Here is a 72,089-nt window from a genome sequence, read left to right as displayed (position 1 = left end):
AAATACAACATCTACAAATACAACTGGAAGAAAATAAAATGAAAAAATATTTGTCTATGGTAGACAAGAAAAATAATTGTCCGAATAGACATCTAGGCTACAAGTCCTCCTGAGAACAGTTAAAAATAGCTAATATTACTATGGAAATAGGCAATCTGAGCTACCGGAAAAACTGACAAGATGTACCTGATGGATCTGAAATATAACATTCTGTTGGTACAGTAAAGTTGAAAACTGGGTTCCTTACATGGCAGATGAAAAAAAAATCAAATCTGTATCAATGGCACAGAAACGTTAGACATCGGACTCACCAAATCCAAGTAGTTACTAGCAGAAGTCACAATATAATTAGCCTGGACTGAGGTGTGTTCTCAACCATGTCCAGGGGCAGGGGGTGGGAGGGGAAGTCTATATACATACAGAATTGAAATACATCTAATTAGGAAACTTTGAAAATTATTTCAAAATCTACTGGCTAGTTATGCTATGCTACTTCAAAGTCAAAAGTTTTGACTTAGCAGAATTAAAGTACTTAATAGGGAGAATGTAAATACCATGTTATTCATATGGGAGTGACTATGCTAATGTCTCTGGTAATAAGAGAAGACTTCCATTGACTTCAACGGTCTTTGCATTAGGCCATCTATGAATACAATGGACATTTCTCTAAGTAGTTGCTAAAAATATGCCAGCTGTCAGAGTTCTTCTTGTGCTTCTTATGAGACTAGACGAATCATTATAGTTTTAAAGTTGCAGTGCAATATTAATCAAAATTACTTTAAAAAGCAGTGCAGAGATACATTTAATAGAAGTAACAAATGAATAATTGATCTAGTGATTTATTCCAGCTCAAAGTACTACCCAACGTAAGATGATTTGCTGCAGAAACACCTTTCCCAATGTTAGTAAACATTCCTTTCTTTTTCATTTGGACAGTTGTGATGATTCTTTTTCACATGCATAAAAATGTGATAAAGAGATAGGCCATCTTTTTTGGCTCAATACCAAGTATTTAAGCTTTATGTCAAACAGCTTTTAATAGAAGCTGGAGCTAATCCAAGTCAACAAATGGAGAAATAGAAAGCCTTAAGTGCATTTAGCAGTTTCAAAAGATCCTGGGTTGAAGTAATTGGATAATGAATTTGTCTCTTTATCCACAAAATAAGAATCAGAAGTTCAAGCTTCCCCACTTGGACCAGACTAGATGTGGCTATAAAATAGATTTTGTTTTCAGAAAAAAAACACCAAGATTTGAAGACTTTTTTGTCCTAAATCATGATGAATACTCAAACCCTTTTTTTTTCCCCCACAGGAAGGAAGACACATAAAATTTCATTTCAGAAGAACCAAAAAGTAAAAACATTCTGACCAGCTGACTGACAACCAGTTGGGTGGGCAGGTGGGTTGCCTGGTTCCATGGATCTGGTCAGTCTGGGAGTCAGGCAGCCTAGGGCATCCTAGGAGCTAGCTAGCCAAAGAGCAGGCTGCTGGGAATACTGGGGAGCAGGCCAGCATGGGGAATTACCACCCAAGATGCCAGGAAGTCTGGGAACCAGGAGAGATGTGGCTCTACAGCAGACCACTAAATGGGTCACCAGGAGTCTAGCAGCCTCACCAAAAGTTTCATTAGAATCAGCATACTCCTGCAGAATGTTCTGGTTCCATCAAATCATCTATTTCCATTGCAATACTGTTCTGTCAGAAAAAGCTAGCCCAGCCTGAGATCAAACCCTGATTTTGAGGAAATATTTGTAGGGAGAAGAGGGTGGTTCAGTCCCAATGGCACTCAATCCATGGCCTCCATTATAAAACTGCCAACAAAATTTCTAATTAATGGGGTGATCATTAACAACTTGAAAAAGTTCCAAAGTGTGATAGCTCCACCAAAAACGTTTTGTTGGCAGCTCCCCAAATATTTTAATCTAAAAATGTTCATTGGGGTGTCTCAGCTGCCCTCTATTGCTATGGCAGCTCGCATGAGGGGGTAGAGGTCTTTTGGGAAGCAAAAGCTAGTGCAGTCACCAGAGAACAGAAATAATATACGCTCCACAACTGATGCTGCTAAACAAGCCAGCCACACCATATTTTGATAAGCAAAACTTCCATTTTATCCTTGTATTGCATTGCATTAATCCAGATGAGAGGGGAAAATGCTCTTTGGGTCACTGATATCACAGGGGATTCCAAGAATAGTCAAGGAACAAAGGAAGCATAGAGAAGACTCCATCTGTGTGCAGTCAAAACAATGTAGTTGTAGTGTTGCATATGGCTTAGAAGCTCAGAATATCTCAGTTACCAATAGTGGCCTCACATGAATAAAACACCGTCCAACCTCATGAGAGTCCTTAAGTCAATGAGTTTAACACTACGCTTTTAGATCTTTCTGAGGAGAAAAGCAGAACCACATAAAAGCAATCCAGAACCTTCAAACCATGCAAAAACACCTGCTGCTTTATTATCATCATCAACCACTTCTCCTTTCATGAGAGACCAAACAATTTTAAAAATAATATTAAATTAAATTCTGAAGGACTTTCTACTCCTTACTCCCCTTCCCTTAACAGGTGCAAAGGGTGAGGGGGAAGTTATAGAGGCAGAGAATGGGATCAGGGAGGGAGAGGGCAGAGGATGTATGGGGAGATTTTGGTAAAGCAGTAAAGTGCCTGAAACCACTATGGCTTATTGCTAAAAGCATCCAAGTCAGCAGGCTGTAAAGTGGCCATGAAGCTTGACCCAGGCAAGAGGGGAGGGGGTTTTGGGTGCCACCGAAAGGGCAGCTTGACCCCACGTCCTTCCTGATAAGAATTGTGTTGAAGTTGATAATACATGCATTTTAGAAGAGCAGGATGTGCCCCAGGATGGTTTATTGGGGCCTCAAGGCTGCAAAATCTGGAAAAACCCACACCTGTTTAATCAATAATCAGAGGGAACCTCTTGCTTTACTATTGAAACTCCTTACTTAATAAGTTTTCTTTAAGGGATATGTCATTTTATTACTAATGTTTAAATAAGGGGAAAAAGTTTGAGGTAGTTGGACTCTTTTGGACTCTCCCTCTGGATGCATCTTGCGGTCCACACTGGCAGATGTAAGATTTGGCCACTGGAAGCCTGCTCCTGTTTCACTAAAGAGCCACAATCAGCTTTGGTAATTATCAAGGGTTCGGGGTGTTTTACACTGTTGCAGATGTGTAAGCGCTTGAGACTAAGTAAAGTTTAGCTTTAAGTGAAAGCACTTTTGTGTTGTCCTGTTTGTGCCAGTCATCTATCGATCAGACAGACGTATCTCCCCTGATTTATTTCCTGACACACCTCGCACAGAGTAAAAGTTACCAAGAGTTTTGGGTTGAAAAAACCCCGGATAACAAGGACACCAGTGAACCCATGGCTATGAATATCCACAGTTTATTCCTCCTGAAGAGAGAGGCCACAGGCTCTGTAAGGAGGCAATTATAGCCATGCAACTGGAGTAGTAGGTCCCAGAGCAGAACCACTGCTTCTCTACAACCTATGGGCTCCTCCTCCCACAGCTCTAGTTCCCAAAGAACTCATCAATCCCAAATCCAGCTTCTTGGGCTCTGTCCTGGGGAGAGAATTTATGGCTTCATTTTTAATAGGCATTGCAATAATTTTAACAGTTAAAAATGGAATATTTTTGCTATACATTTTTGGTTTAACATAAGAACATAAGAATAGTCATACTGGGTCAGACCAAAGGTCCACCCAGCCCACCATCCGCCAGGTGTCCCAGAGGGAATAAGCAGAAGAGGCAATCATCATGTGATCCATTCCCTTTCACTCATTCCCAGGCTCTGGCAAACAGAAGCTAGGGACACCATCCCTGCCCTGCCCTGCCATTGATGGACCTATCCTCATGAATTTATCTAGTTCTTTTTTGAACCCTGTTATATTCTTGGCCTTCACAAGATCCTCTGGAAAGAGTTCCACAGGTTGACTGTGTGGTCTATGAAGAAATACTTTATTTTGTCTGTTTTAAACCACCTACCTATTAATTTCATTTGGTGACTTCTAGTTCTTGTGCTATGAGATCAAGTAAATTATACTTCCTTCTTTACTTTCTCAACACCAGTCATTATTTTATAGACCTCAGTCAGATCCCCCCCTTAATCAGCTCTTTTCTGAGATGAAAAGTCCCAGTCTTATTAATCTCTCCTCATACAGATACCGCTAATCATGGTTGTTGCCCTTTTCCAGTTCCAATATATCTTTTTTGAGATGGGGTGACCACATCTGCACACAGTATTCAACATGTGGGCATGCCATGCATTTATATAGAGGCAATATGATATTTTCTGTATTATTGTCTATCCCTTTATTAATGATGCCCAATATTCTGTTTGCTTTTTTGACTGCCGCTGTACATTGAGTGGATGTTTTCAGATAACTATCCACAATGACTCCAAGATCTCTTTCTTGTGTGGTTATAGCTAATTTATACCCCATCATTTTATATGTATATTTGGAATTATACTTTCGAATGTGCATTATTGTGCATTTATGAACATTGAATTTCATCTGCCATTTTGTTGACCAGTTACCCAGTTTTGAGAGATACTTTTGTAGCTCTTTGCAGTCTGCCTTGGACTTAACTATCTTGAGCAGTTTTATCTCATCTGCAAATTTGGCCACTTCACTGTTTCCCCCTTTTTCCAGACCATTTATGAATATATTGAATAGGACTGGTCCCAGTATAGACTCCTGGGGGACACCACTATTTAACTCTCTGCATTCTGAAAACTGACCATTTATTTCTACCCTTTGTTTGCTATCTTTTAAACAGCTACCAATCCATGAGATGATCTTCCCTGTTATCCCATGATAGCTTATTTTGCTTAAGAGCCTTTGGTGAGGGACTATGTCAAAGGCTTTTTGAAAATCTAAGTACACTGTATTCATTGGTTATCCCTTGGCCACATGCTTGTTGACCCCCTCAAACAATTATAGTAGATTGGTGAGACACGATTTCCCTTTACAAAAACCATGTTGACTCTTTCCAACAAATTAGGTTCATCTATGTGTCTGACAATTTTGTTCTTTACTATAGTTTCAATCAGTTTCCTGGTATTGAAGTCAGCCTTACTGGCCTGTAATTGCTGAGATCACCTTTGGAGCCCTTTTTAAAAACTGGTGTCACATTAGCTATCCTCCAGTCATTTGGTACAGAAGTTGATTTAAATGATAGGTTACATACCACAGTCAGTAGTTCTGCAATTTCACATCTGAGTTCCTTCATAACTCTTGGGTGAATACCATCTGGTCCTGGTGACTTATTATTGTGTAGTTTATCAATTTGTTCCAAAACCTCCTCTAATGACACCTCACATCCTCAGCCGTGAAGACCGATGCAAATAATTTATTAAATTTCTATGCAATGGCCTTATCATCTTTGAGTGCTCCTTTAACATCCCAATCGTCCACTGGTTGTTTTGCAGGCTTCCTGCTTCTCATGCACTTAATTTTTTTTTAGCTATTACTTTTTGAGTCTTTGGCTATCTGTTCTTCAGATTCTATTTTGGCCTTCCTAATTATATTTTTACACTTAATTTGCCAGAGTTTATGCTCCTATTTTCCTCACTAGGATGCAACTCACACTTTTTAAAGGATGCCTTTTTGCTTCTCACTTCTTCTTTTACTTTGTTGTTTAGCCATTGTGGCACCTTTTCAGTTATCTTACTATGTGTTTTAACTTGGGGTATACATTCAAGTTGAGCCTCTACTATGGTGTCTTTAAAAAGTTTCCATGCAGCTTGTAGGGATTTCACTTTTTGCACTGTAACTTTTATTTCTGTTTAACTAATTTCTTCATTTTTGTGTAGTCCCCCTTTCTGAAATTAAAGGCTACATGACTGGGCTGCTGTGGTGTTTCCCCTGCTACTGGGATGTATGTTAAATTTAATTATATTATCGTCACTATTACCAAGCAGTCCAGCTATATTCATCTCTTGGATCAGATACTATGTTCTACTTAGGACTAAATCAAGAATTGCCTCTTCTCTAGTGGGTTCCAGGACTAGTTGCTCCAAGAAGCACTCATTTAAGGTGTCAAGAAACTTTATCTCTGCATCCAGTCCTGAGGTGATATGTATCCAGTCAATATGGGGATTGTTGAAATTCCCATTAGTACTGAGGTGTTTTTTTGTATTTTAATAGCTTCTTTAATCTCCCTGAGCATTTCACAGTCACTATCACCATCCTGGTCAGATGGTCAGTAATATATCCCTACTGCTATAGTTTTATTATTAGAACATGGGATTACTACCCATGAAGATTCTGGTACAGTTTGGTTCATTTAAGATTTTTACTTCATTTGATTCTATGCTTTCTTTCACATATAGTTCCAATCCCCCACCAGCGTGACCTGTTCTGTACTGCCAATATATTTTGTACCCCGGTATTACTGTGTCCCATTTATTATCCTCATTCTATCAAGTTTCTGTGATGCCTATTATATCAATATCCTAATTTAATATGAGGCACTCTAGTTCATGGATCTTATTATTTAGATGTCTAGCATTTGCATATAAGCACTTCAAAAACTTGTCACTTTTTAGCTGTCTGCCTTTACAGGATGTAATTGAATGGAACTTTTTTTCATTTGACTGTTTCTCATCAGATCCTACCTGTATTTTATCATCTTCCATCCTCTCCTCCTTACTAGGACATAGAGAATCTCCATTAATAGATCCTCCCCTAAGAGATGCCTCTGTCCGAACCACATTCTCCTCCACTTCTGTTGGCTTTCCCCCAGCCCCCAGTAAAAAACTGCTCTACCACCTTTTTAATTTTAAGCACAAGCAATCTGGTTCCATTTTGGCTTAGGTGGAGCCCATCCTTCCTGAATAGGCTCCCCCTTTCTGAAAAGTTTCCCCAGTTCCTAATAAATCTAAACCCCTCCTCCCTACACCATCGTCTCATCCATGCATTGAGACCCTGCAGTTCTTCCTATCTACCTGGCCCTGCGTGTGGAACTGGAAGCATTTCAGAGAATGCTACCATGGAGGTCCTGGACTTTAATCTCTTACTTAGCAGCCTAAATTTGGCCTCCAGGACCTCTCTCCTGTCCTTTCCTATGTCATTGGTACCTACATGTACCATGACAACCAGTTTTTCCCCAGCACTACCCGTAAGTCTATCTAGATGTCTTGAGAGATCCGGAACCTTTGCACCAGGCAGTCAAGTCATCATGCTGTTCTGCCGGTCATCGCAAACCCAGCTATGTTTCTAATGATCAACTTGTCCATTACTAATATCAGTCTCTTCCTAAAAACTGAAGTTCCCTAGCCTGGAGACGAATCCTCAATGCAAGAGGATATCATAACTTTATCTGGAAGGAGGATCCCAACTAAGGGATCATTTCCCTCTGCTTCAGTTGGATGTTCTTCTTCCATGAGACTTTTATCCTTCTCAACAGTACAGAGGCTGTCAGAACAAGGCTGGGAGCCATTTTAGTGTCCTGGAAAGTCTCATCTATGTACCTGTCTGTGCTCCTCCAGTCACTCTTGTCTTCAAAGCCCGTATACAGTCTTTGAGTGCCAGGAGCTGCTTACACGTAATGCACACATGTGCCACCTCCCAGTAGGGCAGGTAATCATACATGCTGCATTGGGTGCAATAAACTGGATAATCCTCAGTCTATGGACTTCTGCCTGCATTCTCTTTTTACTCCTGAAGCTTGTTCCTGTGTTGTTGTTTTGTTTTTATCAGCAGGTGTTTTAGGCTTTAAGTTTAAAGACGTTTAAAGAATGTTAAGTGTATCTAGCCGCCCACACATGCACTCCCCCTCTCATCTCCCTTACAAAACTCCCTTTAGCTGTTCCTGTTCGCTAGCTCCTCTAGTTGCTTAGGAGTGGGCTTTTTAAAGCTCTGGTCTTCCTGAGTAACCCTACCCCCTGGTTAAGGGTTGATGGATGCTAAAAGTTTTAGGGATAAAAGCCTCATTAAGAAGCTCTCAGCCTTGCCTAGCAGGCTGCTAGACTTAGCACACACATGGTCAGCAAACAGTCCCCCAAACAAACAGACCACATGGTATGTTTCAGTCAAGCAGCAAGCACATCACAAACAAACACACACACTTTAGAGAACAAATTTACCCCATGGATCACATAATCATTCCTCCTTCACCTGGAGAACTCCCTGCCAAACCTTGTTTTTGATTATACACTGATTGTGTTAAACACCATCCAATCACAACCTGCTAACAACATAATTTCAGCTACTGCTGTTTAAGAGATTTTTTCCTGTTATTGAAATGAATGACAAATCAAATTACAATGCAATGCAATTATACAATTGTGTATAATCAACAGCAACATATCTAAGAGTAAAAGTTCAGATATTTTTAAAATTTTTAAATTATGAAAGATTCCAGTGGATTTTGGAGATTATTATTTTAAGGGTATCATAATTTTTATAAACAGAGACATATTCTATATGAGTGTTCAAAGAGCTGGACTATTCAGACAAATCAGGACGTGAAGAAAAAACAGGGATGGAACTAATTCTTCCTCCCCAGGTACAGCGGAGATTACCCTAGCACAAGGAGCAGCCAGAGAGAGAGAGAGGTCCAGTCAGGTCACTTTTCCATAGACTCTAGTTGGGTGGACTTCTCCTGTGGGGTCACCAGGCCTCAGCAGTCCTCCTTTACATGGACAGGGGGAAGCAGAGAAGGGTTGGAGCTTGCCCTGTGTAGCAGAAAGAACTTTCTCAACATGTAATAAACAGTCGGGCTGGCCAAGATCTAGCCAGAGACCCTCAATCCCATTCTTATCTTCACAGGCTCTGGATGCCGTTGATAAGAGCAGTCTCTTCTTTTACAGTTTAACCTCTGCTTTCTATGTGTTCATTGGATGTTTTCCCTAACCTACTTATTTAGCTCTCCATCAGTCCAGGTACTTATATGGTCCTCACCACTATAATGACTTGGAAGATGTTCAAATACTAACTATAAAAAAAGCATTCTCTCACCCTTCTCTCTTACCATCCCTCTGATGTCAGCTTTACTCTCATGCCCTCTGTGCTCCCATTCATCCTTCATTCTTTCCTCTTCACCTTTTCACTTCTCTCCTGCTCCTATTACTCAACTGTCCTGCCACTCTCCCTCACCCAGCCTTGCTACATGCTTTGGCAATGGAGATGACTCTCCAGGAGAGAGACTGTAAAAGATTCAAGGTCTGTGGAGCCTAGTTTGATTTTGCTATGAGAAGAACTGGTCTTTTGTTTATATTCATACATTTTGAGATTGTTTGACAGCATTTTACATTTTTTTTTAATGAAGATTGTTTGGATTAAAAGCCTGCTGGAAAATTCTGAAAGGAGTATGGAAAGCTGAGAAATTTTCCACAGACTAAGACATTACAGAAACACTAGAATCTTGCAAGGGAGTGCTGGCTTTTGTTTATATGATCTGTTGGTGTTTTGGTCTCTCTCTCTCTTCCTTCGTTTTTTTCTTATTTTCTGCTGTAAATTACAGATTAATGTGTGTCAATCCTACTGAACCTAAGGCCATGGTATTTCTTGTACTTTAACAATATATCCTACTAGGTATATTGGATTTGCTTTTTTCTGTTCATCTAACCTTGGCTCCACTGCTTCTTGCCATGAGGAAAGAGAAGGAAACTGCATCCAATAGCTGGACCTAATCTTAGCATCAGATTTCCAGCCACACTTGAGCAGCGGTCCACTGCTCCCAGATTCCAGAATGAGGGGACAGTGCTTTGGCCCAAAGTAGCAACATCACAACAGTACACTGTAACAGCTGCTTCCCTGCATCTTTTCCTGTTCTCCTTCATTCTCTAGTTTTGTGTTTACCTGTCTGTTTGGTCAGAGAAACTAACTTAACAAATCAACAGCTGTTTCAATAAGCTGAGAATGTTCTTGGCAGCCATGTTAACATTTCCATAATTTAAGGACAAAAATCAATTCCTTGTACAATTAGGTTAACAAAGCAGGTTTACATCATGATGCTGAGAAATTCATCCTTAGACTATGTTTAAAATATCCCACCTTCATGCCCCCTTCCCCTCGCAAATTCAGCACTGTCATAGATGGCAGAAAATAGCATCCAAATAACGCATAAAACAGTAATGGTCTTTTTTCTGTATTTGTACAGCACCTAATATAATGAGGCTGCTAGGCACTACTACAATACACATAACAATAACGGCATATGTAAAATGAATAAGCAGAGAATCGCCCTGATCACTTTACTTATGCTGTACTTCTTTCTCACACCAGTTTTATGTCTTCTTATATTTATTTTTAATTGTAGGCTCTTTAAGGAAGGACTGCATTTGTGCAGTGCCTAGCACAAAAGGGCCTTTGTCTGGACTGGTGTTTTTGGGAATCACAACAGGATGAATAATAAAATCACCACCACCAGCACTTCCTTCTCCCCAGTGTCACCCCAGAGAATATTTGTTCTCAGCTGTAAATACAATGGGAAAGACTAATATAAAATATCCAGTCTATCACTCATTACAGAAGACAAATATTGGTAAAAGAGAATTGACCCATAATTAATGTTATAAAGCGGGGTTAATGCATAGTAGCCACTCTATTTATGTAGCAGTGGCCTTCTTCAAGACCTTAAAGCATTAATTTCTTTGTAATTAGACAGACAGAGAGTCTTTAATTTGTACGCACTAATTGCTACTTTTTGCATTGTTTATTATAATTTGTTTATAAAGCTGCTACCATTTGTTGCTAACTGAGAAACAGGATGTTCTTGGTCAAGAGAGGGCTTTGCTGATAATGTATTGAGTTTGAAATGGTAATTTTAGGTTCTCCACTTCCCAAGTCCTTCAACAATATGATAGATAACAGAAGGTCATACTCAGCAGGTTTAGTTTGCATTTTTGATTTAGCACTTTAAGAACTGTGTGAATGACTGGACTATGGCTCACTGCAAGACTCTCTAATTTGTTCCAAATTATCACAATTAAGGAAAGAGCTTTAAAGCTTACATCATTACACAAAGGGCTGCATTTAGATTCATAGTCCTCTGCCTTGGCATTTTTAAATTAGATAGTTTTAGGGTATTTTTTCTAAAGAAGAGAAATTGTATAGTAATTGATCAATGTTTGTGCTGCTGTCCTTAGAGACACTGCTCCTTTTATAAACCCAGTTTTTCAGGGCTGTATAATTTATCCATAAAATTTTGCTCTGGACTCAACCTTGGCATGCTAATCATATGTGTCTATTTTTTAAGTTATGAGTTTAGGGGAAAAAAGCTTACTGGCTTTAAATGGCTTTTTGTACTAATCTTTGATAATTAAAAGAAAACAAGCTGTAATTTAAAAATCGACATGCATTGATTCTGACACTTCTGCCAGGGTAAACTCTCAGTACGATACAATTTATCATCTTGAAAAAAGATCAGTTTTCCATTTTTTTTTAAATTCCATATTTATGATCTTCTTTTCTCCTTATAGCTGAAGCAAAATTCCTGACACATTTAAGAGAGCCTATGTCTCAGCAGAGAGACACTTTGGCAGCATTGGTTAGTATACCGGAAACATGACTTTCCTTGATCAAGACTGCTAGTAGGCCTAGTTTATTACAGGCATAACATCTATTATGTGATTGAGGCCTGATTTACAAATAAGAACAATGGAAGGTTAGGGCATTGTCTTGTATAATTCTCTCCCAACCCGCCCCTTTTACAACACAGACAGGGATCTATCTACAGTTTATTGTCTTTTTTATTTCCCTTGATGAATTGATTCCATTATCCTTTGCCTGACCCTTCTTATTTCTTCACCAGACAACAGTATTTAAAGGACAAAAACCCTGCACTAAACTGGAGTTTAAGCTGAAACAATACATGCACTTTTTATATGGAAAAACCACTGCCTTTGTCATTGTGCATCCTGTAATACGTGCCTTAAATGCCTTGCGCAAATGTGTGTGTGAAAATGGCTTTGTTGCAAAAAAGTCTGGATCAGCTAAATTAGTCAGAAGGATCAGGGGCATTGAATGCACCAGAAAGAGGGAGTGTGAATCTTTTACAACTCTCTTCATAAACCTTTTTGCCACATTTGCATAGCATTGCTTACTAGATTGATTTCTACAAAACATTGATGGGTACAGCATATACCATTACGGCCTGCCTGGCACTCCTTGAGTTATCTGTTGGCTTCCATCTATCATCTTGCAATGAATCATCTCCTTGACTGCATTTGAAGTCATTTAATTTAATGTTTATTCAGATCTGAACACCTACAAATTTCCAAACCGAAGAAATACATTTAAAAATAAATAAATACATAAAAAGAAGTGCTCCAGTAACTCTAAATTCCTCTTTGCAATACATGGCAATTTAGGGTTATCGAAACACTTTATAAAAATGTTATTTTTGAAATGATCAAGTTTAGGGAATACACAGTGTGATTTAACTTTATTGTACTGTTTTAAATTTATAGGCATCATCACAAAATAATAAATATTGTAGGATTATACAAATTCAACTCCAAATAATATACTTCACTAATCTTAAGAAGAAAAAAAATATATCACAAGACCCACTCTGAATTTTAGCCTTAACTCGCTGATATTATGATTATTATTATGATTATTATTATTATAGTAGTATCTAAGGCCCTGGTCAGGAATCAGGCTTTTTTCGTGCTAGTCACTGTACATAAATGTTACAACCCAGATGCTGCATGTTTAAATCAGGGCCTTTGTTACCTACTGGAAATTTATATATATATAAAATGTCCTTTATTGAGAAAAAAAGGATATAATAAATGTCTCACCGTTACCCCAGAAAAGGAAGATATGTAAGAGGTCATAACTTATAATGCAGATTACCCTGCAATATCTTCACATCTAGACAGCAGCAGGGCAATCACTAGCCAAGAAAGTTTCACCCTTTTCCTTTTTGTGAACTGGTAAAAGCTGAGAACAAATGTAATTTGAGGACCCAGTTACTATACTGAGCATCCAGAATTACATGCACTTCCATTAAAGATATATGTACGCCACAGTATATTGCATTTCCTTACAATAATTTTAATTTATTTTCAAATCCATAGGTATTTTAAGACCATAATGTTAAGTATTTGGCAAATAGTTCATGATGACGCATTATCAACAAAATATATATATAATCAAGATATATTTGAAATCTTTTTACAGTATGGCAATCATAATTAGAAAGCTATTAATTTTAGCAGGATAGAGCCATTAAAGATCCTTATACTAAGACTTAGAGACCTTCTATTTTACCTATGAATGACCAGATGAACTCCTTCAAAATTATTTTGCATTAAAGTATCGATACATAAATGTGATGAGTCATCCTGATAAAGGCTTTATACATTACAATCAGCATTTGTTGATTGTAGTGACAACTGCATATGCACAGTAATACATCTTAAACTGAGATGCGTCTCACCTGTCCCTTTGCTACATTATAAGATATTAGGTTCCATATAAGGCCAGACTATGCCTGGTCTTTGCATTGGTGGGCAAGGTTAGGAAGGGTACAACTCCCCAAACTTGAGCCCTCCTGGAAAGGGTCCAGGTAAAACTACAATCCCTGAACACTCCTCAGTGTAGAGACTGATTCCTTCTAGTTCCTTGTTGAAGCAGATAGGCCAGGGTTTCTCAAACAGGGGTTGCTGCTTCTGTAGGGAAAGCCCCCGGTGGTTCACTTCAAATTGATGCATGACTGACCGGTAGCTGTCTGGCATTGCAAACTTCTACAGGGCTATCGCCACTCGCTTGTGAACTGTGAAGGCTTGGTATGGTTGAGCTTCAGGGCAGGGGAAAGCAAGTCACAAAGTTCCATTAAAGTGCCCTTATGCCTTATGCAAAAGTTTTGCAGCCACTGGGAATTGTCCCAGACATGCAACACTATGCCGTCCCACCAGTCTGTGCTTATTTCCCAGGCCCAGAATCAGTGTTCCACGGCATTAACCTGCCCCATTAACACCATGATGTCCACATTGCTGGGCCCTGTACTTTGAGAGAAGTCTGTGTCCATGTCCTCATCACTCTTGTCACTGCGCTGCCATCGCCTCCTCGCCTGGTTTTGCTTTTGCAGTTCTGGTTCTGCATATACTGCAGGATAATTTGTGTGGTGTTTAAAATGCTCATAATTGCCATGGTGATTTGAATAGGTTCCATGCTTGCCGTGCTCTGGCGTTTGCGCTGAAAAAAGGCATGAAACGATTGCCTGCTGTTGCTCTGACGGAGGGAGGGGCAACTGATGACATGGCAAAGGGGGTGTGTTTTCATCAAGGAGAAGCACACACAACTGTCACAGAGAATGGCCTCCTCAAGGATTGAGCTCAAAACCCTGGGTTTAGCAGGCCAATGGTTAAACCACTGAGCTATCCTTCCCCTCACTATTCATGAGGGGAGGGAGGGGGAAGCAAATGAATACAAAACAAATCTGGTCTCTTTCTTGTTTTGATCCTCTCCATCTCTTTTATACATCTTAGACTGCCAGTAAACAGTGCAGTACTACTGCTAGCCATTGTTGTTTCCTGGCTGCTCGCCAGAAGACGGTGCAGTACAACTGCAGGCAGGACTGAATCTCCAGGACACAAAACTTAAAAAGAGAATGACCTGGAGTCACTCCCATTTATGTCCAGGCGCCCCGATAGACCTCATTGAGTTTTGCCAGGAGCACCCATGTCTGCCCAGGCACCCCTGACTGACCTAAAAGAGCACCCAGGAGACGACGACGATGACTACCAATTGTAATGCACTATCTGTTGCCAAAAGGCAATGAACTGCTGCTGTGTAGCAAAGCAGTACCACCTCTGCCAGCACCCAGGAGATGTACGGTGACGGTGAGCTGAGCAGTCTCCATGTTTGCCATGGTATGGCGTCTGCATGGGGAACCCAGGAGAAAAGGCACAAAATGATTGTCTGCCATTGCTTTCATGGAGGGAGGGAGAGGAGGTCTGATGACATGTACCCAGAGCCACTCACAACAATGTTTTTGACTGATCAGGCATTGGGATCTTAATCCAGAATTCCAATGGGATGCAGAGACTGTGGGAACTGTGGGGTAGCTACCACAGTGCAACACTCCAGAAGTCAACGCTAGCATCAGTACTGTGGACGCACACCAATGAATTAATGGTCTTAACGATCTTAAGTGGGGACACACACAATTGAGTGTATAATATTGATTTCTAAAAAGATGACTTCTATAAATTCAACCTAACTTCATAGTGTAGACATACTCTAAGGCCTGGTCTACACTGGGGGGGAGGGAGTGTCGATGTAAGATACGCAACTTCAGCTATGGGAATACCGTAGCTGAAGTCAAAGTATCCTATTCCAACTTACCTCCCATCCTCATGGCGCGGGATCAATGTCCGCGGCTCCCCCGTCGACTCTGCTACCGCCGCTCACTCAAGTGGAGTTCCGAAGTCGACGGGGAGTGTGTTCGGGGATCGATATATCATGTCTAGATGAGATGTGATATATCGATCCCCAATAAATCTATCGCTACCTGCTGATACGGCGGGTAGTCTGGACGTACCCTAAGGGAACATGTGGTCCTGCCGTTGAATGCGCACACATGCACCCTATGCTCACAGGAGTCCCATGGATATTAACAGCACCCCTACTCTTATACACAGTAAATTGTAGGACTAGGGCCTTAATTGACAACATTCAAACAAAAGAGTAGAGTTAGGGACATGTTATGCTTTTCTCCCTTCTATTGTTTTAGCTCTTTGTATACAATATTTCTAACTAGCCCTCAAATTTAGTCTTTTCTTATTTCCAGCATTTCTTTGTCATTATTACTAACTTTATGACCCTATGTATCCCAACTCTTATCCATTTGCCCTTCATGTTTAACCCATTGTTAGTTTCAGAAGTGATTTTTAACCCAATGTATCATCTTACTAGTCAAAATGCCCACAGCCTCCAGTCATCTTCATCCTTCTTCAGTTGTACTATTTTATTCTACATTTCAATTTTGGATCAAATATTTATGGCAGTTAGCTCTCCCTGAACATTATTTTAAATAGAACAGGATTAACGGAATTGCTGTAATGCAAAATGACCAGACTTTGCTTATAATAAATTTGAGATGACATATTATGAATAAAAAGATGAATGTAAGTACATGTAGTAATTTCAGCAAGACATTACCTTTCTTTAAAGTCATTCACACATATTAAGAAAATTAAGATATTATTGGCAAATTAAATTTGTAATATGCACTGAAGACTTTTAGCACATTTATATCTTTGAGATACTTTTAGTTCATGGAAGATTCATCCCCTAATTTCTTGTTACTGAAATACAAGACACATTGAAAAGCCTGAGATTTGCAATTCCAAAATGCTATTTTTCACAGATAAAGATCAATCCTGCTTGGCTCTTGAAGTGGCCGGACCTCTCTTTAAAAAAGGGAGGGCCTGAACCAAATTCCATTGAAATCAACTCTCATTGACTTCAAAGGGCTTTGGAGCAGGTCCACATTTCAGGTGAGGAGGCAGAGCCAAGATCACTTTCATAGCTAAGAGTGATGATTAATATGCACAAGGGGATGTTGCATTAGCTTTCAAAAGAGTGGCCTCAATGTAAAAGAAAGCAAAAAAAATGACCAAAAAAGATGAGAGAATACAAAATGTGTTCAATAAAAAGAAAGAAGACGTCAGAGAAAAGAAAAGAGAAAATTCTATAAGGAAGGAACAGCAACTATTTTTATACCAAACTTGCTGAAGTAGAAATGTGCATCCAGGAAAAATGAAGGTAAAAATGAAGAAAAAGGTATGAAAGAGAATATTGTTGGTAAAAGATAAAATGCAGAGAAGGAATAAAAATCACATATTTGAAAATGGTAAGAATAATGAATATTCTTTAGTATGTGGTGAAACAGAGCAGGTTTTTAACAGCTCATAGCACCACTACTCCAAATCTTGGACAGGAAGTGAGGAATCTCTCATCCACTTTAAACCTCTGAGAGAATTTAGACAGGCAAAATGAATGTACACATGTTGTAATATGATCAAGACACTGAGGCTAGCACCCTATTCTTTAAAAAACCATGAGCAGCTCTATACTTACCACAAGAAGTCTGACTCACAGTTTTATAGCTAATCTGAAATGTGGCACCTCTCCCAACACACACACACACACACACTTTTCAACCAAAAGCATATCAGTCAAGTGTTCCACTGACTACGATGACTCCACACACCAATACTGGTTGCTTACCTTGTACAGTAATTGGAGTTCTTTGAGATGTGCAGTTCTGATAGGTATTCCACCCAAGGTGTTCATGTGCTCCAGGGGCCTGACACCAGAAGATTTTTTGTTAGCAATGTCCTATGGTCAGTGTCAGCAACCTTCTGCTCTGAACCAAGGAAATAAGAGGTGATGTAGATTTAAAGCCTTTCCAGTCCTTCTCTATGGCAAATAACTTAGGATCCAAAGCAGAGATGAAGGAACGCAAGGAGTAGAATACAGATAAGGACTATGTCTCAAAGACATCCAGTTACTGTATTAGAATGTAGTCTTTCTTTGAGTGATGGTCCCTGTGTGTATTTAACTTAAGGTGAACCAGCTAGAGCGAATGGCCCAGGATAGAGAACTCTGGAGATCTGTGGTTGGCGGCCCATACCCCGATTAGGGTGACGGGCATGAGTGAGTGAGTGACTCAAGCAATACTTGTTGAGTAGGACAGTATGAGGATCACCGCTGTATCACTGATTGGAGGACTGCTCTGTTAAAGGAGGAAGATGTTCTAGAAATTTGTACCAGGGTGTAATGTCTCTTCAAGGCATGCACAGAGCCCCATGTTGCCATACAACAGATCTCCAGAAAAGGGACTTCTTAAAGTGAGGCTATGAAGGCAGCCTGGACTTTAGTTGAATAATTTCTCACATCTTATGGGGTAAGGGTTGCCATCAATTCATAGAAAAACAGGATGAACCCAGAATCCATGTAGAAAGTCTGTGAGGAGTTTGCTTCTCCTTTCATATATTCAACAAAGACAAATAGTTTAATGGATTTTCCAAAAGTTTTTGCCTTCAATAGGTAGAAGGCCAACATTCTTTGGATATTCGAAGGGTGGAGCTTCCTGTCCTCCCTGGTGGCATGGATAGGACTTTGGGTTGAAGAGAGGTAAGTGGATGACCTGGTTCTGAGATCACCTTCAGAATGAACTTAGGATGCAACATTATCAAAACTTTATTTCTCTATATATGAACTGTAGGTCAAAGAGGCTCCTAAGGTTTCCTACCCTTCTTGCTGAAGTGATTACAGTCAGAAAGGCAACTTTCATGGAGAGATGAGTTAAGGTTCTGACAAAGCTCTTCAGAAAACTTAACGTAAGTAGATGGGTGGAGGATATGTAATAAACCATTGGTAGGGGTGAATGGCTATCTTAGCTGTCAAAAATACTCTGAAGGATCTGGAAGACAACACTGACATTTTTAGACAGAGGAGATAGTCCACTATGATTGGAATCTCAAAAACTGGTGGGAGTAGCTGATGATATTGACAACAAGAGACTCTCTTTCATTTTGCTGCATGCCATTTCCTTGTGGAGTCTTTTCTGCTGTTCCTAAGGATGGATTATACATCCACCACACATGATCTCTCTAAGTTTGTTGGCTATTTAAATACTAAGCTCCCAGATGGAGAGATACTAGGTTGGGATGAAGGACCTTGCCTGGGTCCTGGATCAAGAGGCATGGGGGGAGCTGAAAGCAGACGCAGGGATACAAGACCATCTGGAGAATGTTAATGAACCAGAACTATCTTGTCCACATGGGAGCCATGAGGATAAGCATTGCTTCATCTTCTGTGATTTTCCTCAGGACCTGTGATAAGATATAGATGGGCAGAAACACATACATTAGCAATTCTGACCAATGGACTAGAATTGTATCCTCTCTGGAGTTGTGGCCTCAGGCTGGGCATTTCTTCTTCTTGTGAGGTGCAAAGAGATCCCACAATGAGATCCCCCATTGGTGAAAGATGCTGCATTTGACCAAGTCATGTAGTTCCCACATGTGGTATTTGGCGAAATGTCTGCTAAGGCTGTCAGAAAGTGTGTTCTGCACCCCTGAAAGGTGCACTGCGAAGAGGGTGACATTGTGGGAGATGCATCAATTTTAAAAATTGACAACTTCTGTGCACGAAGGGAGGCATTGTGATCGTCCTTGCTTGTAGATATAAACCAGGGGTCGGCAACCTCTGGCATGCAGATCGCCAGGGTAAGCACTCTGGCGGGTTGGGCCAGTTTGTTTACCTGCCGCGTCAGCAGGTTCGGCCGACTGCAGCTCCCACTGACTGCGATTCGCCGTCCCAGGCCAATGGGGGTGGTGGGAAGTGGCGCAGGTGAGGGATATGCTGGCCATGGCTTCCCACCTCCCACATTGGCCTGGGACAGTGAACTGCAGTCAGTAGGAGCCACGATTGGCCAAACCTGCCGACGCGGCAGGTAAACAAACTGGCCCAGCCTATGTGCCAGAGGTTGCTGACCCCGATATAAACTGTTGTCATGTTGTCTGACATGACTTGAATATGGGTAAATGGCAGGATCCATCTGAAAGTCTCTTGTACTGCATGCAACTCCAATCATCTTATGTGTAAGCAGGTCTCCCGCAGGGTCAAAGTATCTTGTGCTATGTGTTCATTGGGAGTGCTCCCAAACATATCAGGGAGGGATCTGTAATCATTCCTTTTGAACAGAGGGAACCCCTATGTACCCTAAAAAAGGTAGAGTATTAAATAAACCTTCATTAAGCAACTGCTTAAGTTATCAGCCATATCACCTTTTTTAAGGTTCTTTTAATTCAGTTGCTTAACTAAAGATAAAGGACTCTAGAGTCACTTATAGTTGACTTACCTTTTTACACACATTTTATTGTAATACTGGATCTCATTTAGGGTCTCTATTTTACTACTGTATCTGGCACATCATATAATATCAAAGTTTGATATTAATTTTTTAATTAATTCACAGGTAAGGAAAAAGAGGAAGTCTTTTTAACGGTACCAGCAGCACACTCTTGCCCAAAACTGAGTTTCCTCACTTTGTTGAAGAAATCTAGTTGTTAGACCTTGGGTTTTTATTCCCTTAGCCCTCTGTTCTATCTTTTCTAAGAGGCTTTTCTTAAATTGTCAAAACTCAATTTTGGGGCCTTATTTACTACAGCCTTCTATCTCCCTGTTCCCCGACCAAGTGGCTGAGGTCCAGACTCTGCGAGGGAGCAAGATGAATTTATCCAGACTGTGCTTGCTTGGTGTATAAACTGTCTGCAACCATGCCTGTAGATATTGCAGATGAAGACTCACAAAGAGCATCAGATATGTACATGAGGCCACGTGGCCTAGAAGGATGATACAGGACTGAACTGTTGTCTGTGGGCTCACTTGAAGCTGAGATGAGTTCTGCCATGAGAGGGATCTCTGAGATGGATGAGGAAAGGGGTTTGGAGGGGGATTGACAGGAACTCCACTGTGTAGGTAGTGATGGTAATTTCCAATACCCACCTGTCTGATGTTATCTGGTGCCATACTGAATACAATTAAGTGAAGTGGCCACCAAAAAGAGCTGGGAAATCTGAGTGAGGTAGACTTGATGGGGGGTTTGAACTCTTTGGACTGATGGATTTAGTGAGGGAACGACAAGCAGATACTATACCTGGAAGGGATATGAGCTTCTTCAAGGCAATACGGACAAGTGTCATAGCTATTTCTGACTGTAAAGCCTGGGGCCAAAGACCATAGATCTTGTCCACTTTTCCTACATCCTGTCCAGCAACTACATATGTACAGTGAGTTGGTCACAAAAACCCAATTCAGATGTATTCATAGATTTAATTTTTATTTTGTCCTGTTAAATGGCTGTAAGAAAATATCAGCTAGAGACTCCTCCACAACTTTAGAAAAAAATGCCTGTTCCTTCATCAATCATTATCAATGAATCATAATTCCATCAAAAGCAGAGCCATATGGAAATTACAATGTACATACTGAAATAAACACATTAGAAATAGAGCATAGCTCAGAAATTACCAGGCAACAGAAGCTGGGCAGGAAAAATATCCCAGTTGTGGCTTTGAGAGCAAAGCAAAAAAAAAAAAAAAATTCCTGTAATGTTACCCAAGGAGAGAGCAGCAGTGATGCCAAGAACTTGTCTGACAGCAGCACAAACATGTGAACCACTCCATGATTATTAAACATTTATATGGTTCTCCAAAGCAAACAGCTAGTTATTAGAACTTCAGAAAATCTTGATTTAAATGCTTAATCCCTCCCCTACACCCATCAATGCCAGAGAAAGGTGAACATAATGAAACTGTGTGGAATCTGCTCACCTCCATGAATGAGTCTTACATGTTTTTAGATACGAAAATCCACGAATAATCAAAGGAGAATGTATCCTGTGGAGTTTAGCTCTGCAAATATTGCTAACCTTGCCATAACACAGAAGTTTAAGGTAGATTTCAAGAGAAGAAATATGTCCATGTTTTGACTCCATGAAAAACGGTCATTTTTAGTTCATCATTCCCAACACAAGAAAAAAAAACACATTTGACAAAATTGCTAGCCATCTCCTGATTTTTGTATTAAATCTGAAAACTAACACTGCATGAAAGACTCCTGAGAAACTTATCATATAAGGCAAGATAGAATCACTCATTAGATGGAAAGAAAGGAGAATTGCACATCTGACCTACCCAGGAGGAGCTCCAGGCAAAATGCCACCTGTGCTCTCTTTTACTCTCTAAGTTGAGTAAATTATTTCTCCCTTCTCAGAGGAGTATTTTATGCCCCTCCACTCCCCACATCTCTATTTAACTTTGCTGACTCTAGCGTCAGAGGCCTCCTACCTCTTTACTCATGGAGGAGATATCAGTGACAGTCTGCTCTTCCCTATAGCCTGAAGCCACAGACCTGGTAGAGTGAATGTTGCTGCAGAATGGAGCAAGATAGGCTTTACCAGCCCTTATTACCCTCATGTAGCTGATGGCTCAAGGGCACAATCTGGCTCTTAACCTAGTTGTATTTGTCAAGGAAGATTATTACAGATCTAGAATTGCCAGCCAATGCTTCTAAATACCGGCAGGCACAGAAAGGAATTAATTGTGTCAATGAGCTAAATGCCATGCTGATTGAACAGCACTGCCTTTTCTTTATTCTTAAATACAGAATGATCCAATACAGTGCAAATTCTCTGGAATATCTTCTAATTGTAGCCATTGAAAAATACCTTATTAAACTGCCAGAAACAACATACCTTTTTATCAATTAGTACAGTAAACAGCCCTTTTGGTACACACCTTCTAGAAGACTTAGTGGTATGTATAGTGGCCGTGTGGTTCTAGTACTTCTTGATATAGGTTTAAAATGTCTTCAAAGAGCAAATCTTGCACCCTATGAGTACAGAAATGTTGCCTGCTACAGAACTAGTACTGTTTTGGAGCAGGGTTTGGAGGGAATATTCAGGAGATGCTAATCTCCAACCCCACAGTTTTTTGGGAGAGAAGGAAAGAATCTTTTCACTCCATTCCCAAGGAACTTCCCGGTGTATTGTCTGGCTTGCTGGAACTGTGAAATGGAGATGGAATTTTTTCCTATGAGAGCTAATAAGGACAATAATGAAACTTTGATGACACCATCAGAGAAACAACGATTATATTGGTCTAATCATCTAGCCCACAAAAGAAGTGGTCAAGAAAATTATCACGGTGAAGTTAGAAATTGGCAACACAAACACAGATGCTAAAAGAATATTAAAGTTGCAAAATCAAGCACTCAAAAATTAGGAAATTTCAGAATTAAGATTGCCTTGTGAGTATGCACTATGGTTCAATTTTTAATTATGTGATCAAATGCTATTTTTTCCTCAAAGGATTCCTTCCTCTTTCCATGAATTATTAGGTATTCAATATTTATTTTTATCCTCCTCTTTGAATGTCAACAATATATTCCATTTAAAATATATTTTCATTTTTTACTTCATTTTTCTCTTGAAGGATATGGTTGCTTAGTTATAGAAAAGATGTCTGATGATTAATAAAAAATAATCTGGAGTACTTCAGGTATATTGTTAAACACTACTTGCAGATTGCTTTGCAGGTTTGCTGAACTGAAATTAAATAGCACTGAACACATTGGCTACCTGCTCAGAGTAAAATATTAGATGTTACAGCCTATAGAAACTTCATGTTTTAGGCAGATAAAAAGAAGTAGCTTGCCCTATAACCACCTTAATTCAGGAACTATGGTGTAAGTATAGTTTAGAATTGTTACAGAACTGTGCCAAGTATCAGAGGGGTAGCTGTGTTAGTCTGTAGCCACAAAAACAATGGGGAGTCTGTTGACTCCTTAAAGACTAAAAGATTTATTTGGGCATAAGCTTTAGTGGGTAAAAAAAACCACTTCTTCAGATGCATGGAGTGAAAAATACAGTGAACTGTGGAATGACCATTTCTGTAAGTTCCACCATCCACTAAATTGAATACCCTGGACTATTACAAAAGTACCAGCACACACCAATCACCAAGCTGGATGTTTTCCAACAATGGGTTGGTCTTAATCAAACTGCCTGAGGGAAAACAGGTCAAAGGTGAGTTTTCTGCTTATTGAATCCGTAAATAACTAGATGCTCAGTTCCCCAAACGTATAACACAAGAACAAATCTGGATACAATATGATGTATTAAATGCAATAAGATATGTTAATACAACAGTATGGTTGCACAGTCATGTGCATGGAAGTTAGACTGAGCATGCATCCTTAATGCTGCCTCCTCAGAGGGCATCGGTTATAAAACAGTCTTCAATTATATGTCCCCACACAATTTCGAAAATAATACAGCATAATATAATATTGTCTAACACTGCAGATACATATGTGCAACATCTCACAATATATTTGTATTATTCTTGTACACAGTTCACTATCAGACTCGATCAGTGTTTCCTCATGGCTAGATAGTCACAACCCTTACTCATACCTTATTTAAGGTAGTGTTTCTCCTGTACTCTGCTTCTCTGCTCTGATCAGATTGTGGCACTGGTTGCACTGAAGAGAGCAGGAGCCATTTGCCTGATAATCCCTGCTGCACACAGGTGGATAGGAAGGAGACAGAAAATCGGGAGTGAGAAGATCCCTACTTACCCCCCATTCACCTGCCACAATAGCCGGAAAGAAACAAGAAGGATAAGCTGCTACAGAAAAAGCTTTTTAATTCAGAAAGAGAGTTTTGCTTAATGGTTAAGGCAATGGCTAGGATTGCTCTGAGACCCCAGAGTGACGTCCCTACTCTGCCTGATTCACAACAGAGTTTTTCATCCTAGGTCACTCTGATTCAGACAGAACAGGCTTTGAATGCGAGTTTCCCCATGATATCCAGTCCCAGTGATCTAACCTCTAGGCTATAGAGCATAAGAGAAACTCTTTCTCTGATGACATTTTAGTTGAAAATGTTCAGACCAGTTCTAGAAATCACAGTTTGTTTCCTCATCTGCTCCTGAGGAAGTAGATCAACATGCCACCTTTTACGTTTAAGTACCTTGCTGAATCAGAGCTGTAGACAACATATCATAAACTCTATTTTCTCTTAAGCATTGCAATTTTAAATCATGAAAGGAAAGCAGTATGGTTAAGGCACTGGACTGAGAAGCAAGAGGAACTGCAATGGTCTCATTGTAATTCGACTTCAATGGCACTATCTACAGGCTAAAAGCTAAGCTTGTGATTAAGTACTTTCCTGCTCAGGACATAGGGTCCCTGTCACAGGAAACATTAGAAAAATATTACATATTTTCTGTATATATATTTACCACAACATATCATTTTTAAATCAAGTTTAGTGAATTATAGAAGATTGTAAATCACTTTGTTTATTAAATGTAATAGACAATACACAAAACTGATACATTTTGTAAATGAAAAATATTCACAAACATTTAATCTCAACATTAGCTTTCTAAGCAGCTTCAGTGACAGGTATGGGATGGAGTCACAGGTGTCTGCCCATTTAATGAATTCATTTGGAATGTCCTTTGAAAGGCACTCCAGCATGACAATACACATCACATTTCCCAAATTTTGTTCCATTTTCTGTTAACTGTTTTGTGCTTGTTCATTTGTTTTTAACGTGATTTTGGATTGACATCTTATGTGCCAACTTTCAGCATGCTGAATCATGAAATACTGGTGATATTAGCTGCTATCCTTTAAATACCTCATAACAAACCCTATGCCACTGTCCTTTTGATATAAATAGCAATATAAAATTAATAAACCTAAATATGCCTTGTAGATTTTTCCACTATTCTATTAAAGAGCATAGCAATATTTTTTCTTGTTGTGTGTCTGACTCCACATGATCTTCTCTCAAACAAGTGATAGTTACTACAGCTAAATGGGGTAACTATCATGTGACTCACAATAGCATTTTCCTTTTTTGCAATTTAAATAATTTAGAAAATACTAATTTTGTTACTATAAGAAACCATCTGCATGACAACTGCTGACATGGTAAATGATCAATCTTTTATGAGATAAAAAGAGCTTCATGTACACAGGGAATGAAATGAGAGGGAAAAAAAGCTACTTCTGTCTATGGAGGATGTAAAGGTCCTTAGCGTCCAAGCCATGGTCATAAAAGAGATGAATTTATTACAGAAGAAGGTTCTGAACCTTTCTCAGAGAAAATATCCAACTTTTTTACAAAGACTCTTGAAATTCTCAGATGGCTGAATGCTCACAATCATATTTCCAGACATAGCATTATCAGAGGAAAAGCTCCTCTTTTGCATTACATCAACACATTCAAAGTAAAACTGAAAAAAAAAATTTTTTTGGACATCTTGTCTTTATCAGAAAAATTTAGGGGACGAAGGGACAGTTTCTATAGAAAAAGGCCATTCTGTACTATAGCTGAATGGAAGCATATGTTAGACATAAAAAGGCCCCAGTCCTGATCTGTTAGCACAGACCACCAGCAACTAAGGGATCCTATACACATATGTATTCCACTTTTTCTATGAGCGTCCTGGAATGTTTTCCACCCTTCTAATTTTAAATCATTGATTTGTAGTAGAAAAAGTCCTAGTGGAAAATTGAAGTCTCTTTACATATGCAATGTACATAGAATTGAATAGTTAAAAGTCTATCATACGACTACAATTATTTCTTAAGACTCAGTTGTCACTGAAACTCAGTTGGATATGCAGGGAAGCAGGAGACATAAGGCCCCTGTATACTCCCATGTGCAACCTGCCCATATTGTGGGTAGGTTGTAATAAACAAGTAATTTGGATAATCTTCCAGGCAGAGCGGTGAAAGACAGGTCCCACAGTGTCACCATGAGCAAGTGGGCAGGGAGTGAACAGAGTGTTAGCTCCACTCCCCAGCAAAGCACCAGGCAGCAGACCTGAACCAGCCTGAAGAAGGAAGTACACAATGTGAAGGGCTGCAGTAGCCTAGTTCCCCCTTGAGTAAGATGAAATGAGGAAAGTAAGTGTAATTCTCCAAGGCACACTTCCTTTCCAGGGCTCTTCCTTAGCAAGTACAGTTATGTGTAGCCATTAAACGGGTCTACAATTTTTGAGAAGTCGTCTGCTTCAGAGATAAAATGTGATATTTATTATGTATTTTGATGTGCTGAATACAAATATGACAATTAAAACAACTGATTGGCTACTGTTTCTAAGATATTTAAGTTTTTACATTTTATGTCTATGTATATTGTGTAGATAGTAGAGTTTTAATCATAAATTGTAAACCTAGGTCTTTTCATGTGCTTATGGTTGCTTTACATGATAATATTTCACCTGTCCTGTTTATGTAACACTTTAAAAATCAGCAAAAGGGTTATAGAAATAACATTTATTATGAAACAAAAGGCAAAAAACTATTATGTACATAGTTTAGTCCTATTCAGTGTCTACTCGGCACTTCTTGGCTTGTCTCTTGTATTCATTAAATGGAGCATCTCTTGTCACTGTCCAGCAATAGTTTGCAAGCATTGATGGGCTCCATTTGCCCTGATAGCCTGCCAGGAGATTCCACTGCTGTAATCTGGAGCCTAACAGCTCTGCCTTACTCTTGGGTAGTTCCAAATCCCTGACAAGGTCATTCAGTTCACCTTGTGCTATGAGGTGTGGTTCAGAGGAGGAGGATGGGAGAAAATGTGGGTCCTGTGACATTGATGGTTCAGGACCAGAAGTTTCATCCTCTTCTTCTTCCTCGCCTGACTCAAGTGAGAAGGATTCTGGTGCATCAGGAACCGGCAGTCCTTCTCCGTGGGGTACTGGGCGTATAGCTGATGGAATGTTTGGATAATGCACAGTCCACTTTTTCTTCTTTGACACACCTTTCCCAACTGGAGGCACCATGCTGAAGTAACAATTGCTGGTATGATCTGTTGGCTCTCTCCAAATCATTGGCACTGCAAAAGGCATAGATTTCCTTTTCCTGTTCAACCACTGGCGAAGATTTGTTGCACAAGTCTTGCAGCATATGTGTGGGGCCCACCTCTTGTCTTGATCTCCAATTTTGCAGCCAAAATAAAGGTGATAGGCTTTCTTAACCACAGTGGTTATACTGCGCTTTTGTGATGCAAAAGTCAGTTCACCACAAACATAGCAGAAGTTATCTGCACTGTTCACACAAGTACGAGGCATCGCTGCTCACTTTGGCTAAACAGAAATGTGTCCCTTTGCAAAATCAAACACTGACAAATAAGACAGCACTACACTGTATGATTTCTAGAGCTGATATAGGGCAATTTGTTCATCAGAGTGACGTAAGCTTCGTTATGATTGCATCATCCATGACTTCTAGGAATAACATGATGCAATTCATATTATGTATGATGCAATACCAGCTTCAGATTGCATCATTCATTGTTTTGCCTAAAAAGCAAGTACGGTCCAAACCCAGTCATAGATTTATTCATAGATCCAGTCAAAGATGTATTTTAGTCATTTCTGGTTTAAATTGAGATCCCTTCCCTTTATAACTCACTTATCCTCCACCATTCCCAAGTCAAGGGTCGTATATACTGACCCAATAGCATATCTTGAAAACTAGAGCCAATCAACAATTTTAAGCATCATTTTTGTTCTCAGTGACCCAGAATTAGTAAAGTTGGACTACATTTATTTCAGAAGCATTTTGGCTGTAGAGCACTGTTATTCAAGGCTAGACTTTGCGTGTCAGGGAACTGTAACAAATAGTAGATAGAGGCTGAGGTGATGAAGGACAAGGATTATAGTAATAAGAACATAGCGTTTCAGTTAAGATTACGCACATCTGGATAGCTCAATTTTAGAAGTTTCTAAACTAAAAATCATTTAATAAAAAAAACCATTCAATATCTCCATTCCTCATCCAATCAGCATTACTAGAAGAAGATATATACTATTTTTTAAAAGAAACTTCCAGTGGTCTTGCTATGACCTCTAAGAATTTAAGATAGTCTAGTCAACATGAATGGGATCTCCAGTCCTTCCTTCAAATCCTTTTCACATTATGAAAGAAAGCCTGGAAAACACACAAAAGTTCAGATAATGAATGTATGCTTAAAGCACTATTGCAAGAAATGTTAATCCATTTTTAGTTGAAATTCATGGGATTATTTGTGAGGTGAGGTACTTTTCAGCAAGAGTAAGGATATCAGAGCCCAGAACACAAGCAGCAAACACCTGAGTTCTGACAATTATAATTAGCAATCAGTATTTTTTTAAAATGTAATAAATAAGTAATTTGGCTATATATAGTCTGTATTTCTACCTTTTTGTCTTCCCAGTTCATGTCTGATTTTTTGGAAGGGATAGGGATACTGCAGACATAGATTTCCTTTTCGGCTTTGATGTATCTCTCTTGCCAATCCTTCCACTAACTTCTTCCATCTCACCAATGAAGGAGGAGAGGTGGCAGGGCCAAACCTGAGGGGCACTGCAATCTCATGTCACAGGAAACACCACCTGGAGTGGGGATTTAGGCCAAGCCCCATGAAACAGGAGACACTATTGCGGTGTGAGCTTTCCATGGTAATTTTTTTTGGCAGGATGGTGGGTCCTCAGTTTTAGATTTTGTCCTGAGCCCTGAGAAAACTTCTGTGCAGCTCTGATTCTGAGTTCTACAATCTTAAGTTGGCTCCCTGTAGGGGTGTATTATCCCATAAAATTTACTATATTTTCCTCATTACTCCATTTAACATTCAGCACAGAATGTGTTTAGGGAATTAATCATTGCTGTGTAGTCAATGATGCTATTGTCTTTAGATTTTCCTGACTCATTTGTTGTATAAATTGGAAGGTGGAGGGAAGAAATTGCAGAGAGAGAAAGGAACAGTCTCTTGGTTAACTGGATTCTATCCCTGCCTCTGCTACAGAATTCCCATGAGATTCTTGGCAAGTTACTTACATCAAAATGTTCACAGGTGGCCACTAATTTTGTGTTCTTTTTATTTTGGGTGCACAGCTTGAGACAGCTGGAGTCTGATTTGCAGAAGTGCTGAGCATTCACTGCTGCAACTGAAATCTATGGCGGCTGTACTTTGAATACATAAAGGGAACCGGGCTTGTTTAATCTGCAGATGAGAAGAGTGAGGGGGGATTTGATAGCTGCTTTCAACTACCTAAAGCTCCATCCAAAGAAGATGGAGCTTGACTGTTTGCAGTGGTAACAGATGACAGAACAAGGAGCAATGGTCTCAAGTTGCAGTGGGAGAGATCTAAGTTGGATATTAGGAAACACTATTTTACTAGGAGGGTGGTGAAGCAATGGAATGGGTTACTTGAGAGGTGGTGAAATCTCCATCCTTAATGGTTTTTAAGGCCCAGCTTGACAAAGCCTTGGCTGGGATGATTTAGTTGGTGTTGGTCCTGCTTTGAGCAGGGGCTTGGACAAGATAACCTTCTGAGGTCTCTTCCAACTCTAATCTTCTATGATTCTGTGACATCAAAAAAGAGCTCTCCAACCTGGAGACTCTCATAAATAACCAAACTTCCATACAAACGGACTTCATTAAAATAAGACAGGAGATCTACATTACTCACTTCATCTCTCTAAAAAAGAAAAAGGACTGTAAGCTGTCTAAACTCCTACCTGCCACATGGGGCTACACCCGTGGTACCCCAACCCACCCAGCAATATCATCAATCTATCCAACCACACACTCAGCCCAGAAGAAAAGTCTGTCTATCCTATCTCGGGGACTCTCTTTCTGCCCTGCCCCCACTAACATGATACAGTTCTGCGGTGATCTCGAAGCCTACTTTCACTGTCTCCGACTCAAAGAATACTTTCAGGATAACACTGAACAGCCCACTGATACACAGTTACCCTCCCACCAACAGCACAAGAAGAAAAACTCCACATGGACTCCTCCTGAGGGTCGAAATGACAGTCTGGACCTCTACATTGAATGCTTCCGCCGACGTGCACAGGCAGAAATTGTGGAAAAACAACATTGCTTGCCTCATAACCTAAGTCGTGCAGAACGCAATGCCATCCACAGCCTCAGAAACCACCCTGACATTATAATCAAGGAGGCTGATAAAGGAGGTGCTGTTGTCATCACGAACAAGTCTGACTACCAAAAGGAGGCCGCCAGACAACTTTCCAATACCAAATTCTACAGGCCACTTCCCTCAGATCCCACTGAGGAATACACTAAGAAACTGCACCATCTATTCAGGACACTCCCTACACTAACACCAGAACAAATCAACATACCCTTAGAGCCCCAACCAGAGTTACTCTATCTACTACTCAAGATCCACAAACCCCGAAATCCTGGACGCCCCATCATCTCGGGCATTGGCAGTCTCACTGAAGGACTGTCTGGATATGTGGACTCTCTACTCAGACCTTCCCACCAGCACTCCCAGCTATCTCCGTGACACCACCGATTTCCTGAGGAAACTACAATGCATTGGTGACCTTCCAGAAAACACCATCCTAGCCACTATGGATATAGAGGCTCTCTACACAAACATCCCACACACAGATGGAATACAAGCTGCCAAGAACAGTATCCCTGATGATGCTACAGCACAACTGATTGCTGAGCTCCGTGCCTCTGTCCTCTCACACAACTATTTCAAATTTGATGACAATATATACCTCCAGATCAGTGGCACTGCTATGGGCACCCGCATGGCCCCACAATATGCCAACACTTTTATGACTGACCTGGAACAATGCTTCCTCAGCTCTCGTCCACTCACGCCCCTTCTCTACCTATGCTAAATTGATGACATCTTCATCATCTGGACCCATGGGAAGGAGACTCTGGAAAAATTCCACCACGATTTCAACAGCTTCCACCCCACCATCAACCTCAGCTTGGACCAATTTACACAGGAGGTCCACTTCCTAGACACCATGGTGCAAATAAGTGATGGTCACATTAACACCACCCGATACCGAAAACCTACTGACCGCTATGCCTATCTTCATGCCTCCAGCTTCCATCCTGGGCACAACACACGATCCATTGTCTACAGCCAAGCACTGAGGTACAACTGCATCTGCTCTAACCCCTCAGACACCAACACCTACAAAATTTCCACCAAGCATTCTCAAAACTACAATACCCCCATGAGGAAATAAGGAAACAGATCAACAGGGCCAGACGCATACCCAGAAGCCTCCTACTGCAAGACAAACCCAAGAAAGAAACCAACAGGACTCCACTGGCCATCACATACAGTCCCCAGCTAAAACCCCTCCAACACATCATCAAGGATCTACAGCCCATCCTGGACAATGATCCCTCACTTTCACAGGCCTTGGGTGGCAGGCCAGTCCTCATCCACAGACAACTTGGCAACCTGAAGCATATTCCCACCAGAAACTGCACACAGCACCATAGTAACTCTAACTCAGGAAGCAATCCATGCAACAAACCTCGATGCCAACTCTGCCCACATATCTACACCAGCGACACCATCACAGGACCTAACCAGATCAGCCACCGCATCAGCGGTTCTTTCACCTGCACGTCCACGAATGTAATATACGCCATCATATGCCAGCAATGCCCCTCTGCTATGTACATTGGCCAAACTGAACAGTCTCTACGGAAAAGGATAAATGGACACAAATCAGATATTAGGAATGGCAATATACAAAAACCTGTAGGCGAACACTTCAACCTCCCTGGCCACACAATAGCAGATATTAAGGTGGCCATCCTGCAGCAAAAAAACTTCAGGACCAGACTTCAAAGAGAAACTGTTGAGCTTCTGTTCATCTGCAAATTTGACACCATCAGCTCAGGATTAAACAAAAACTGTGAATGGCTTCCCAACTACAAAACCAGTTTCTCCTCCCTTGGTTTTCGCACCTCAGCTGCTAGAAGAGGGCCTCACCCTCCCTGATTGAACTAACCTAGTTATCTCTAGCCTGCTTCTTGCTTGCATATATATACTTGCCCCTGGAAATTTCCACTACATGCATCCAACAAAGTGGGTATTCACCCACGAAAGCTCATGCTCTGAAACGCCTGTTAGTCTATAGGGTGCCACAGGACTCTTTGCTGCTTTTACAGATCCAGACTAACATAGCTGCCCCTCTGATATGTGATATCTGAGCAGCTGCAGGGCTATATCAGGAAAGCAGGGCTGGCTCTAGGCACCAGCCCTCCCGGCAACTGGCAGAGTGCCCCCTGCAGCATGCCGCCCCAAGCACACGCTTGGCGTGCTCTGGCCTGGAGCCGGCCCTGCCTCCAAGCATGTGCTTGGGGCAGCCCCTTCTAAAGGGCGGCACTCCGTCTCCTCTCCCTTTTTTTTTATTTTTTATTTTTTTGCTTGGGCCCTCATTGCTGGGAGCCGGCCCTGGCAGCCACTCGCCCGCGCCGGCATCCGCGCCCACGGCCCAGCCCGGCGGCGCCTGCACAGCCCACTCGGAAACTCGGCGCCGCCGGGAGTGGCAGCGGCAGCAGGACCCCTCCTCCCTCAGTCCCCAGCTCCTCACACATTCCGCGAGCCCCTCTCACCGCCGCCGCAGCCCGGGCTTGGCTCCCCCTCCGTCCCCGGCTCCTCACACAGCCAAGCCCGGGCTGGGGGGCCGTGAGAGAGGCTCCCGCAGTGTGTAAGAAGCCGGGAGGAGAGAGAGGGAGGCGGGGTCCCCTGGAGCTGAGCCCGGGCTGCGGCAGTGGTGAGAAGGGCTCCCAGAGTCAGGGCTGCCGAGGTGGGGGATGGAGGGGAGTGGGAAGTGAGCCAATTTTCCCCAGGCTACGGGCTCCGCAGGGTATGTCGGAGACTCCCGCTGCCTCCGTCTGCCCCCATCCCCCCGGTGTCTCAGCTGGTAAGGGGGCGGGGCTGCGAGTGGGAACTCAGGGCCAGCTGGAGCCATCACGCCACTGCAGTGCTGTCAGGGAGAGGGGGTAAGCAGCATGGTAAGGGGCTGGGCCGGAGCCGGGCACCCCATCATCCCCACCCAGCTACTGCTACTGTGTGATTGCTTGCATATTTCATTGTTTGTGTGTGGCTTTTCCTTTAGAGATTCTGGAGAATCCAATGTTTTGGAAATGTATTAACTTGCATTCTCCTGTCCACACACATACACCTTCTAAACCCATAAAATTATTTTTAAAAATCCTGCTCTTTTGATCAGATCTTTTTCTTCAGATTTTAGAGTGATAGTAATTGAATGTTTTTGGTCAAGTTACTACCGCAGTCAACTTTAGGTTTAAAAGAAATTCTGACAGCATCTTAGCATCAGTAGTATTAATAGGTATTCCTGAAATAATGAGATCAGGTAGGTTAAAAGGACCATAAGAAATGGTAACCACTAAAACCTATTTTCACATTTTTCTTTAGCAAGTATAGGAAATATTAAAGAGTCTGTGACATTCCCGTATGTGACTTCATGAGTAATGAGCACAGATCCTATGCCTATGCGAGAATGATTAGAATGTCTAAGCTATGCTGTACTCATGAAAGAGTAGTTTCAATAACAAAAGCCAAATTGAAATATTCACTATATTCTTGTTTATAAACCAGTAACTTTTTACAACACCATTCTCTGCAATACAAAAAGGAGAACAGAAAGGATGTACCATCCATGATTTCAAACACTGAAATGAAAACCTTTGGGCAGATAAATATTATTAAGCAAACAATGAACAATGGAGAGGAAGTTACAAACTAGGGATCAATACTCAAAAGAATAATAAAAAAAAGTTTCATGCTCATTTTTTTCCCTGTAATAGACCAAGGAAAAACTCTGGAATAACTGAAGGCAGAATTAGTTACATCAAGAAATTGATCTTGCCTATGAAAAGTAAGAAAAATGAAGGAGGGTTAGTCCCCAAGAATCTTGTAATAATTTACATGATATGGACCTAAAAAAAAAAAAAAAAAGACACATGCTATTTGTTTAGCACAAGAAAAAAAAGGGAAAGAATATAACAAAAGAAGGAAACAATGGAGTGTAGAAAAAAGAGGCCTTAAAATGGTTGGAATGTTAATCATGGGATTTTCAATTGCCCAGAAAATGACCTGGATAACAACCATGTAATCACTAAGCTTAGATGCATAATCCAAGATTCAAAACAAGACTATTTTTTCTGATCTTCTATTAAGCGACCAAAAGAACAAACTATTCCGTACTTTGTACTAGCAAGAGAAACAGGCCTGATAGATAAGACAAAAGCTGATCTAGTTATCATGACAAGCTCATACTTAAAATTGTCCTAAGAATGTGTGCCAACGTCATACAATGAACATACTGTCCTTTAAATAAAATTTTAAATAAAATAAATAAAATTTTGAGAATGTGGAATGAAGTGAATAAAGCTGGTTGGGAACAATGACACATTTCCCATCTTTCTAACTTTCTAATTCAGAAGTAATCATTTTGGTGTTAGTATATGAAGGCATAGCAGCACCTTTGTGCTGAAGCAATTAAGGTTGATTGTTTTAACATTTTCATTTTAAATCCCATTTAGCATAGAAGCGTTACTTGGGTCAGAAAAAAATTATTTGGTCTGAAATTTTGCCAACAAAAGATCAGTTTTGTCTAAGAGATGCATTATTTTACTTCCCTATTTTAAATAAATACCTAACAAAACAAGTAATACTCAACTTTCTTACATGACTTTCCCATTTCTTTTAATTTATTTTATTTATTTGCAGGCTTGTCTATGTCATTTATTAACATGGTATGGAGCACACCAAAATATTTTTGAAGTAAGTCTTACACCACTCCAGTGAGGTAGAAAAGCATTAGATCTTGGGGAAACTTAAAATGATACAGAAAGGGTTAGTGTATCACACCAAGTCACACAAGAAACCTGTGGCAAAGAACCAGGGAATAAAACTCTTATTGTCTAACCCCTTTCCAGTTCCCTAATTGCAAAGCTTTCTATGTGTTTTTATAAGTCAGGTAAGCGAGATCTGACTCATATTTATGGTGTGTAGTTTTTCGCATATTATTTATCCTAAAGATTTGTTTTCTTGATTTCTTCCCATTACTCCTAGTTATATTCCTGATTATTTCCTTAATTACATTCCCAAATATACCATCTCCACTATGTTAAGCGATATAAGTAGGATGGGCCTGTGAGATGCCAGGGCCATGCACACAGAGGCCTTGTGCCTCTGCCCTAGCTCTGGCTCCTGGGGGTCATCCCTTGAGTCCCAAATGGCATTGCAATACTACAATGGACTCCCTCTAGGCATGACTGCATGCAGGATCCTCAGTGAAAGGGTTCAAAAGAAGCAATTTGGAGAGGGTTATATCACTTACTAGGATTGTCTCCTACGTTAAAAGGGTGGGATGCCTCCCCAAGCTCCGCAGGAAGGAAATGGCAGGGTGGAATTAAAGAATAGTGGCACTGAGGCAGTTAAGCTCTACCTTCCCTGTGGGAGGTGGGAGATCCAGGAGTGGAAGCTTTACTCTGTGCTTCGATCTAGCCTGCAAGATCTGATTTCAAATATATTTGGAAAAAGGACACAGTAAGCTCTAGTTTATAATATTTATTGCCTTTGAGAGTAAGATTTTCATTAACTGCCTGTAAGGTATTAATTTAATACATGAAATATAGTGATAACCCAGGGTCCGCCATTCCAGGGAGCTGGAGGGTTGCTTCAAGTACAAATAGTAAATCACTCCTGTTAGAGGCAACAGTTTCTTTTATTCCAATTGTTGAAACCTTATTAAAACCTAAATATCTAAGTTGAACACTTTGTGCCTTTAGGGCCAAACTCTAGCTCATAAATCAAAAAGAACCCCCAAACTAAGCACACCAGAAATCTCAAAAACAAACTGCAAAAGCCAAGATGACATCAGGCTCAATAACATTTATTTTAGCCCTAAGAATGTTCTCATCAGTGTCCTTACTGTGACTGCCAAGCTGTATATTTTCCAGTAAGATAGATGGCAACAAATGATTCCATCATACTGAGTTAAACCCCAGAATTTCACATTCTTTACCCAGGCAAGTTTTCAGGTCCTGACTGTCGTACATGGAAATTTCTTGTAAAACATCCTACACCCTTTACAAATTGTGACAGATTAAGCACACACCCCACAAATCTGTGGATTAAGTCTTCTCTGGTAGGGGTCCTCATGACCCAATGGAATTTTTATTCAAGTTCAGGAGGGACACAGGAAGAGAAATATGAGGCCAGCAGGTACAGGGCTTGGAAACTTTGGTTTGGGCAAGGCCTATTCTTTCCAACTCTCCCTATTTTGTGAATCTCATGAAAATTGATGTCAAGTATCAGAGAGGTAGCCGTAAAGTCAGATCATGGAGTAATGTCATTATATATTTCCTGCTTTCATTTAAAAAGAAATAAAAAGACAGTTGCAGAGAAAACCTTGAATGTGAAACCTAAAGGCTCCAGTGCCAGAAACAAATAAGAAAGGAATCCTTTACTTTAAAAGTCATAGTTTTTAAGCCAATCTCAGGATTCTGGGGGCCCTGTGACTACCTGGGAACTAAATATGATCCCTCCCCCTGTTTGAATATGGTATGCCATATAGGATAATCTGAGACACCTATTGTGTATAGTGTGGTAGCACGCTAAGTTGAAACACAAGAGGAAGCATTTGGCAGATAGGCAGAGAATGAAATAGACCATGTGCAGAAACAGCTGGGGCACCAGAGAATTATGACTTGAAGCTATACTAACAGCCCCCTTACCTGATGGAAGAAAAGATTATTCCTTATCCCTGTGCAGCTAATGATGGTTTCAGTTAGACATGGCACAGCCATCACTGTGCTGACCATCCTTGCTAACCCCTCATCTCCTTTATGTTTTCATTCTATTGAAGTTTTTAATCTGTTCAGCAGTGCTTCTGGGAAGAGTTTAAACCTTGATGATCTCAGCTTTCACTCTGGCATCATTCTTCTCCATCTGAATTATCCTCAGATACATCCATTTACCTTTGTGTTTGTAGGGCAGAAAGAGTAAATCATAGGGCATCTATTTTAAGGGTCATCTATCTCAAAATTCTCTCAACTGAGTCTCCTACAGTCCATTTAGCAGAAAGCATAACCCATGTACAGAGATTTAGCACAGAGTACATTAAACTCTGTGTGTTTTTTTTGTTATTAATAATTTATTAATCATCTTAATCAGTGATGAGTTCAGTCTCTTCCAGGAATCTTGCCCAAGTGTGTATTCTGCAATTTTACACACAAAACATCATACTTAGGCATAAGCTATGTTTGTTCCCTCAAAGCACAATTCTGCATTGCCTTGCACCTTTATGAGGTCGGTGTGAAGTGAGTATAAAATGACAGTACTTTATATCTCCTCCCACAGCTGAAGATGATTACACAGGATGAAAGAAAGTAGAGAATTGGGCCCACCATGTTGTGCCACCTTCTTTTTTGTTTCCTGGCTGGGAATAGAGTTTTTCTCTTAAGTCTGAATTATTTGATATCTTGTAGTTAGATCACTAAGAAGAGGATCATCTCCTCCCCTCAAAAAATCCCATGATCCGTCAAAGAACATGGCTTGCCCTGCATGGAAAAGGTCAAGGGCCTGTCTGTCAACTTAGAAAAAACCATGGGACATTTTCACCAGAGTTCCTTCCTCTAGGATCTGTGGAAGACACCAGCACACTAAGGCTACTGCTCTGTGATGTTCTGGTGACGTTTTTCCCCACTCCCATTCTAGTCCTAAAAGGCTTAGCTCTAGGGCTGGGTCGCAGATAATCTGTGCCTTCCAGAATTGTCAATAAACAGAACAAAGAGGAATTAACATGACTCATTACTAAGCTTGGTCAAACTCTCTTCCTTCAGTGTGCTCATCAAGCTATGGTCCTAAACTGAGTTCAAAAGCAAATAGAGAGGATTAGTCCCTTCTGAAGGTAAATCAGCATCAGGCCTTCCTGCCCTGCCCTCATCCAGCCCTCCCTCCTGGAGTGGAAGATTGGATATGCTCACCTCATTAGCCTGTCATAAACTGAGCTAGACTTGTCTCTTCATTGTATCCTGAGAACTCTTACAGGTCTGTTGCCCCATGTTGCATAATGTGAGGTTAGTGTACCTCATCACAGATCTGCACTACTGCAAGCCATCTGTGTGGGGACCTTTGGCCTTCGCACTGGCTCCTGCATACTCCATGCCTCCAGCTCTTTGACATGGCTCCATGGGTCTTAGTCTGTCCATGGCTGACTCCAGACATGCCTCCAGAGTTCAAAGAAGAGACAATATGGCTCTGATTCGCAAAAGTTCTTAACTTCCATTGAAAGCAGTGGAAGTTATGAGCCTAAATATCTTTGAGGATCTGTGCCTACATCTCTAGTCGGCATTCTGTTTAACATCCATATGACCAAAAGTAGGGAGGACATATATCCCACTCCTGTCCCCAGCCCTCCCACTCTCCATCTCCTTCCCTGGCCTCAACCACAGAAGCCTGGGGGTGGCTGTGGTGGAATAGGGAAGAAAAAGTGTTGTTGATCCCAAAGGTGGGGAGTGAGAGAGGTTATGCACAAAAGGGTCCCTTCTGTGCATGTGTGTGTGTGAGAGAGAGAGAGAAACACACACAGTGTTGGGAGTACTCCCACCAAGAGTTACTTATCTGTTGGTTTTCTATTTAGTCTCATTTACACTTCAGGAGACAGGCTTAAAAGAAAGAGGCTTTATTTAGGCCAGAGTTCAATGAATCCTCATTAAAACAATATAAAGAACAGTGCCAGTGTTTAAAACAAACAAAGAAACAAAAAACTTAAAGTGCATAGTAACAAGGCACTATGCAGTATTTTATGTATTTCAACATTAGATCAGTGATATATGTACTTTAAGGATAACAGGAAGAAAACTGTTATGGGTTGCTGAAAGATGCATTCCGAGTTGTGGATCGGGCTGTCCTATGCTACTGTATCAGTAGCAATCGGGTCGATTAATCCTGATGTCAGAACCGTCGCCCTAGCTACCTTCGTCACCATCTTATCTTTTTCCTGTTGAGACTCCTTACCAATCACACATGCCTGCAGCTGTGCCTGCAGCCTTTCAATCTCTCCCTTTAAGTTTAAGTTCTCCTGTTTTAGAACACCGGGAGGTACCCATACGTTCTCTCTATCACCTGTATTTAATCCACGACCTCTCCAACCCCGGCCACGACCACGGGGAGAGTATCCAGGACCCTCTGTCTTCCACTGTTCTAACTGAGTACGCAACTCATTAACAGGAGTTCCTTCCTGCTGCTTGACTGCCATCTCTACCTTTGCAATCCATTCGTCCCACGGCATCTCTTTGCCTCCATTCTCACACCAAGCATTCATCCATTCTGACACACCAGGAGGCAGCGCCTCCAAAACAATTTGCTTTAAATCTTCCAAGTTAGTAGACCCTCCTGACAACCTAACATAGGTCTGAACTCTGTCTGCCAGCTTAGCTGGAGCTTTCCCTGACAACCTTGCAATTCCTTTAAGGGTTGCTAACTCATTAGACAACTTAAAGTATTTTTGAACCACGCGTTTAAGCATCTGTCCAACATCATCATCAAAACCAAGGGTATGACAGTTCAGAGGCCCCAAAAGAGTTTGCACCAAAATTGGTTCCTGCAACATATCAATTCCTACGGCTTTAAGTAACTGTGAAACTTTATGGAGCCAGGCCATAAACTCATTAAAATTTTCAGAGGGGGGAGGCCCAACAGCTCCGACTAACGCAGTGAGTTCATTAATTTTTAAAGCGTCGAGCCTGGCTGTTAAGCCGCTCACGCGTGGTGGATGAGGGGAATATGCTGTTTTGTGTTCCTGATTTCTTTCCCTGTCTGCATAGTTACGGCGGGGCCACGATCTCTTTAAACAGTCAGTTAAATTTTTTGTTACGGTGTCCACTTCATCCCATGCTTTTCAGTAAGGGGGATTATCGGTACGTGGGGTAGCGTCAAGGGTTAGGTGGGGAATAGGATTTTCAGTGGAGCTTTCCCTTTCCATTTCACTCGTTTCTCCTATTTTTACTGGAATTGATCTAGGTTTTGGGGATGGTTTACCCAGAACCTGGCTTGCATCATAAGGTGGTGGTTGCGGTGCGGTAGCCCTTGCCCATGGGTCACGACATGATGTTTCAACAGAGTCATTCCACATGTCTCCATTGCAACGTCCATCCCAACTGTCCCATGTTCCATCTTTTAATTTGGCAAGAGCCACCTGTTTCCATTTCTGTCCCCATTCCTCAGGTACCATAACAGCACCTGTAGTACATTGGTTACCAGGGGACGGCACTTTTTGTTTTTGCAGGTTTTCCACAGCTGTCTCCAATTTTTTATTTTTGTGGGGTGGCTGAGAACAATGGGGCAAAGCTAGTGCACAGCTTCTTGATCTGTTGCCACTGCAGATGTTCCAAGGTTGTGGAGAGGCTCACCTCTTTTACGCCAGCGTCAATTTTTCCTTTGTAGCAGACACCTTCAGGCCACTCAGTGTCATCTTCTCCCTGGGCTGTAAACTGATAAACCTTTAAGTCTCTGGAATAAAAGGGCTTGAGACAATTAACATGGTACACTTTAGACTTTAGGGTGGAGATGGGAAATGCTATGAGATAGTTAACAGCTCCCAGGCTCTCTTGGACCGTGAATGGCCCTTCCCATGATGCTCCCATCTTATGGGCCTGTTGCGCCTTCAAGACCATAACCTGGTCTCCTACTTTGAAGGAATGTTCTCTGGCATGTTTATCATACCAGGCCTTTTGCTCTTCCTGAGTATCCTTTAGGTTTTCTTTAGCAAGGGCTAAAGAGTGTCGGAGGGTGCTTTGTAGGTTGCTTACAAAGTCCAGAATGTTAGTTCCTGGAGAAGGTGTAAACCCCACCCATTGCTATTTCACCAACTGTAATGGTCCCTTAACCTCATGGCCATATGCAAGTTTGAATGGTGAAAACCCTAAACTAGGATGTGGTACAGCCCTGTAGACAAAAAGCAACTGCTGCAACACTAGGTCCCAATCATTGGAGTGTTCATTTACAAATTCATGAATCATGGCCCCCAAAGTTCCATTAAACCTCTCCACCAGGCCGTTGGTTTGATGCTGGTAAGAGGTGGCAACCAAGTGATTCACCCCTTGAGCTTCCCACAGATTTTTCAGGGTCCCTGCCAGGAAATTAGTTCCTGAATCTGTAAGGATGTCGGAAGGCCAACCTACGCTGGCAAAAATGTCTGTTAGGGCCTGGCACACAGTTTTAGCCCAGGTGTTGCTTAGAGCTACTGCTTCCGACCTTCGGGTAGCAAAGTCCACGAAAGTCAGTATGTACTGTTTTCCTCTGGGGGTCTTTTTTTGGAAAGGACCCAGACTATCCACAGCTACTTGCTGAAATGGGACCTCAATTATGGGGAGTGGCTGGAGAGGGGCTTTGACCTGGTTTTGGGGCTTTCCCATTCTTTGGCAAACCTCACAAGACCGGTCATAATTAGCAACGTCCTTGCCCATCCCCTCCCAGTGGAAGGATTTCCCCAACCTGTCTTTGGTTCTGTTCACCCCAGAATGGCCACTGGGATGATCATGGGCTAAGCTTAAGAGCTTTCCCCAGTACTTAGTTGGAACTACCAACTGTTTTTGGGGATGCCAGTCTTCCTGGTGTCCACCAGAAAGAGTCTCCTTGTATAAAAGTTCTTGTTCTACAACAAACCGGGATTGGTTGGAAGAGCTGAGAGGCGGTAGGGTGCTCTGTGCCGCCGCCCAAGCTTTCTGAAGGCTGTCATCTGCTTCCTGCTCAGTCTAGAACTGTTCCCTTGAGGCTAGAGACACCAGTTCCTCCTCAGACTGTGGACTTGGGCTTGGTCCCTCTCAAAGGGATGTAGGTGATGGGGTTGTTTTCGTTGATGGTGAACCGCTTGCCGCTGGTGCACTATGCATTATTTCAGGCTCTGGCTGAGCCTCCTGGATAGGGGTGTGTCAGGGTCTCCTTTCCCACTTTGAACTTTAGAGTCCAGAAAGTGGAGACCCGCCTGTTCCCTTCTAAGCTGAATTCCTAGCTTAGATCTTATCACACTGCCACCAACCCAAAATATAGTGTTTGGGTACACTCTCTGTCCCCCAAAACCTTCCCTGGGGGACCCAAGACCCAAACCCCCTGGGTCTTAAAAGAAAGGGAAATAAACCATTCCCCTCCTCCTTTCTTCCTCCAAGATTTTCCCCTCCCTGGGTTACACTGGGAGATCACTGTGATTCAACCTCCTTGAATCTTAAAACAGAGAAGAAATTCACCTTCCTCCTCCTTCTCTCCCCCTCTCAGACTCTCCCTGAGAGAGAGACACTGATCCCACTCCTTGGATGCTAACACAGAGAGAAATTAACCTTTCCCTCCCTCTTCCCCCACCAATCCTTGGTGAGTTCAGACCCAAGAATAAAAAAATCAATCAGGTTCTTAAAAGAAAAAAAAATTAATTAAAAAAAAAGTTAAAATTACCTCTGTAAAATCAAGATGGAATATGTTACACGGTCTTTCAGCTTCACCTAGCCCAGAGGGACTCCCCCTCCCAGTCTAAGTATACAAGTTACAGCAAACAGAGTTAAAATCCTTCCAGCAAAATACACATTTTCAATAAAGAAAACAAAGGCCTAATCTGCCTGCCATCTAGTACTTACAGTATTGAATAGAAGAGACTTTTTCAGAAAGATTGGAGAGTCTGTATACATGTCTGGTCCTTCTTAGACCCCAGAGAGAAAAGAGGACAAAGAAAACAGCACAAAACAAAGACTTCCCTCCACCCAGATTTGAAAGTATCTTGTCTCCCGATTGGTTCTTTGGTCAGGTGTCAGCCAGGTTCACTGAGCTTGTTAACCCTTTACAGGTAAAAGAGACATTAACCCTTAACTATCTGTTTATGACAGGGTGTCTGCCGCTTCTGCCAGTTCAGGCCAGCTGGTGCCCTCTGGCGTTGGGGTTGGAGATGGGTTTGCAAGCGCTGGTGTCAGTGCTGGCAACGGTTCGGGTGCTGGTTGCTTTTCCAGTTCTGGTTCGGGGACTGGATGCACTATGGCTGTTGCAGTCATTGGCAGGAGATCCGGGTCCACCACCTGTCTGGGTCTCTGGTAACACAGACGGGGCCCTTGTGGATGGCTCAGGAACAGGGATGGGTCTGGAAGCTTGCCTGGCTTGGCTGCATGTAACTATTCCCACCCTCTTGGCCCGCCTCACCTGGTTGGCCAAGTCTTCCCCCAGTAGCATGGGGATGTGATAATTGTTATAGACTGCAAAAGTCCACATTCCTGACCAACCCTTGTACTGGGCAGGCAGTTCAGCTGTAGGCAAGTTTACAGATTTTGACATGAATGGGGAAATTGTCACTTGGGCCCCTGGGTTGATGAATTTGGGGTCCAATAAGGATTAGTGGATAGCTGACACTTGTGCCCCCGTGTCTCTCCATGCGATAACCTTCTTTCTGCCCACTCTTAAGGTTTCCCTTCGCTCTGAGGGTATTTGAGAGGCATCTGGGCCCGGGGTTTTTGGTGTGATGGTGGTGCACTCAGTTGGGGTTTTTGGGGTAGTTAGCCTTTATATGTCCTAGTTCATTACATTTAAAACATCGCCCAGCTGACTGGTCACTGGGTCGAGGTGGGTTGCTGGAGACTGGTGAGGTGAGACAGTAGGGTGTCTGGGGCTTTCCTTTGGTTGTAGGTGGGGTCTTGGGTTTATTTTCTGTTTTCCCCCTGTGATATTCGCTCCCCTTGCTAGTAGCTTTCTTCTTTTCTGCCACTTCCACCCATCTGGCTCCAATCTCCCCTGCCTCGGTTACAGTTTTGGGCTTCCCATCTAGGATGTACCTTTCTATTTCCTCAGGAACACCCTCTAAGAACTGCTCCATTTGCTTCCAGAGATTTAACATTTGCTCCTAATATCCAGGCATTCCAATTCTTTCCAATCTGGTAGGCATGTCAGGTAAAGGACACATCTGGTTTCCACCTTAGGGCTCTGAACCGCCGACGGGCATGCTCAGGTGTTAGCCCCATTCTGATTCTGGCCTTGGTTTGAAACAGTTTATAATCATTCATGTGTTCCTTAGGCATTTCAGCTAAGGGTCCACTGAGCTGTGGCCTCAGCTCTATCATGTACTGGTCTGTAGAGATGTTGTACCCATGGCAGGTCCTTTCAAAGTTTTCTAAGAAGGCCTCAGTGTCATCACCTGCCTTGTAGGTGGGAACTTTTCTGGGATGGGAAACAGTACTTGGAGAAGAGTTGTTAGGGTTGGCTGTTCCATCCAGCTTAACCTTTGCTAATTCCAGAGCCTGCTGGTGGGCCTCCCTCTGGAGCTCCAAAGCCCTCCGGTGGGCAGCCTATTTGGCTTGTTCTTCTATTTCTTTCATCTCCAGCTTCCTCTTGCGGTCAGTCTCTTTGGCCTTCTCTTCTGCGTCCAGCCTAACCATTTCCTGTTTAACTGCTTTTTTGGCACTCATTTTTTCTGCTTTCTTGTGCTGGCCACACTACCTCTGCAGCTCAGGCTGCTTGGTTAACAGAGATTTTCTAACTAGCTATACCTGAGAATTCGAAAGAAAAAAAAGACAATTTAACTTGTAAATGCCTTTTGCTGGCTGTCTACTGGCTCACAGCTTCAAGCCTCCTCTTAACAAAGACCCTTGTTAAAAAAACTTAACACCTCTGCCCTCAGGCTGCTTTCCAAGCAGCTAGAAAGGAGAGAAAAAAAAATCCTACTGGCTTTTGGTTCCTAGAAATCCCAACACTGCTTACCATGTCAAGGTTTTTTCCCCCGCTTTGAACTTTCGAGTAAAAATGTGGGGGACCTGTATGGACCCTTCTAAGCTTAATTCCTAGCTTAGATCTGGTAACGCTGCCACCAGCCAGAAGTCTGTGTCTGGCACACTTCTGTTCTCCCAAAACCTTCCCTGGGGAACCCAAGACCCAAACCCCTTGGGTCTTAGAACAAGAAGAAATTAACCATTCCCCACTTTTTCCCCCCAGAATCTCCCCTCCCTGGGTTGCCTTGAGAGGCTACATAGAGCCAAACTCCTTGGATCTTAAAACAAAGAGGAATTAACCATCCCCCCTCTTTCCCCCCCGCAATCCCTGGTGAGTTTAGACTCAATCCCTTGGAATGTAAAACTAGGAAAAATCAATCAGGTTCTTAAAAAGAAAGCTTTTAATTAAAGAAAGAAAAGGTAAAAATTATCTCTGTAAAATCAGGATGGAAAATGCTTTACAGGGTACTCAGATTCATATAGACTAGAGGGACTCCCCCCCGCCCCAGCCTGAGATTCAAAGTTACAGCAAGCGGAGGTAAAAATCCTTCCAGCAAAAAGACACATTTACAAATTAAGAAAACAAACATAAGACTAATCTGCATTTCCTGGCTATTACTTACTATTTTGAAACATGAAAGACTGATTCAGAAAGATTGGGAAGCCTGGGTGTACGTCTTGTTCTTCTCAGTCCCGAGAGCAAACAACGAACAACACAAAAAGCACAAATAAAGACTCCCCTCCATCAAGATTTGAGAGTATCTTGTCTCCCTATTAGTCGTCTGGTCAGGTGTCAGCCAGGTTTACTGAGCTTCTTAGTCCTTTACAGGTAAAAGAGACATTAACCCTTAACCATCTGTTTATGACACAGTGTTTCACTGGATTCACAGTGACCTGCTCTTGGATATGTTTTGTCCCTTTCTCAGGCTGAGTCTCCAGGCCAAACAACTGGAAAAAAATGCAGATGCTTAGTAGAAAAAGAACATGTCTTTCCTAAAGCTGACAGCACTTTTTTCAGGGAAGGCAGAGAGACCTCATCTCTTTCTCCTAAGCATTTGGGTTTTCTTTTCCTTCTTCTCTCCCCCCACCTCTCAATGGTATAGAGTTTATGGCAAATTCCCTTTTTCAGATCCCACTAAACTATTTGGGGAAGAGAGAGAGAAAAAACATTCAAGAACTGAGCAGAAAGACTTGAAAAAGTAAACCTCCAAAAATACAAGAAGTTAGTGGAAATGGATTCTTTTTTTCAGACAGAAAGTGAAACATTTCAGGCGTTTTCTAAAATATATGTATCACAAGGCCAACTCTGTTTGCTTTGTTAATGCATCCCTTGAATATCTCCTCTGTAGCCAGTGCGGTCACACTGTGGATGAATTTGACCATTGACACTACTTGAAGGAACAAAACACATGAGCATCTGGAGCAGCTGTAATTTTTTATAATGGAATGTTTTTCTGTCACAAAAGGCTTATTTGGCTAATTTGAAACATTCCTCAGGTATTTATTAATTACTAGGGCTGTCAAGCAATTAAAAAAATATTTGTGATTAATTGTGCTGTTAAACAACAATAGAAACCATTTATTTTAAATATTTGTGGATGTTTCCTACATTTTCAAATATATTAATTTCAATTACAGCACAGAATACAAAGTGTACAGTGCTTACTTTGTATTCATTTTTATTACAAATATTTGCACTCTAAAAACAAATGTTATTTTTCAGTTCACCTCATATAAGTACTTTTTTATCACAGAAGTTGTACTTACAAACGTAGAGTTATGTACAAAAAAAAAGCTGCATTCAAAAATAAAACAGTGTAAAACTTTAGAGTCTACAAGTCCACTCAGTCCTAATTCTTGGTCAGCCAATCACTCAGACAAACAAGGTTGGTTACAGTTTGCAGGAGATAATGCTGCCTACTTCTTGTTTAGAGTATCACCTGAAAGCAAGAACAGGCATTTGCAAGGCACTGTTGTAGCTGGCATTGCAAAATATTTACGTGCCAGATGTGCTAAAGATTCATATGTCCCTTCATGCTTCAACCACTATTCCAAAGGACATGTTTTCATGCTGATGATGGTTCTGCTTAATAATGATCCAAAGCAGTGTGGACTGACACGTTCATTTTTATCATCTGAGTCAGATGCCATGATCAGAAGGTTGATTTTCTTTTTTGGTGGTTTAGCTTGGGGGGTTTTCACATCAAGTGTTGCTCTTTTCAGACAGCTGAAAGCATGCTTCACACCTCATCCCTCTCAGATTTTGGACAGCACTTCAAATTCTTAAATCTTGTGTCGAGTGTTGTTAGCTATTTTTAGAAATCTCAGGCAACCTTCTTGTGTTTTGTCAAATCTGCTGTGAAAATGTTTTTAAAAAGAACCATCTGAGACTGCTAAACATGAAATATATGCAGAGTGTGGGTAAAACAGAGCAAGAGACATTCAATTTTCCCCCAAGGTATACAGTCACACATTTAATTGCTGCATTATTTTTTTTAATGAACATCATTATGGGATGTCCTCTCGAATGGTGGAATGAAGAGGCACTTGAATGTTTAGCATATCCGGCATGTAAATACCTTACAACGCCATCTACAAAAGTGACATTCAAACACCTGTTCCCACTTTCAGGTAACATTGTAAATAAGAAGCAGGCAGCAGTATCTCCCGTCAGTAAACAAACTTGTTTGTCTTAGCGATTGGAAGAATAAGAAGTACTACTGAGTTGACTTCTAGGCTGTAAAGCAGGGATCAGCAACCTTTGGCACATGGCTCACCAGGGTAAGCACCTTGGCGGGCCAGGCCAGTTTGGTTACCTGCCTCATCCAAAGGCTCAGCCAATCACGGCTCCCACTGTCTGCAGTTCGCTGCTCCCGGCCAATGAGGGCGGCGGGAAGCAGAGGCCAGCACATCTCTTAGCCCCATCCCTGGCAGGCTGCATGCTAAAGGTTGCCGATCCCTGCTCTAAAGTTTGACACAGTTTTGTTTTTGAGTGCAGTTATATAACCAAAGGAAAAAAACCAACAACCTGCATTTGTGAGTTACATTTTCACAATAAGGAGATTGCTCTTCAGTACTTGTATGAGGTGAATTAGACTCATAGACTTTAAGGTCAGAAGGAACCATTATGATCATCTAGTCTGACCTCCTGCACAATGCAGGCCACAGAATGTCACCCACCCACTCCCGTATCAAACCCGTGTCTGAGCCATTGAAGTCCTCAAATCATGTTTTAAAGACTTCAAGGTACAGAGACTCTTCCAGCAAGTGACCCGTGCCCCACGCTGTAGAGGAAGGCAGAAAAGCCCCAGGGCCTCTGCCAATCTGCCCTGGAGGAAAATTCCTTCCCAACCCCAAGTATGGCGATCAGCTAAACTCTGAGCATGTGGACAAGACTCACCAGCCAGACACCCAGGAAAGAATTCTCTGTAGTAACTCAGATCCCACCCCGTCTAACATCCCATCACAAGCCATTGAACATATTTACCACCAGTAGTCAAAGATGAATTAATTGCAAAAATTAGGCAATCCCATTATACCATCCCATCCATAAACTTATCAAGCTTAGTCTCAAAGCCAGATATTTCTTTTGCCCCCACTACTCCCCTTGGAAAGCTGTTCCAGAACTTCACTCCTCTGATGGTTAAAAACCTTTGTCTAATTTCAAGTCTAAACTTCCTGATAGCCAGTTTATATCCATTTGTTCTTGTGTTCACATTGGTACTGAGCTTAAATAATTGACTACATCTTCATTGTGTCTTCCACTGCTTGTGTCACTATGAATGCTGCTTCTGTATCTTTCATAGGCTTCCCTCCTAAATCCTGTAAATCTGGGAAACACAAGCCAACCCAAAACACCACTACCCACAGCAAAACAAACCCCCAACAGGCACCAAGACACTGCTAGAACACTGCACACTCCCTTCAGTGTTCCTCTGCCTGCCTCTCTTAGTCTTCCCCAAAACTTCCCTTGCAAACTCCCACTCAAACTCCCCTGTTTACAGCTCTGTTTGCTAGCTCCTATGGCACTGCAGCTGTCTATTTTGTTTGTTTATCATTTTTACAGTGCATATATTGCTAATAAAAATAATAATATAAAGTGAGCACTGTTCACTTTATATTCTGTGTTGTAATTAAAATCAATATTGAAAATGTAGAAAAACATACAAAACTATTGAATAAATTTCAATTGGCATTCTATTGTTATAAGTGCAATTAATCACAATTAATTTTTTAATCACAATTTTTTGAGTTAATTGTGTGTGTTAACTGTGATTAATTGATAGCCTTATTGATTTCATTTGAAAATTTCTATGAAAAATTATTGGAACATTTAGATAAAATCAGAATGTTTCATTTCTACTTTATTGGTTTGACTTAATTCATATATTATAATTTAAGGCCAAAACACTTCAACTGTTGTATCCTCTCATTTCGTAATATATGTCAGATCACATTGTGTTATATTAAGGCATGCTATGATCAGTATTTTATTATTATCTAATTATATATATATATATATGTGTAGATATATATATATATATACACACACTATATCAATTACAAGGTAAAACAATGTAGGTGAAAACATAAAATACTCTCTCAGCCCTGGTCTACACTATGAGTTTAGGTCGAATTTAGCAGCATTACATCGATTCAATGTATCCGTCCACACAACAAAGCAGTTTTTTTTCAACTTAAAGGGCTCTTAAAATCTATATCTGTACTACTCCCCCAGCGAGAGGATTAGCCCTGAAATTGACCTTGCCTGGTCGAATTTGGGGTAGTGTGGTCACAATTCAATGGTATTGGCCTCCAGGAGCTATCCCAGAGTGCTCCATTGTGACTGCTCTGGACAACACTCTCAACTCAGATGCACTGGCCAAGTAGACAGGAAAAGGCCTGCAAACTTTTGAATCTCATTTCCTGTTTGGCCAGCTTGGCAGTCTGCAGGTGAGTGAAGATGATGGTGTCCCAGAATCACAAAAGAGCTCCAGCGTGGACAGAACAGGAGGTACAGGATCTTATCGCTGTATGGGGAGACAAATCTGTATTATCAGAACTCCGCTCCAAAAGATGAAATCCCCAAACATTTGAAAAAATCTCCAAGGGCATGAAGGACAGAGGCTATAACAGGGACCTGCAGCAGTGCCACATGAAACTTAAGGAGTTGAGGAAAGCCTACCAAAGAACCAGAGAGGCAAACGGCTGCTCCGGGTCTGAGCCCCAGACATGCCACTTCTATGATGAGCTGCATGCCATTATAGGAGGTGCAGCCACCACTACTCTAACTCTGTGCTTTGACTCCATCAATGGAGTAGCACGCAACAGGAATGAGGGTTTTTGGGACGAGGAAGATGATGATGAGGAGGTTGAAGATAGCTGACAGCAACCAAGACAAGAAACCATTTTCCCCGACAGCCAGGAACTGTTTCTCACCCTGGACTTGGAGCCAGTACCCACCGAAACCACCCAAGGCTGCCTCTTGGATCCGCCAGGCAGAAGAGGGACCTCTGGTGAGTGTACCTTTGTAAATATTAGACATGGTTTAAAAGCAAGAACGTTTAATGATTAATTTGCCCTGGCATTCGCGGTTAGTACAGCTACTAGAAAAGTTTGTTAACGTGTCTGGGAATGGAGCATAAATACTCCAGGGGCATCTCCATAAAGCGGTCCTGGATGTACTACCAAAGTTTTGCAAAAGGTTTCTGGGAGGGCAGCCTTATTCCATCCTCCATAGTAGGACACTTTACCACACCAGGCCAGTAGCACATACTCTGGAACCATTGCTTAACATATCGTATGGTCCTGGTGTTTATGGCATTCAAACAACATTCATTCTTTACCTCTCTCTGTTATCCTCAGGATAGTAATATCATTCATGGTCACCTGGTTGAAAAAGGTTGATTTTATTAAGGGGACATTCAGAGCTGCTTGTTCCTGCTGGACTGTTTGCCTGTGGCTGAACAGAAATGTGGGGGGAGGGGTGAAGCGATCATCCCAGATAATTGCATGGGGGGGGACAGGGGGGGAGGTTAGTTGGGTTTGTGCTGCACGTTAACCTGAAAACCACAGGCCCTCCTTTTAAATTGACAACTCATTTTAAATGGCCACCCCAATGGCTGCTTGGTGTGGGAAATGAGGGCGCTGCTGTTTAAAATCATTCCCACATGTTATGAAGGTTAAAGAAGCCAAAAGACTGTGTCTTACCATTGCTGCCTGCAAGCCAAATTCTGTTGCCCAGCCCTGCATGAAAGATCTCTCACACCAAACTGGCATAACTTCAATAAGAGGCAAAACACAACCTTATATCAAAAGCACATGTGCTATGTAATGTTAACAGCAAGGTTTACGTGAAAGAATGTACCCATTGTTCTCTAAAATGTGTGTTTTTAACTACCACTCTCCTTTTTTTTCCTCCACCAGCTGCAAATGTTTCAGTGCTCACACTATCTTCTCCTTCCCAGAGACTAGCGAAGATTAGAAGGCAAAAAAATGCACTTGTGATGAAATGTTCTCTGAGCTCATGCAGTCCTCCCACACTGAAAGAGTACAGAAGAATGCATGGAGCCAGACAATGTCAAAGTCCAGGAAAGCACAATATGAACGCGAGGACAGGTAGCGGGCTGAAGATGATAGTTGGCATCCGCTTGCTGACAGAAGGCAAGAGGCAATGATGAGGCGACTAGAGGAACAAACTGATATTCTCCAGTGTATGGCTGCGGTTCAGGAAAGGCAGCATGAGCACGGACCGCCACTACAGCCCCTGTGTAACCAACCACCCTCCTCCCCAAGTTCCATAGCCTCCTCACTAAGATGCCCAAGAACGTGGGGGGAAGGCCGTCCGGGCACTCAACCACTCCACCGCAGAGGACTGCCAAAGGAACAGAAAGCTGGCATTCAATAAGTTTTAAAGTGCAATGTGGCCATGTCCTTCCCTCCTCCCCCATCTCACCTGGTGCTTCCCTCCTCCCCAACCCCTCCTGGGGTACCTTGGCAGTTATCCCTCTGTTTGTGTGATGAATTAATAAAGAATGCATGAATGTGATGCAACAATGAATTTATTGCCTCTGCAAGCAGTGATGGAAGGTGGGAGGGGAGGGTGCTTAGCTTACAGGAAAGTAGAGTGAACCAAGGAGGGGGATGTTCATCAAGGAGAAACAAACAGAACTTTCACACTGTAGTCTGGCCAGTCATGAAACTGGTTTTCAAAGCTTCTCTGATGTGTACCGTACCCTCCTGTACTCTGCCAACCTCTCTGGTGTCTGGCTGCGCATAATCAGTGGCCAGCTGTTTTACCTCAACCTTTCAGCCCACCATAAATATCTCTCCCTTACTCTCACAGATATTGTGGAGCACACAGCAAGCAGTAATAACAATGAGAATATTGGTTTCGCTGAGGTCTATCCGAGTCAGTAAACTGTACCAGCATGCTTTTATATGTCCAAATGCACATTCTACTGCCATTCTGCACTTTCTCAAACTATAATTGAACAGCTCCTGACTACTGTCCAGAGTGCCTGTGTACAGCTTCATGAGCCATGGCATTAAGGTGTAGGCTGGGTCTCCAAGGATAACTATAGTCATTTCAACATCCCCAATGGTTATTTTCTGGTCTGGGAAGAAAGTCCCTTCCTGCAGCTTTTGAAACAGACCAGAGTTCCTGAAGATGCGAGCATCATGTACATCTCCCAGCCATCCCATACTGATGTGGGTGAAACGTTCCTTGTGATCCACTAGTGATTGCAGCACCATTGAAAAGTACCCCTTGCAGTTTATGTACTCGCTGCCTTGGTGCTCTGGTACCAAGATAGAAATATGGGTTCCGTCTATCGCCCCACCACAGTTAGGGAATCCCATTGCAGCAAAGCCATCCACTATGACTTGCACATTTTCCAGAGTCACTACCCTGGATATCAGCAGCTCTTGGATTGCAGTGCCTACTTGGATCACAGCAGCCCCCACAGTAGATTTGCCCACTCCAAATTGATGCCTGACTGACCAGTAGCTGTCTGGTGTTGCAAGCTTCCACAGGGCTATTGCCATTCGCTTCTCAACTGTGAGAGCTGCTCTCATCTTGGTATTCTGAGGCTTCATGGCAGGGGAAAGCAAGACACAAAGTTCCATGAAAGTGTCCTTATGAATGTGAAAGTTTCGCAGCCACTGGGAATCATCCAGTGCATGCAACACTATGTTGTCCCACCAGGCTGTGCTTGTTTTCCAGGCCCAGAATTGGCGTTCCATGGCGTGAACCTGCCCCATTAACTCCATGATGTCCACATTGTTGGACCCTGTACTTTGAGAGAAGTCTGTGCCCATGTCCTCATCACTCTCGTCACTACCCTGCCATTGCCTCCTCGCCTGGTTTTGCTTTTGCAGGTTCTGGTTCTGCATATACCGCAGGATAACACGCGTGGTGTTTACAATGTTCATAATTTCCATGGTGATCTGTGCGGGTTGGCTTACAGGGAATTAAAATCAACAAAAGGGGTGTGTTTGCATCAAGGAGAAGCACACACATCTGTGACACAAAATGGCCCCCTCAGGGACTGAGCTCAAAACCCTGGGTTTAGTAGACTAATGCTTAAACCACTGAGCTATCCCTCCCCCCACTATTCATGGAGGTAGGGAGAGGAGGAGCAAATGAATACAAATTAATACAAAACAAATACAAAACAAATCTGGTCTCTCTCTTGTTTTGATCCACTCCATCTATCTTATACATCTTAGGCTGGCAGCAGACCGTGCAGTACGACTGCTAGCCGTCGTTGTCTCCTGGGTTCTCCCTGGCTGCTCACCAGAAGACAGTGCAGTACGACTGCAGACAGGACTGAATGTCTATGAGATGAAACTTAAAAAGAGAATGACCTGGAGTCACTCCCATTTATGTCCAGGTGCCCCCCACAGACCTCTCCAAGGTCTGCCAGGAGCACCCATGTCTGCCCAGGCACCCCGACTGACCTCACCGAGGTCGGCTAAAAAAGCACCCAGGAGATGATGATGATGGTTACCAGTCGTAATGTACCATCTCCTGCGAAAAGGCAATGAGCTGCTGCTGTGTAGCAATGCTGTACTACATCTGCCAGCATCCAGGAGACGTACAGTGACGGTGAGCTGAACGGGCTCCATGCTTGCCGTGGTATGTCATCTGCATGGGTAACCCAGGAAAAAAAGGCTCGAAATAATTGTTTGCCATTGCTTTCATGGAGGGAGGGAGGGGCTGACGACATGTACCCAGAACCACCCACGACAATGTTTTTGACCCATCAGGCATTGGGATCTCAACCCAGAATTCCAATGGGCGGCAGAGACTGTGGGAACTGTGGGATAGCTATCCACAGTGCAACGCTCTGGAAGTCGATGCTAGCCTCGGTACTGTGGACACACTCCGCTGAGTTAATGGTCTTAATGGTCTTAAGTGGGGACACAAACAATCAACTGTATAAAATCGATTTCTAAAATATTAACTTCTATAAATTCGACCTAATTTTGTGATATAGACATACCCTCAGAAAAGCTGAAAAGTAACACTATTTTATTTCTTAAAATCCAGAACCCTAACACACAAGAACCAAAAACAGAGCAGAGAAAGCAGGCTGCTCCTAAGGCATAAAGGCACAACTCCCTCCATCTTGCTGCAGGATAGCTTGTCGCAGAACTGCCTCTGCATAGTACAGATTGCATATGTCTCTGCAGAGTCCCACAGTCCACATACAGGACCAGGAAGAGCCTCTGAGCATTTAAAGTGATATCTTACAAATTTGTAATACAGTTTTCAATACACAATACAAATGTGTTACCAATTAAAATACTGCAATTAACAGTGAACAAACCAAGTATCTATTTCCAAACAAATTACTATAGTAAATACAAATTATTAGCAATGCCAATATTTTTTTTAAAAAGTATATAAAATTAACTCTAATTTTCAACAAGCTATACAAGAGATTATGAATGTGAACTATATTTATGTAGTTTATTTTAAAACTATAAATGTAGATTGTTAAATATATCAACCACTAACCTATCAATATAATAAAAGTAAAGCTGATAAAGTCTAAATGAAAATTTTGATTTAATCAAAGCTACTTTTTAATAAGATCAAAGCTAAAGTGTTGTGTTGATTTTTCTGAAATGGAATGTTGGAGTTTCAGTCTATGGAAAATTTTGATTTTTCCTGCCACTACCGAACATCAAAATAAAGGGCAAAATCCATGTTCTGACCCAGGGCTGGAAGAGTGGCTAGGAAAGAGTTCAGAACGTACCCTATCATCCAACACAGTTCCCTTCAAAATACATTTAGTCTGGCTTTATAAATGCTCATGGATGTAAGTGACTGTGAAGGGAATGTTCTTTACCTTATGCAAGTAAATGCAAAACAAAAGTTAATATGTAAATAAAGGGTCAAAAGGGAAAATTATTTACTGAAGTTATAGCATACAGGAAAACAAATCTTTAGTGGAAGTGGACAGGGTTTAGATTGAGATGAAAAGATAGAAAGTAGTATTTCTATGCTGGGCAACTTTTCATGCACAGTAACTCCTCACTTAATGTTGTAGTATTTATTGTTCCTGAAAAATGTGACTTTAAGTGAAACTATGTTAAGTGAATCCAATTTCCCCATAAGAATTAATGTAAATGAGGGGGTTAGGTTCCAGGGAATTTTATATATATATACACACATACACACACACATACACACACAGTATAAGTTTTAAACAAACAATTTAATACTGGTACACAGTGCTGATGATTGTCAAGCTTGGTTGAGGTGGAGAAGTCAGAGGGTGGGATATTTTCCAGGGAATGCCTTACTGCTAAATGGTGAACTAGCAGTTGGCTGAGCCCTAAAGGGTTAACTCTCACAGTCTACAAAGCAGCAGGAATGGAGGGAGGGGAAAGAGCATCAGAGACAGAGATATAGACACACACTGTGTGTATGTGAGAGAGATGCACATTTCCCCTTTAAGTACACTGCTTTGTTAATTAGATCAGCGTGTTGAAATAGCAGCTGCTGCTGTCAGCAAGCTCCCTCTGTCTTGAGCCCGGTTTTGTGTCCCCCTGCTGTGTGGAAGATGGGGTAAGCGGGGGCAGGAGCAGGGGGGAGGGGGACACCCTGACATTAGCCCCTCTTTCCTCCCCTCTTCCCCCTGCACAGTAAGCAGGAGTCTCGGGGAGCAGCTCCAAGGCAAAGGGCAGGAGCAGCACATGGCAGTGGGGGGAGGGATAGCTGCAATTGCTAGCCTGCTGGGCAGTTCCTGCACAGAGAACTTAGGGGAGTGGGGAGCTGATAAGCGGGCTGCTGGTCCACCCTGGTTCCAAGTCCCCACCAGCTATCTCCAATGGGCTGCTCTTCCTGCAAGCAGTGGACAAAGCAGATGCCTGCTAAACAACGTTAGAAGGGAGCATTGCACAACTTTAAATGATCATGTTCCCTAACTGATCATCAATGTAACAACGTAACAACATTAAGTGGGACAACTTTAAGTGAGGAGTTACTGCAGTAGGATCAGTCATCTGGAAATAATTTTAAAGAAAATGCCCTGAAATTACCAGTTTAACCCTATCAGATAGCCAGCAATATTCAAGTAATCAGTTAAAGACCAGAAGAAAGGATGTGTGTCAGCTGTCTAAGCCTTTTTTTTTTCCTTAATCAGGTATAGTGTTTCAAGCCTGTAGACTTACACAAGCAGGATTTGGCCCTGCAATGAAAATGTTGGACAGTACAGTTTGAAACATAGGAACTTGCCATACTGGATGAGCCTCAGGGTCAATTTAACTTGGTGCCCTGTCTCCAACAGAATCAGTATTAGATGCCTCAGAGGAAAATGCAAGATATGCATTAAATGACAAATATCTCAGATCACAAGGCTTTGTGATAATTGTTTCTTTACTTTTCTTTTGTGTTTTCTGGACGTTCAGAGTCTAACAATCTCCTAATTCAAACTGAAATTGAATCAAAACTCTTAAGTTTTACCCAGCACAATGAAAACAAGCCACACTCAGCATGTCACAGTTTTGCTGTAAAATAATAAATCAGTTTGCTGAAAATATTTGCAAACATAAGCGGAGTTTTCATTAATGCTGGGCTAAGTTACAAAACCTGAAATCAGGTTAATTTCACAAGGTTTTGGGTTTCCTAACAAAAGAATCATACAACTCTGTCTATGTGGCATGATGATCAGTTCTGCCACCCACCTTGAAAAATATAATAAATGAATAATAAAAATAAATAAGGATAAAGATAATAAAAGAGAGCTTGTGAGAACTCAGAAGCAGTAGCAATATGTCCATAACAGAGGGACCTTTCAGAACAGTCCAGCTATTGAGGCACCTGGAGTTACAGAAATGAGGGATGGAAGACCAATTTCTTCTATCCACCTTATATCCAAGACAGTGTTCTCTTCATGGCTCATCAGATTCAGGGTCATGGTCTCATACTTTTTGCAGTATTTTAGAAATGGTGGGCCTGATTCATCACTGAGTCCAGTTTTACACCAGTGCAATTGCATTAAAATCGTAACAGCATGAAACTGGAGCAACCAGTTAAATTTCTTACAATCATCTTGCAATAGAAAGAAAATTCTGAAATTAGAAGTGTGCAAAATATTTCATGAGAAAAGCAGGACAAACATATTTGACATTTTAGAGCTCTACCATCCCTTTTTAGGCACTGATTTTTCCAAATTGCACTCAGAGCTTAGGGACTGCAGTTCTGACATGCCTTTGAAAAGTGTGCACAAATGGAACCCTTATGTATTCAACTTATCTTTCACACTTTCACAAAAGCTGGTCCAAACCTCATCTTTGTGTAAAGGTGAGAAAAAATAACGATTTTTCACCACTGTTCTAGCTCAGGCCTGCACAACATATGCGGCCCGCAGAGGCTCACTGTGCGGCCTGCGGCGGGGAATCAAAGGGCTCTGGGCTGCCCGCAGCCGCGGGGAGCCCAGAACCCTTTAAATCCCAGCCACGGCCGGGATTCAAAAGGCTCTGAGCTGTCTGCAGTGACGGGGAGCCCAGAGCCCTTTAAATCTCAGCCTAGGCCGGGAATCAAAGGGCTCTGGGCTGCCCACAGCCACGGGGAGCCCAGAGCACTTTAAATCCCAGCCGCGGCCGGGATTCAAAGGGCTCTGGACTGCCCGCAGAGAATCCCAGCCGCAGCTAAGATTTAAATGGCTTAGGGCTCCCCTCCACCACGAGCAGCCCAGAGCCCTTTGAATCCCAACGGCGGCTGAGATTTAAAAGGGCTCAGGGCTCTCCGCGGCTGCAGGCAGCCCAGAGCCCTTTGAATCCCGGCCGCAGCTCCAGTGGATGGGCTGGGGCTGGGATTTAAAGGGCTCGGGCTCCCCTCAGTGGCAGGAGCTCTGGACCCTTTAAATCCCTGCCCCAGCCTGGCAAAGATTTGGGTTCCCCCAGCTGCCGGAGCCCCGGGCCCTTTAATTTGCCCCTGACAGCTCCCAACCACCTCTTCAACTGTGAACCCCAGTTGATTTAAAATCAAGTATCACCTCCCCAACCTTCCTTTTTGGCCCACAGCTGTTTTGATGGGGCGGCGCTGGGGAAGGAGGGTTTGTTTCTGCAGGGCTGGGCGTGTTGGGGCAGGGTGTTTCCACCTGGCTGGGAGGTCCTAGAGGGGTGTTTCTACGGGGCCAGGGGGGTTTGGCCCTCAGCTGTTTTCTTTGGAATAATGTGGCTCTTGCCGCTTTACGAGTCGTGCAGGCCTGCTCTAACTATAGCTCCATTTGTAGAGCTAAAAGCAGTTGAAGTCAGCACAAGTGAACTGTGCCTTTCACAGGATGGAGTGGAACAAACAGTCAGAAAGTTAATTCTGCTTACTCTGACATGTTTCCAGCATGAATTTTAACATATAACTAGTCCATTATAGAACCCTTTGGGCAGCACTAAAATAAGAATGTTACTTCAGTCTCAGAACTTTTCTATTTACAGCCAGTTCTTACATTAAAACCCATTTTCTTTCTTGATAGTTACATTAACATTTTTGCAGATTTGATGAAGAAACCCACCCTATGTGAGCAGAACTCAAAATGGTGCCAGAGGTACTAGCCATATTTTATTCCAGATGAAATTACTTTTTTAAGCAGAGTTTTTTTATATGGTGGGTTTATATGGTGGGTTTTTAAATGGAGGAGAATAGGAGAAGAAAAAAAAGCTGGGATAAACCTATAATTGACAACACACTGCATGCAATAAAAAATGACACACACACACTTTTCCTTATCTACAAGGTTTCTGGGGGAAGGTTTCTGGGTATATGATTGTATTCATAATACGTAAGTCTCCCCTTTGACTGTGGGAATTTTTAGCTTGCCCTTCAAACTCTAGACATCTAAAAATAGGCAGACTTTGACACTATGTAATAACATTGTTTTAATGAAGAGTTAGATCCTCATTTGAACAGATACAAAAAATAAAATAAATAAAATACCTATGTGTTTGGACACCTGAGGATGAGATACATTAGTGTACTTTTACAATTTCCAGGTTTCTTAGATCTAAAATGGAATTATAATCATAATAACTGTTCTCATATTAATGTATAGCACAGCTAAGTGCTTTATGGCTTTCACAGTCTCGCATGCATATCTTTCAGTATGGAGAAATTGAGAAAGCTCTAGCTAGAACTAAAAATTACTTTCACAATGAAATATAGAATTTCACATTATTCACCCCATTGAATTGCAGAAAAGATTAGACTGGATATTTCATCTTTCTGTCAAAGGTATAAAACTGGGGTAGATTCTGTTAGACAAATGAAGTAGGAATATATTAAAATAAAGTTATATTGGTTTAGCAAATCCAGAGATATTTCTTAAACTGTAAAAAAAATATTGAACCTGATTCTGAGATAGCCTCACTTAGTCTTAATCCCTAAGAAGAATGGGAGAGCAGCACACAACATTCAGTATTACTGGGATATGTAGTGGTGTGCAGCTGTGTTGGTCCCAGTACATTAGAGAAGCAAGAAAGGTGAGGCAATCTTTTTTATTGGATCAACTTCTGTTGGAGAGAGAGATAAGCTTTGGAGTTCACATAGAGCTCTTCTTATCACTAGGATAAAGTCTTGCTCTTCCCAAAGCACAGGAATGTTTTTCAATGTGAAGAGTTGAGCTTAACACAGCAGGCTGAATAGTGAGAGTTCCCTGGAGTGCAGGAACAGCATTGCCACTACACCACCATTGAAGAGGACTGACATCCCCTCAACTGTATGCCCAGCCAACTCTATCGCCAATGCAAAATGGGACATGGAACATGGCCTCTAGTCTTCTTGCCTTCCTGTAGTGCCTTTGCCCCACTGATGACGCTAAAGCTAATGGTGTAACTAGCCCTGCAGTGCAGTTTGCCTTATGTTCTGATCCAGGACCTATTGAAGTCAATGAGAATCTTTCTATTGACCTCAATGGGCTTTGGATCAAGCAATAAGTACAAAGACTCCTATTTGCCCATCCATGTAGTGAGATGCAAGTATGAAATTTTCCCTTGTGCACTCACTGAAGGACCAGCCATAATCTATCCTCAGAAGGAGTATTGTGCACATTTCATAATGGAGATAAAATAGTAGCTAAATCCTTGAATGTATGAATCACTTGTACTAGGAAAATTATACATGATGAAAATAAACAAGTACAGAACATTCTGGGTATTGTACTTCATTCATTTTATTATTAAAGACATATCCATTTGAAACCAAGGCATTATTAGAAATATAGGCACCCTGGGAGAAAACCTTTCAGGAACACTTTGAAGTTTCATCCCACTCATGTCAAAGGGACACTGTCAAATAACTTGGCTTAAAACTTTAAGTACTTTTAAAAGTTTTACAACTCTGATTAGTATTATTGTCAGGATTTTTTTTTTAAACTAAACTTTTTTTTTAATTTAAACATCCTTTTGCAGTGTGGTAAAAAAAACCAAGATAATGTATTTTGATTCAGCATAGGCACTCAATGAGATTCAAGTAAACTCATATACATACTACTCAAGCTTCCACTACCTTCTCTTCTCCTTCAGACTGTCTCTAGGTTCCTTCTAGTATTCTCCTCATTCCTGCACTGAATGTACCCACTCAGCTATTCAGTTACCTTTATATGCAATACAAAGCAAACCTAGACGTACTATTGGCAGTGAAGGAGTCAAAAGTAAAAGCTACCTACATACAAAATATGACACTGGACAATTTAATTTCACATCCCTTCAGAGTGAAATGCAACAATTAAACAGCACAAATAGGGTAAATTAAAATATTATTTAAATCTGACAATTTTAATCAATGGTTATTATGTTAGTACCCCACATTTCTGCAGCGCTTAAAATATGATTCTATAATATTGATAGTATGCTTTTAAGTTACATTCTTGGTTTTGTTTAAAATCCTAGCAATACCATAACAAGAGTACTGGAATAGTCACCATAAGTGGTGCAGTAATGCTTGGGATGAAATACCATTATGTCTTTACTCTAAACTTAGCATCCCTGCTTTTTTACAGAGCCAGTAGAGTGATTATCACTGCAAAGGACAGAGCTAGCATTCAAAGAAGAAAAGCCAAGGTAATACATTAATGTTTTTAAACCCATTTAATAGTATGAAAATACACAGAAGTGATATTTTTAAAAGTAAAGCTTTAATCAACAAGTGGGTATTTATATTGTACTCTCATTTGATTATTTTTAAAATGATTCCATGTAGGAAGGATCTGTGACATGGAATAATGCTGGATGATACAGATATTGGATATTTTCCCCTCAGTTTATCTCTACTGGTGCCCAAGGGAACTTTTAAAATATACAGATGCCAAATTGTTGTGCTTTGATATCATTCCCAGATATCTGGGGACATGCCAAACTACTGTGCTACAATACCTTTTCCAAATACCTAAAGGCATGCCAAAGTGTTGTACTTTGATAACATTCCCAGATAGCAAAACTAAATGTAAATCCCATAACTATGATGAACTCTGTTTATAAGAAGTTATTCTCTTCACCATTTCAGAACACTGAGAATGTATTATTTAAAAAAGCACACAATTTTAAATGCTGTTCCAATATGTTTATATTACTGTAATGTACTGTATATATTTGCATGTATTAATTATATAATTCAGTTAAAGCTACACAGATGTTGCACAATTTTCTTGTTACTTTCCTACAAGAAGCACCTAAACAACTGTATCATCTTGGCAAACCAACTTAATCTTCTTCCAGATCGTAGCTGTTATTTGCAGCAAGGCGATTCGGCATCTCTATTTGCATATTTTATGAATTTAAAACTTAGTTATGTGCTCCGAAGTATCATACATCTTAACCCCAAAATGAGGGGCACTTAATAGGATGGGAAGAGCAAGAGTCCCTTCATTGTAAATCTGCAAGTTGTGCTACCAGATGAGAGACCATCATGCACAACCTCTTACCAGAAATGCAGGAATTTGGTCTCCTCAAGTGTGTTTAGATACCCTATGTAAAACTTATATTCTTCCTCTAACACTGACTACTATTAAAAGGAAACATGAAGACCTTTATCTTGACTCTTGTAAGCTGAGCTGCCACTGCCTTTGATTAATGTCAGCGTCCATACAAATTAATATCTCATTTTTAAACTGGTAGAGTGGATATTTGTAGGATACTTATCTGTTTGACATAAGGTTACATTGTGAGATTTAAAATAACCACTATCAGTGTTCAGCTCCCTGTATGTCAGAGTGCTAAATGAAGCAGCACATATCTTTCTGGTTTCAAAAAGAGATGTTTAACTTAAGAGATGAAAAAGGAGAAAAGCAAGCATCACTTTATGAAACATACAGCTAATCTCTACTCCCCTTAATATGATAAGGATGTAAATACAAGACTTGTTTCATTGCTATATTTACTTCAGTTCCAGGCCAGTGTAACTCCATGGAAGTCAATAGAGTGGCATCAGGAATAAACTAGTTGCCATGGTGAATCAGGCTTATACAGTTTTAAAGCCAGTGTCTCAAATCAGATTCTCTAGCATTCTCTGGTTGTCTTGCGCTACTGACTATGGTGGCAAAGCAACTGTAAATCAGACTGGATTGGCCAGTTATGTTGGGTTTACAGCTGCTTTGTGATGTTGGAGCAGCACAAAGCAGCTAAATCGTGCCAGCAAGTCTAGTCCCCTCAACTGTGCTGAGATACTGTAATAAACCAAAAACTCTGCCTGAGCTGATTGAACTCTCTCGTGGCTAGTGTTGTGCTCAATAAGGTAACAAGACATTGATCTAGAAGAGTTCAATATTGACACAGATTGTTTTTTGGCCTGAGGTTTCATGACAAGTGTTGGATTCCTTCTTGTGGTTTCTGGTCCAACACATGTACAATATTATTCTCTGCATCTGTTATCATGGAATTAAGTAGAGGAGATAAACGGATCACACGTTTGTCAGTCAGGTCACCTCCCCACTTTAGGCTGAGGTCAGGACCTTCAGAGTGATGGATTGGTTTCAAACGTCTATTCTCAGAGACTGACGGACACTCCTGAACTCGATATTTTAAGGTTGATGTTGTCCAACCACAAGATTATTATAATCATCTTTTGTTCACCACAAACAATGCTAATATATGCAGGGTGCTGAAGAATTCACATCCCCACATCCCCAGCCCCCCCACATTCCATGCACCCCGCACATCCCCATCCCCACCCTGAGCATCAAACGGCAACTCCTTCACCCCCCATCACATTCCCACCTGCACCCCTCACACCAAATGGGAGCTGCCCAGGTAAGTGCCCCCCCACACAAAAATCCTGCCCCAATCCTGAGCCTCCTCCCTCATTCTAGCTCCTGGCCAGACACTTCACCCTCAGCCCTGTTCTCAGTGCACTCTCACCCTCAGGTCAGTACAGAGAGAGGAAGAGAATGGGCCAGAACCAGGGAGAAGGTAGGAACCCACTGTATGTGGGCAGGGCCAGGATCCCAGACTGGCAGTGTGGTGAGTGTGTCCAGCAGCCGGGATCCCAGCTGGCAGGAGCTGGTGGATGGAACTCCTGAGCAGCAGTGGGCTGAGCTGCTCAGCCCACTGCCAGTCTGGGGTCCAGGCCACTGGCCCCGCACAGCCCGCTGCTGGTCTGGGTTTCTGGCTGCTGGACCCTTCCCAGCTGGGGTCCCAGCTGCAGGCCCCTCTCAGCCCGCTGCCAGCCTAGGTGTACAGAACCCCAGACCAGTAGCGGGCTGAGCAGACTGGTGGCGTAAGATCAACATTTTAATTTAATTTTAAATGAAGCTTCTCAAACATTTTGAAAACCTTGTTTATTTTATAATTCAACACTAGTTTAGTTATATTATATATAGACTTGTAGAGAGAGACCTTCTAAAAAACATTAAAATGTATAACTGGCACACGAAACCTTAAATTAGAGTGAATAAATGAAGACTCAGCACACCACTTCCGAAAGGTTGCCAACCCCTGTTTTAGTCCAATGTCCAATATCACCTTCAGGGAGTATGAGCATAACTGTGATCTCAATTTGGCGACACAAACTTCTCCTGATGAAGCTTAAGCAAACCTGAGATAAAAAGGATTGGGAACCCAGGATCTTTTATACAATTTCAGGCCTTCTTTTACAAGTTGGAGTCCCTCAGGAAACAATAGGTAATTAGAGTGACTTTCAAGTTGATCCATCACCAGTACTTAAGCCACATTGATGACATCATCATCATCTGGACTCTTGGAAAAGAAGCCCTTGAGGAATTCCAGATTTAACAGCTATATGAATTAACATAAGGCAATGACCTATTTCTCCACCATTCAAAGATGATCTCAAATAGAAATTAATACAGCAATATCCTGTGTTTACATTTCATTTAAAGGCTAGAATGTTTTTCTGACCTCTGATTTAACAGAATACATCATAGACAGGGACTGCTGACCACTACCCATATATATGTAAATACACAAAACCACAAACATTATCTCCCCATATGTCTTTAAAGGTTACATTTGAGTCATTAATCCTGCAGGATGTTTAACCCTTTCTTTCCATACATCACAACTTGTATTTCCACTAGTTAACTGTAATATGGTTGTTGATGGATTTCATCTGAGTTAAGCTACATTAAGATGACAGGTGATGTTGGTTAGAAGACAGCTCATAAAGAATTGGGTGGGATTCTGATTTCTCCATCCATTGAGAGGCAATGCCTATGTTATATTTCACTGTCACAATGCCAAGACCTTGCATGAAACTTTGCTGTTCTTGGGTTCTTATGTGATTGAATTTTTGGCTGGCCCACAGACTGCAAATTATCCTGACTGATAGTGATTCTTTATTACCTCCAGGTTGGATTATTGCAGGGTTCTATTTAAGTTTACCCTTGAAGGCCTGAGGAAGGTATAGCAAGGGGACATTTTAAGTGCAGAAAGCTGAAATAATGCTCTGGACTGGCTTTTCATGCAAAATGGTGATCATCATCTATAAGGCCTTGAATTCTCTGGAAGTCACTTTACTCTTGGATTGATTGTTCACCTTCCAGTCCATTGAGCGGTTGAGAACTGCTCACTTGAACTATTGGTGCATGATAGCTCATGTAACCCCACTTGATATTTCTAAAAAACAAGCTGTTGTTCTATCATGGAATAAACAAGCACCACATTTGTTTGAACTAAAAAAAGAAGGGTGTTTTTTCCCAATGAACAGCCATTCTTCGAACATTCCTGTAAACAAAATCCCATCCATATGAATATTCATGAATAGCAAACAAAGTAATTGCAGTATGGACATGGTTGAACTAAACAGCCATTGGGCATTTGCATAAATGTTTGTAAATATTTATTTTGCAATACTTTAGTGGTGACAAGGGTTGGAGTGCATACACTGATGACTGTTGCTTATGGAAAGTTTTCAAAAAAATGTTTAATTCATGATGGTTTGGGTTTATCATGGATTAGTCACACATGACTTTACTTCTGCTTTGATACAATTCTCAGTATTATAGTAGAAAAATGTAGTATAACTATTTGTATATAGTGCACTCCTTAGGGTCTATATTGGTAATGCTCATGTGTTAAAGAATGATACCTTCGTCTGACTATTCATAAATAGATTTAGAATGTAATATTGTAATATATTCCTTTAAAAAACAGAAGTAATGGGCACCAAAATCTTGTTAATGCTGACATATGTAGGTGTGAATAAGATTTAGTATTTGTATCAAAGTTTAGTACTATGTTTTGAATTCTGGTCCAATGTTTTTAAATTGACAGTCTTATGCAGAGTTGTTATACCCACAATTAAGGCACTATGCTATCCTGTCATTACACTAGCTCAGAGATGAATTAATGTTGTAAACTCAGGAACAGCTTTCACAGCCATGCAAAGTGACTTTTTGGCTTCAATGAATGGGGAATAGCTTTCCAAAGGGGAGTGGAGAGATATATTAACAACACATCTCATCTCCTTTTGGCTTCCTGTAGGAGCTGCTTTTAGAAACCTGTGGAATTTAGAAAACAAGGTTTCCTATGGACCAGACTAGTTTCTACTGAACAGCTCAGCCTGAGGCAGATGGCAATTCTCAACCCTTCTCAACTTCCTCAGGCTTTTGTGCCACTGCAGATAGTGTGACATTTCTCTTTCAGAGACTTCTTAAATATATAGTGTTTCTGTAATGCATTAGAACTGAATTATGATAGTATAGGGTATTAATTATAGAGAAAGTCATAATGGTCTCTCTTGCAAAAATAAAAACAATTCAACATGGCCTCAGAGGATGTTGTCTCACAGCAATTTAAACTTTGTTTTCATCCAAAGGATCACATTCATCTTAAACATTTGATTACTTTCCCTGCTCTTCAGGCTCAATATACTGCAGCAAAATGAAGTTGTTAATGCTTTGTTGTGAGATTATCCACAGAGACAGATTTTTAATACAGGCGCTTTTGGTGTATAATGGTAAAACATTTTTTTTCTTTCTTTTCTCTATTCCCCTGAAAAAAAATCACCTTGCAGGATCCCAAGTTTCCTAGCCAGCAAAGTCTATTAACTTTCCTGAAAAGAGAAGCATTTCATTGGTGCCTCAGGAATCAATTTTTAAACATGTATCTTTAGTGATTGTGTATGATTCAAACTTTTTTTGTTCCCATGACCCACATTAAGTGGTAAGAATTTTGATTCACATTATTATACATGCAATTGTCTAGAAATGCTGAAATAATTGTATTAGTTTCAGATGTTTCCTTTTGCTGATCTTTCTTCTTTATTTTAAAAGAAGATGGGAGGGCAAGTGGTGGTCTGACCAAAAAAAAATATATATATATATATATATATAAACCATTTACTCTGTTATATATAAGTTTGCCTACCCAACTACGATAGACCAACTTGTTATTTCTGTGTTACAAAAAGTATAAAAACTTATCTCAGACTATTTTTGGCTCAATATTTGGAGGTGCTTATGTGCAGGATAGGTGTTTAACTACCCATGGTGCTTATTTCCTATACATGGGCAGATGGTAGACACCATGCCCAGAAATCACAAGAACCAGACAGAAACCAATGGTGCTGGGAGAACGGCACCAATGGATTTAATACAAATGTCTTAGTATTTAAAGGGATATGTTTTCATAACAGCAGCTTGTGTTTGATTTTTTTTCCTTGTTGGTAACAGTAAAAAATATTAGCACTGAAAATATACCAAGATGATTTTGTAATGCTGTCAAAAAATTTCCTTCTATTACCAAACTCATGTTTAAGAAGATTCTCCATATCATTTGTCTCCTGCACTCTGCCACCTCAATATCACTGTGTCTCAGAATACAGAAAAAAATATATATCAGGTCAGAAAAATAAGAAGGGAATCTATCAAAAAATGGGTGATGGTTAGCTTCAGCACCTTAGGGGCTGAGATATTAGGCTGAGAGGCATGCAGTTATTGCTGATGGTTTTTCCTAGTATATACAGTGTATATATAAATTTCATACACACGGGTGAAAAAACCCCAACAATGTTAAAAGATTATCAATAATGTTTCAAAATCAAGCACTCAACAGTTAGGAAGTGACAGAATGAATCCTACCTGTTTAAGCTTTTCTCCCTAATCTTGAAGACTAGAAACATATCTCTGCCTTAATGGAAGCTCAGATTCTCACAAAGTCCCTTGCCTACAGGAGCTGGGGCTTTATATTGAATATCAGATATAATGAGATTTATAATAACTAAACATGGGTTGCCCACACTACATTTCCAGTAGAACTTTACCAACTAACATTTAAACCTACTAACAGAGAAGAACTTTTTCGCTTTACAGAAATGTTCATACATATAGGGGTGGCTGCCTTGAGAGGCATTGTTACAGTTAGAATTAGAGATGGGGGGAACCCTCATTTAAGAAATAAAACAAACAAAGACCTGATTTGGTTCTCATGGTTATCTAATGGTGGGTGCTTCCAGAAGTATTTAGTCTTCCTGGCTCTTTCCAGTGTACCAAAGATATGTGTAGAGTAGATACAATATGCTACTTAACATGAATAACCACATTGTTAAAAACATCAGAGTGCACCTATAAATTCTTTAATACTAGCTGTCACACCAAGTCAAGTACATGTACTATTCTACTGGTACGTCTCTGGGTTCATTGTTACCATCACAGCAGTGTGTGTGTGTATATATATGGTACTGTTACTTTCACCATCATTTGTGACACATTATAGACTTCTTCTGAAGATGCCTCTGCTGTTGTCTTTCAGCCTACCCTTAAAATCACAGTTATGGAGAACAAATAAGAATTTACAGTAAAAAAACCCAGCTTTTTTCAGGCTTGTTCAACACTGTTTGGAGACAAGATAAAATGCACTTTTGTAAAAAATAAAAAGTACAACTTTTTTAATGTTTAAAAGAGTTAAACATCCTACTCTCCAACCCCAGCCACTGCTGCAGACCTTACAGCTGCTTTTGTTCTTTCTTTTATTATCACCCACTGCTGTTTTCCCCTTAAGAAGAGCCTCTAAAAAGATGGAACTGTTAACAGAATGATAGAGTCACAGAAAGACACAAAAAAACAAAAGGCCTGCTTCTGGGGATCTGTTTCCCATTGCAATGAAGATAACAGAGAATACCGACGTCTGTGATAAAAATCACTGAAGACACTTGCAGGTTTGATTTATGAAGTTTCAAACTCTAACAGTATCTGTGTCTGTTCAGGCACTACTGCAGAAAGCCTGGTGCAAAAGCTTCTGGAGAAGGTTGCAAAAAGTAAGCTAATCTAAAACAGAACCATACATTTCTCTAGCCATACACATGCAGATCACATTCAAGTCTTTCCACTCCTTCCTTCCATCATTTTCAGCATCCAGCCTTTTGTTTCAGTTCACAGCATTACAGTTTTGCTCAAGTCCTTTACTAATCAGGTCCTTTCAAAATACTGCTGCTAAAACTACCATTTTACCCTTCTCCCCAACCCCCTGCCTTTTGGATCCCTCCACTCTTGTGCTCATCTTGAAGACCCATAAACCTCTCTGCTTTTGTACCTTATCAAATTGCCCCATCACATCTTCTCCATTCTCCACCAACATCTGATGTTACTCCCAGTTGCCTATTTGTCCACTCCTACAAGTGCCTTCATTCATTTGTCCAGGACATCTTTTCTGAATAGAACACCACCGAATCCATGAAATCACTACCCTATTCTCAAAAAAATTTCTCCTCAATGTTTGCTCTTGCTTTGACGCATTCAAGAAACTACCAGCTGATAACAACTAGGCGGGTGGTGAGTAGGGGTTTAATTTATTTTATTCTTAGTTCTTACAAAAAAAATGAGGAATGGTTTTCCTTTCCAATCAACATTTTCAAGATTTCAGAAACTAAAAGTGTAGGAAATAGAGACATGGTATCAATAGCCTGGTAGTTATGGCATTCATCTGGGTTATAGTAGATCCAGGCCCAAGTCCCTTCCCTGACTGATTCAAATCAAGAACTTCAGCTTTGATCTCCAACATTCTACATGAATGCTCCACACCACCAGGCCATTTAGCCCCCTGCCAGTGCCACCCCTTATACCGCACTTGCACAGAGCTCTGCATGGGCACAGCAGCCTGTCTACATGCTACATATTGCAGGAATAGAATTTTTGAATGTAAAGTCCTTACAGCAGGGACTGTCTCTTACTCTGTACTTTGCTTAGCAAAATGAGACCCTGATCCTGAGGGCCAGGGAGTCCCTAGATCTGAGTGAAGGTCACTAGTTTGAGCCACTGCCCAGGCGGCACTGTCTATACTATATTTAGTGCACTAGCTTGAACCAAACAGAGCTAGTGCAAGTCCATCTATCCAGTCTGGGAATCACATCTTCCAGGTGCAGTGCAGACATATCCATAGTGACTCCACTATTGATGCCAGGCAACGTGGAGGAAAAGTCACGTCTGAAAACCTTCTGAGCAAAAACGTCACTGGCTAGACAACATAATGGAGAGGAAAACCTTTTTATGGGGTACGCATCATCCAGCTTGTTGAGAGTTAAACATCACATAGCCATCAACCACCATTGCCTCCAGCAAAAGTTTCAGAGTTGCTGGAATCCTCCCCTTCTCCCTAGGCATCTTTTACTAACTTCCACCAGGATGCTACACCCCAGTAGCCTCACTGTGGCTACTAGTTCCACCCAGAAGGAGAGAAGGCCTTTAATGTCAAAGACTTCTCCTCACAGTCTTACTCCACATACAGCCATCTCCTCTCTCTAGCAAGTGGTAAAGGACAAACCACATTCTTCCAAGAATATTAACACAAACTGGGCAAATAAGTGATTTTTTTCCCATTTAGTGGCAATTTTGGTGGGATGGGAGAAAAAAAATCAAGAAAAGATTTCAGTTTGGCTAAAACCAGATATGTTTTTTTTTTCAGAATATTGAGTGAATTGAAAAAGTACATTTCAGATTGCTTTTAGAGAGAGGATTTGAACTGGGGACTGCTACGTCCCAGGTGAGTACCCTAAGGACTGAAGTAAAGGGAATAAGGTGGTGCGCACCACCTCCTCTTCTGGCCATTTTGTGAATGTATGAAACTGTTAGTGTCAAACTAGAGAATTGTTTCAGGTTGGCCAAAACTGCTGCACTTTTAATCGAATAAAATCATTTTTTAGTACATTAAAATGACTTCTCCATAACCCCAGCTTTTTCCTCTGCTTCTTTCCTTATCTTGTCCTGCTTTTCTCCTAAATTCTACTGTTCTCCTATAGCTTCTTTACTGTAAATCCCTTTGTATCCTTCACCCACCACTGCCTTTTCACTTCCTATTAGCCTTTCCTCTACACACGCTACAGCCTCAGTTAGTGCAGGCCAGGTCCCTGCCTTCTCCTCCATAGAAAAAAAAAAGTCACGTGTTCAAAGACACATTCTGTGTTCCAACTGATCCAAAGCATATTTGAAATTGATAGAAAGATCAGATTGATTTCAATGGACTTTGAATCATGCCCAAGAGCTTGCACCATTACTATATATGTTGTGAATGCTTTATAGATTGTTGTTCTGGGTCCAGACAGTTGATTGCTTCATTGCCCTCCAGGGCTCATTATCTTTGTGGCAGAGCTTACCTACTGTACAGAACCATGTTTACTTACAGTGCTCTATTAACAATGATAATTAAATACTAGTGTAGCATCGTCAACTATGCAAACCTACATTTTAGCCACAGGGCTTAACATATCTCTCTATATATAGCCGCTGTGCTTCTGTACCCTTAAATAAATCTGACATGAATTGAATAGCATTAGGAGAGTTAGACTATGTTTAATAACCTGAAAGAGTCCACTCTGTTTACACTGTACATTCAGAATCAGTCTGGCACCTGCCATCCATCCTCCATAAAGAGTCTGGTCCACACACACTCAAAACTCCATGTAAGTAGACAAAACAAGGCTCTGGCATTACAACTATAATCAATGCTTGCAAAATGGCAATTTTTCAACATAAAAACCCTTTACATGTGCTGTAGAGCTGTA

The sequence above is a fragment of the Gopherus evgoodei genome, chromosome 1 (assembly GCF_007399415.2).
Source record: "Gopherus evgoodei ecotype Sinaloan lineage chromosome 1, rGopEvg1_v1.p, whole genome shotgun sequence".
Classification (NCBI taxonomy): Eukaryota; Metazoa; Chordata; order Testudines; family Testudinidae; genus Gopherus; species Gopherus evgoodei.
Note: the sequence above shows the minus strand (reverse complement) of the source record.